The sequence below is a fragment of the Oncorhynchus clarkii genome, chromosome 16 (genome assembly GCF_045791955.1).
Source record: "Oncorhynchus clarkii lewisi isolate Uvic-CL-2024 chromosome 16, UVic_Ocla_1.0, whole genome shotgun sequence".
NCBI classification, from domain to species: domain Eukaryota; kingdom Metazoa; phylum Chordata; class Actinopteri; order Salmoniformes; family Salmonidae; genus Oncorhynchus; species Oncorhynchus clarkii.
In genome coordinates, this window is record NC_092162.1 from 67,319,008 (window position 1) to 67,389,618 (window position 70,611).

Here is a 70,611-nt window from a genome sequence, read left to right on the forward strand (position 1 = left end):
TGTTGGATCAGAGGGTGAGGGCTAGGGCCATTCCCCCCCTGAAATGTCTGGGAACTTGCAGGTGCCTTGGTGGAAGAGTGGGGTAACATCTCACAGCAAGAACTGGCAAATCTGGTGCAGTCCATGAGGAGGAGATGCACTGTAGTACTTAATGCAGCTGGTGGCCACACCATATACTGACTGTTACAGAAGATTTAGCCAATAGTTGTTTAGAGCACACAGCTTCACACTGTTTGAGTGAAACAGAGATGCGTGCTGGCAGCTAAAAAAAAAAAAAAAAAAACATGTCATAAAAAATATGTTTTCAGAAAATTCTCCATATCTGTTGCCTGAGTACTCAGCTCACCCCTATTTCTAAGCAGCTTGACATCCTTTTATTTATTTAGTTATTATTATTATTATTATTTTAAGTAGAACCTTTCATTTAACTAGGCAAGTCAGTTAATTAAGAACAAATTCTTATTAACAATGACTGTCTACCCCTGCCAAACCCAGATGATGCTGGGATAATTGTGCGTCGTCCTATGGGACTCCTAATCACAGCCGGATTTAATGCAGCCTGGATTTTAACCAGGTACTGGTGTGACACTGAGATGCAGTGCATTAGACCTCTGCGCCACTCGGGAGCGCTCAGTGGTACCGTGAACCGGATCTACAGTTGAGCTCGGATCTACAGTTGAGCTCAGCTCAACGCTGGGGTCGCTGTTGAGTATGTTTGAGGGGTGGATGGAGCACATAGGGATGTGTGAAACTCCTTAGCCTGAAGTTTCGTGCTTGCTTCACCTCATTAGCTAGCTTTTGAGGTGGCACGATCGTCTAAGACGCTTGAGGGAAGACAATCGTGTGTGTTTGTGAGGCAGAGCGGCAGGTAGCCTAGTGGTTAGAGCGTTGGGACTAGTAACCACGTGCTTTTGCCTATACGAAGTCGAGCAAAAATAATATGCCTACACATTTTAGGCTGGCATATTTTAGACTGGCGTTATTGCATGCTAATTGTTTCTGATTAGTGATAGATGAGCAAATACATGAACTAGAGCGACTTTAATTTGATTTATTTAACCTTTATTTTAACTAGGCAAGTCAGTTCAGAACAAATCTTATTTGCAATGAAGGCCTACCAGAAGGCAAAAGGCCTCCTGCGGGGACCGGGGCTGGGATATAAAATGATAGGACAAAACACACATCACTAAAGGGAGAGAGACAACAACATAGCATGGTACCAACACATCATGGCAGCAGCACAACATGGTAGCTGTATCAATAAAAACCGTGCTGAAATGTTCTTGACCACACAAGGGAATACCTTTACAACGATTGCTGCCTCAGCATTGCGGCAAAATGTTATGCTAAGCCTTAGGCCAAAGTTTATCGAAATGATTAGTTATGCAGAAATAAAAGTTTTGACATTGATACCGGCAATACCTTTCAGATATAAGGAAGATGCTGGATGTGGTGAAGTTGGTGGGAAAAACGTCCCTGGGTTTATAAGCGGAAATCGACCCTCCGCACAAGGATTCTTTTTGCGGCACAGTCGATAGCGCGCCGGATCTCGGGCTCCAAGGTCGAGGGTTCGAGACCTGCTCCCTGCTGTTTCATTACAGTTTGAAAGGGATAATAGTGTTTGAAAATCACTGTTTTTAAAACGTTTAAACTTTTGATGTTATCAGGTAGAACTATATACTTTTTCTTCTACAAAATGTAGAAATGGACCGTTTTCACAGATGTTGACGCTGGTATTGTGCTGTAGGTAAAGAAGTGGTGGAGTTGCTTCATACAGTAATATTGTTTTTAAAAAGAGCATCTTTGGTTTTAACCCCCAAAACACCTGAGGTAAAATGTTTTTCCTCTCCATTTCCTCCATGTCAGTGTTTCCCAAACTTTTCTCTGTTACTGTACCACCAAGTACATTTTGCTCTGCCCAGAGTACCCTCGAAGTACCCCCTTCATGTGCCTTTTACCAGTTAACATATGGTCTCATGAGTCTTCTCAAGTACCCCCTGTGGATAGGCCAGGTACTTCAAGGGTTCATAGTACTCGTGGTTGGTTAATTCCATGTCACTGTTTTCATTGTATATGTCTCCATCCTCTTCAATAGTTATTTTCCCTCAGGAATGGGGATGGAGGTGTTTGCAACACTGGCGGGTGCAACCATTCAGGGTCAGATTGTGGGGGTGTACCATGCTAAGAGTGCACAAGTCTGCAGCCAGCTGAACTACAGCGAGGCCTCCCTCCGTAACGTCTCCTCACCCCTCACTGATACCCTTCAGAACACGGTTTGGTCCATCATATCCATAACCCCCACCGTCTTTCTCTTCTCGCTCTTACAATAACCACTATCACACTCTTCTGTAACCGAGAAGACAACTTTGCATCACTTCCTCTCTGCAATATGTCAAAAGTGTGAAAGAGAACTTATCAACTAGAATTTGCCTGTACTGTAGAAATTCAGCAATAGCATTGCAGTTATAGGTTCTTCCCTATTTGTGGTCATTACAGGAAGTGTAATCTTGTCTTGTCTGAACTGACAAGTATTTTTTTGACGTTTTCCCCTGAGCTTGTTGTTGTGTGTCTTAGTACAGATACGCTGATTTAATATTAATTTGGTTATTTTTCTGTCTTGGCTTCAGAGGAGAGCTTACGTGCTTGCTGCTTTAGTTTTGGGAGGAATCTATTTCCTGTGTTGTGTTGTGCTCTTCCTGGGTGTGAAGGAGCAGTTGGGTGAGTATGGTTTCTTAGGTGCTTCTGTTGTATGTAGATTTTTTTATTTTTTTTGACTGGGGTACGAGAGACATCAGGCTATTTATTGATGATTTGTTTCACTTTCCACCCCAGCTCCTCTCAGTACCCTGGACCGTATCCGTATGCCCTACCTGGCAGGTATGAAGATGGTGGTGGGACACACCCCTTACGTGAAACTCGTATTCGGGTTTCTCTTTGCCTCGCTTGCCTTCCAGGTGAGGGTCGCCCTAGGGTCTGGACTGTGTGTTTTGTGTGTATGATGATGATGATGATGATGATCATGGAGATGTTAATGACTTTTAAATGATTCTCTTTCTTTCCTGTCACGGCGACATTACCCAGATGGCTCAAGGAAACTTTGCCCTCTTCTGTACCCATGCTGCAGGTCTGGGGGCCTACTTCCAACACCTCGTCCTTATCCTGCTAGTGAGTAAAGTAACCACGTTTGACACTCATTCAGAGCAGGTTCATGCATTGATTTAGGTAACAAGAGTGTCTTTGTTTTTTTTTGTTGGTATGTGTGTGTCCTTGTCTAGACAGCTGCCACATTGTCCATCCCTCTGTGGCAGACATTGCTTTTGAGACTGGGGAAGAAGACGACGCTGTACATAGGACTCTGTGTAAGTTCCCTTGTACAAGAACGTGGTTATGTATATGTTTCACCTGATCCCTTAACATTTTTTAACTTCCTTCATCACTCTGTCTGTTGTTTCTCCTTTTTTTCAGATGTATGCACCAGCCCTTGTGATCATTGCCTCCATACAGAGCAACCTGCCTGTCTTCATCATTATGTCCATCATATCTGGGTCTAGTCTATCGGCACTCTACCTGCTGCCCTGGTGAGAGTTTGTGTTTGTACACATACAATGCATTCTGACAGTATTCAGACCCCTTGACTTTTTTCCACATTTTGTTGCGTTACAGCCTTACTCTAAAATTGATTAAATTGTTTTTTTCTTCTTTCCCTCATCAGTCTACACACAATACACCATAATGACAAAGCAAAAACTGTTTTTTAGAAATGTTTGCAAATTTACGAAAAATGTCAAACTGAAATATCACATTTACATAAGTATTCAGACCCTTTACTCAGTACTTTGTTGAAGCACCTTTGGCAGCAATTTACAGCCTTGAACCTTGTCAAGGGGTCTGAATACTTTCCAGATGCACTGTAGGTCAAAACACAATAAATGTGATGACTAAAATGATAGTATTAACAAGCATTAGAGATACAGTACCATTACATGTTCAATGGCTTAGGGCTCCCGAGTGGTGCAGCGGTCTAAGGCACTACATCTCCGTGCTAGAGGCGTTACTACAGACCCTGGTTAGATTCCAGGCTGTATCACAACCGGCCGTGATTGGGAGTCCCATAGGGTTTGGCCGGGGAAGGCCGTCATTGCAAATAAGAATTTGTTGGTGCCTCCCGAGTGGCGCAGTGGTCTAAGGCACTGCATCGCAGTAGCTAGCTTTGCCACTAGTCCAGTAGCTCTGTAGTAGCCGGCCGCGACCGGGAGACCCATTTGGCCCAGCGTCGCCTGGGTTAGGGGAGGGTTTGACCGGCAGGGATGTCCTTGTCTCATCGCGCCCTAGCGACTCCTGTAGTGGGCCGGGGGCAATGCACGTTGACACGGTCGCCGGGTGCACGGTGTTTCCTCCGACACATTGGTGTAGCTGGCTTCCGGGTTAAAAGGGCATTGTGTCAAGAAGCAGAAGCTTGGTTTGGTCGTGTTTCGGAGGACGCTCTCCCGAGTCCGTACGGGAGTTGCAGCGATGAGTAATAACTAACCACAAAATTGGGGAGAAAAATAAGTACATGTAAAAAATATGTAAATAAAATACTATAAAAAATAATAACTAGTTCTTAACTAACTTGCCTAGTTAAATAAAGGTTAAATAAAACACACTGATATTGTAGCATACTGTAACTAGTCCAGGCCTCCAGCCACACCACACGGTCACACCTGATTACTCATAGCACTAACCCTGGCGCCCCCCCCCCCCCCCATTATGTTGGTGCCAGAAACGAGTAAAACACCCTCCTACTGTTTCACCCATAATAATGTAATGTTATAGGAATATGCACGATACTGTTTTGACTTTCTCTGTCTCATTAAGGAGCCACAACTTGCATTTGTCCTCAGAACTATGTTCTGACCTCTTGATTTCATCACAATGATAGGCAACTTCTAGAGCAGGGTCTCCTAACTCAGTTCCAAGGGGTTCACGTTTTGGTTTTTGACCTGATTTGGCATCACACTTTTACCCTCATCCCTAGGGCCTGATTGGTGTCACACTTTTACCCTCATCCCTAGGGCCTGATTGGTGTCACACTTTTACCCCCATCCCTAGGGCCTGATTGGTGTCACACTTTTACCCCCATCCCTAGGGCCTGATTGGTGTCACACTTTTACCCCCATCCCTAGGGCCTGATTGGTGTCACACTTTTACCCCCATCCCTAGCAAACACAGCTGACGTAAAACTAATTGTATTTTTAACTGAAGATCATAATTAGGTGATTATTGGAGTCAGGTGTGATAGCTTGGGGCTGGGGCAACACTGTGACATTAATCAGGCCCCCGAGGACTGGAGCTGCCCAGGCCTGCCCTAGCACTACACAACTGATTCAAATAATCATTAACCTTTGTTGATTTGAAACAGTGGTGTAGTGCTAGGGCAGAAACTAAAACGTGCACCCCTAGGGGTCCCGAGGACTGAGTTCAGGAAACAGTGCTCTAGAGTATCTTGAAAGCCACTATATAAACAGTTAGGTCAGTATAGCTTATCATAATGGCCCTGTCTCCCTGGTAACTGGACTGGGGCTTCCCTCCCACACACTCTGGACTGGGGCGCCTCCCTCCCACACACTCTGGACTGGGGCGCTTCCCACCCACACACTCTGGACTGGGGCGCTTCCCTCCCACACACTCTGGACTGGGGCGCTTCCCTCCCACACACTCTGGACTGGGGCGCTTCCCTCCCACACACTCTGGACTGGGGAGCTTCCCTCCCACACACTCTGGACTGGGGCGCTTACCTCACACACACTCTGGACTGGGGCGCCTCCCTCCCACACACTCTGGACTCAGGCGCTTCCCTCCCACACACTCTGGACTGGGGCGCTTCCCTCCCACACACTCTGGACTGGGGCGCTTCCCTCCCACACACTCTGGACTGGGGCGCTTCCCTCCCACACACTCTGGACTGGGGCGCTTCCCTCCCACACACTCTGGACTGGGGCGCTTCCCTCCCACACACTCTGGACTGGGGCGCTTCCCTCCCACACACTCTGGACTGGGGCGCTTCCCTCCCACACACTCTGGACTGGGGCGCTTCCCTCCCACACACTCTGAGATTCTTATTTTTCCACAGCTATTGGAGACCACACTTCTAAAGACTTGAAAGTTAAGACTTGAAAGTTAAGAAATGGTCTGCAGTGCTCTCTGAGCTGAGAAACATCTGTGTTTTACTACAACTATTAACTCATCTACTAAAGGAAGGAAGGAAGGAAGGAAGAAGAAGTGGACAGTAATAAATGTGTTATTTATTTAGTGAAATAGTCTACAATGTATTCTCACACAGTACCTTGTCATCCTGTCTGTGTGTAGGTCTATGTTGCCGGATGTAGTTGATGACTTCAAGGTGAAGAATCCCACCAGTACAGACCTAGAGCCCATGTTTTACTCCTGCTATGTTTTCTTCAACAAGTTTGGAGGGGGGATGTCTGTGGGCATCTCCACCCTGGCATTACAGTGAGTTCCACCTGCAGGGATTGGACACTAGAATCTAAGTATTGGTACAAATATAATTTGAATCATGTATGGATTTATTTTACATCAACATTACTCTTCATTTGGGTGCTGTTTAGACCTTTGTCATGTCTCCAAACAGCACCCAATGAAGAGTCATGTTGATGTAAATAAATCCATACATGACTCAATCTATATTTGTACCAATGCTTGGATTCTATCTGTGGTGCGGCGGCACTTTCAGAAGAGTTTCCCCTCTTCTGCAATTGCTTGTCTACCGAGTGTAACCCCCCTCTCCCCACCCTCAGCTTTGCAGGGTATAAGCCTGGGGCCTGCAGGCAGAACCCAGCTGTGATCACAGCGTTGCGGGTCCTGTTCGCCCCTGTGCCCGTCGTCCTCCTCTTCATTGGTCTGGTGCTGTTTTATTTCTACCCCATCAATGAGGAGCGGCGCGGCCAGATCCAACAGGAACTACAGAAAGCAGAGTGAGTTTCCATCCTGTTGATAGTCCCAATACCCTACAGTGGATCTACATTACTTGGATAAATTGGTTGAACTGATTGTATGCTAGACTGACATCTAGTGGTAGATCACTGTAGCTGTCTAGTTTTAGTTTTTCTCGCAAATCAAATAAAAGTTTATTGGACACGTGCACATGGTACAGCGATTTGCTTACTTGCTAATGATCCTCAGCAATGACAAATACAAGAGTACCAAAATAACAAGTAGTAAATAAAAGTAGATAAAAAAAAGTAATACAAATAGTAATATGAAAATAATGTACATAATAGAATCTACATTATTATTTTATAAAAAATATAATTCATTATTATTATTTTACGAAGACATGTTAGCTTTCCTGATAATTCTATGACATTGTTTCACTTACAAAGCCATTTTGTTCTTTACAGGAAAGTGGTTGGAAACCAAGAAATGGAGGCAGTGGGATTGTAGACTCCGCTCAGACACAGCCAGCCTGTCTAGCTGGACACTTCCATCAGTCAGTGTCTTTGTCTGACATGGTGCATGACTGTTCACACCTCATCTGACACCATGCTAGGACACTGCTGCCTATTTCACAGCAGCTCGCATGTGTTTATACCATGGAAGACGATTGTCATGGTCACAGGCCGAAACACAGACACTTGACTCCGCCTATGTATTGTATCTTTGCATGTGTGTGTGTTTTCTTATCCAACCATTGTAATCACTTTTGTGTACAACAGTGGTTCCCAACCTTTCTCTGTTAATGTACCACAAACTGAATTTTTCTCTGCCCAGAGTACCCCCTCATGTGTACCCCCTCATGTGCGTTTTACCAGTAAGCCTATGGTCTCATGGATCTTCTCAAGTGTAGGTAGACCAGGTACCCTCTGTGGATAGGGCAGGTACCACCAGGGGTCTTAGTAGCTCTGGTTGGGAACCACTGGTGTCCAGTACTGTTCACTGGATGCAAGGACCTCGGAGTAATATGTTTTGTAATAAACCACTTATATTCAAACGGATCAAGATCAACATTTTATTTGAAGTATTTTAACCTAGTATACAGTAGGCCTAAATTCTAGTCTGGGATGCTGATGCTTCATTACAGATCAAATATATTAAAATAAATAAATGGGGAAGGTAAATCTAACATCCAACAGAAGAAGAAAAATCACCGCGGGATCGTGTAATGGTGCGTGCATTGTTATTACATTGTTATTACATTGTTATTACATTGTTATTATTTATGAACAGAATAAAATAAAAAAAATCGCGCTCAAAATGTGACGAACACTCCCACTTTTTTTTCCGGTTTAACCGCTACATTCACATCACGTGGTAGACGCCGCTGCACGGAGACAGACGACAACAGCCGCTGAAATAGCAGATTGAAGGAAGATAGTCTCTTGGTAGGGTGGAGGGATATTAACGAAGGAAATGGGAGTAGAAATTGAGACAATAACCCCGGGCGATGGTAAAATATTTTTATGCATATCTTTAGCTCAAGATTTTTGATGGATTTCCGTTAATTCCTTTTAATTTCCACACAACAAAATGCAGCTTCTCTTAGTCTTCTCATGCCCGTTATCCTGTTTTAGCGTCGCGTCGTCTTTTCATGCCAGTTATCCTGTTTTTCTATGGCTTTTTCTCCCACAGGAAGGACCTTCCCTAAAAAAGGACAGACGTGCGTGGTGCATTATGTTGGTGAGTTTGGGAGATTCATTTCCAGTGTCTGTCTGAATGCAAGCACCAATGCAAATTCCCTTAAATCTCAGGCCACAACCTTGGCGATTGAGTGCATTTTTTTTGTTTCAATAGTAATATTTTCATTCAGGGGAATTTCATTTGGATGCAATTGCAAATACATATTTAGCTCTGGCCACCCAACAGTGTGTTGCGTTACGTCTTTCTGTACAAGGGAGGCAGGTGGCTTCTTCGTATTGGAATGCGGTTATTACTACATTGTATAAATTGAGCAACATTGTAACATCGCGTGCGAAGTCAAGACTACTTTGTTACAATGTAGCCACCGGACACTTCGTAGGTGATTACAGTAGGGTAATATAACATGCAGGTAGGTAGGTGTCTGTGTTGAGGGTTCAGACGTCGGCAGCTGCAGGGTTCAATCCGAGGTCGAGACAGCGAGGGATTTAAACCCAGTCTGATACCCTGCCTTTGTTGAAGTTGAGGGGATTGGTGACGTTGGATAAGAACTGAGTATTGCTGTCTGATGTGTTTTTATGGACCCCCCCCCCTCCCCCCTTTCGTTGTAATTGTTTACTGATGAGTTCGTGTGTTATTGTAATAGTTGCAGGGGTTGGTATATTTTATAATTTTCTCCATGTTCTCATACGATTTAGACTATTCAATTGTCAGCTATCTAGCTGTAGGATAGCTGCTATTGTAGTCCTAACAATCTTATTGGATTATCATGTAACTTCCATTATACTCGGGTTCATGCATACACAAAATATTTACATCACTGGCAAGATTCTACATGTTTTACTACGTTTGCTATAGCAACAGTAGTTTTTTTTCTTCCACTTTTTAATTTCCTGCCAGAAAATTATATTTTCCTGTTATTCATGTGTGAACTGTACCCTCATGCAATAGCTGGTGCTTGAGTTATATCACTGGGGAAGCCAAGCCAGTAAAAAAAGCCATATTTACAACCTGTGATAATTGTGTTGTTTGCTCTATAGCCCGTTAGCCCACCACTCTGATATGCAATATGGCCGAGACAACAAAAAAGACAACAGTCACAGTGGCGGAATAAATTAGACTACACATATACTTGTTTCATCACAGTACCAGAAAGCAATACATGTCCGGTGTCCACAAAAACAAATATTGCATGTAACAAATAGTTAAATGACCTACAGCATGGTCCATCAAGTGAATGTTTTCTACAGTTTACTAAACAACTGCTGGGTTTAGATCCACGTAGTTACTGCAAGTCAGCACGAAGACACCGGGAGCAACTGCTGGGTTTAGATCCACGTAGTTACCGCAAGTCAGCACGAAGACACCGGGAGCAACTGCTGGGTTTAGATCCAAGTAGTTACCGCAAGTCAGCACGAAGACACCGGGAGCAACTGCAGGGTTTAGATCCACGTAGTTACCGCAAGTCAGCACGAAGACACCGGGAGCAACTGCTGGGTTTAGATCCACGTAGTTACCGCAAGTCAGCACGAAGACACCGGGAGCAACTGCTGGGTTTAGATCCACGTAGTTACCGCAAGTCAGCACGAAGACACCGGGAGCAACTGCAGGGTTTAGATCCACGTAGTTACCGCAAGTCAGCACGAAGACACCGGGAGCAACTGCAGGGTTTAGATCCACGTAGTTACCGCAAGTCAGCACGAAGACACCGGGAGCAACTGCTGGGTTTAGATCCACGTAGTTACCGCAAGTCAGCACGAAGACACCGGGAGCAACTGCCTCCCTTATTCCTGCACCATTTACACTTCAACATTAAAACGTCGTCAAATCAACTAGGCTATAATACAGTGAAAACAAACGGAAAGATACCAAAGACAATTTAGTCCAATCAATGTTGCTAATTTATCATGCGACTGTCCATGGTACAGCTTTCTCTCTCTCTCGCTCTGTGTGTGTGCATGCAAGTTTAAAAAAAAGTTGACTCGCCATACTTGTAGACTAGTTGAATGACAACGTCATTCTCCTCTCTTTCATGTTGGTAAAACATTATATGGCTCTGTCATACAGTACACTTTTAGTTTTTGTTGTCATAGGCTACCTAGCTAAAATGCTTGCTAGCCTAACTTCCACCTAGCTAAAATGCTTGCTAGCCTAACTTCCACCTAGCTAAAATGCTTGCTAGCCTAACTTCCACCTAGCTAAAATGCTTGCTTGCCTAACTTCCACCTAGCTAAAATGCTTGCTAGCCTAACTTCCTTGCATGGGCAACAATGAACCAGCTAAGTTAACTAGCTGGTTAACGTGAGACTACTAGACTACATATTGCATTTCAATCATCTCAGGCCCTTGGCTCAATATATGAATTTATGGTTAGATCAGAATCACCATCATAATCATGGAGTCCAAATCTCCATCCAGGACTTAGGAAAGGGCTGATTTAGCAAGCTAGCTACTGCAGGACAACGACACAAGCAGACCAGGAACGGACAAGTTTTTCTGACAACGTTTTGCTTTTGATGCGATTTGATTTGGTGTAAAGCCAAATCCAAACTGGCCTCTTTTTTTGGGGGACATTTTGCATGTGCCAGGACAACCGACAGTTGAGCTCAGCTTTTTTTTTTATTAACGGAGGTGAAATGCTTGTTGGCATCAATCAATCAAATGCTGTGGCGGCAACATGTCATACTCTTTTAGTCCAGACAGCATCAGATACATGGGCTACACATACTAAGACAGAGGGGCTCTGTTTCCCTCGCTCTGATGATTTCTCCAGTGAGATTCAGCCATTTGCCAATTTTAAGGGAAAGTATGAAAACACAGAGAGATGAAAGATTAAATTATTTTATACCATTTTTATTTTTTTATTGGTCAAATATGTGGGGGAAGCCTGGCTTCCATTGGCATCAATGATTACACTCCTCCACTGCCCTCATGATAAGTCAGTCTCCTATTTGCATAAATCTGCTCCCTGACGGGATATTTTTGAGACTTTCAACAACGATAACGTTCGACGTCAAAGAAATACAACTGAAAAAGTTTTTTGCATTATAAATTCCATCCCTAATAGATCATTATATTGGCCAACGCAGAGAGAGGGAGAGCGAGAAAAGAAAAAAAAATCTGGCCACCCAACCCCGCCACGTCTGGGATTACTATCTATATCTTGCCCCCCTTGATGTGCCCCACAGCAGTGCACGCCAGAGATTAGCCCCCCCCCCGGCCTGATTGGTGGTGACAACAACAGTACACAATGAACGCCTCCTCGGGATGGATTGCCGAGTGCAGACGCCCAGTTATGGGCATTTTCCTGTCACTTTGCTGCCCACCCCGAGAGACAGCTGCAGGGGCTATTTCTGCTATCGGTGGAATCCCTTCATTTGCATTCAGGGATATAGTTTTACACTAGCTCAGAAGATATATTGTTAATGCTTCGTTAACTGTCGTTTTTGTCCCTTGTTGTGTTGCATAACAGTAGATATGGAAGTAGACCGACAAGAGCCACAGGATGTACGTCTTTCACCTTAAGTGTTTGTCTGCCTGCTGGAACTCAAGTTAGTTTGGGTTTTAGTGCAGGAATTGCACCCCCAGTCCAGTTCTGAAATGATTGCGTTGAAACGTAACAAGACATGCCACCATCTCTGTTACAGATTGTCAAAATAAATCCTCTCTGCCTCTCATTTCCTCCTCCTCAGGCTCTCTGACGGATGGACGCAAGTTTGACTCCTCCCGTGACAGGGACAAGCCCTTCAGGTTTAAAATAGGAAAACAGGAAGTGATCCGTGGCTGGGAAGAGGGAGTCGTGCAGGTAGGTGTACTGTGCAGACATTTCTGGTGTCTGTCTGCCTCTACTTCTAGGAAGTACAGGAGAAGGGTTTTACAATGAAATTACCACGTCCTTGTAACGGAGAGGTTGCCATTTTGCCAAAGCACAGAATGTCCCATCGGTGTATTTCTTTGCTGTGCATGAGCCCTCGGTCAAGATTATCCAGAGCAAAAACATTTCTATTACTCGATGAATTGAACTGTTCCAGGTACCACCGTCTCCATCAGTAGGAACATAATGACCTTCATACATAGTATTTCTCTGAACATATGACATGCTTTGTGTGGGCTATACAAGACGGTTTGAAGTATTCACATAAACCTTCACTGTTACTAGGGCGGTACACACAGTCCGGTCTGCTTGTTGTACAGCTCTGTGATGTGTAGCTGCAGCAGATTGAAAGGGAAATGTGTGCAACAGGAGAGAGAGACTGAGGCATTGTGTTGTACTTCAAAGCAGTTCGCTGGGCTTTTGCCAGGAGGTTGATTACATAATATTCTTATCAAGGGCGACAGATGCGGTGAAGAGACGTGCCCGTATTAGTCTTTGTTGTGTTGGCGAGGCATTCTCCCAGCCAATGGCAGTTCTCCACAAGAGCCCTCGGCGTTTTCATCAGAGGCTCCACACTTACAGCATGACAAACCGCTCCCCCAATTACACAAACACACACTAAGCGTCTGGTCTGGGGTCAATTGCTGCTTTATGTACAACCAAAAAGTGATGCATAAATTAACACAATTTGAACAAAAAAAAGTTGTCAACAGTATCATAAAATAAATGCTTCTTTCTGAAATAAAACATAGAGGTTCCTCTATAGCTTTATCTCAGTGTGGCTGTGCTTGACCTATGTCCCCCTCACTTCCTTGCAGATGAGTGTCGGTCAGAGAGCCAAGCTGACCTGCTCGCCTGACTTTGCCTACGGAGCAAAGGGCCACCCGGGGATCATTCCACCCAACGCCACCCTCATCTTTGATGTTGAGCTACTGAGCCTTGAATGAAGTTTTTTTTTTGTTTTTGTAAGTACTTTTTGAAGATTTTCTAAGTGTTTTTTTGTTGTTGTTATTATCCGTAGTTTAAATAATAGCACAAATGCATCTACAAGTCTATGGATTCAATCTAATCCCTTTCTCCTCTTCCTCCTCTGTCTTTGCAGGCTGCTTTCTACCTAGGAAACATGTAGAAAGGCTAAGAAAGTCTGCACTTGATTCTATAAGAGACCTGAGTCTATAATTCCACCACTTTGGTCATTATTTTATCCATATATACAAAATCTTTGTTATCAATGACTCGGTTATTTTGTTTTTCTTTAAAAACCTATGGGCCATAACCTTAAAACCTTACAAACCTTGATGTTTTTAAATCTTGAATTTTTTAATTGTGCTTTACTTTGTTTTGTGAAATTATTGGTTGTGCATGGTTATATGAGTAATGCAAAATACCAATGAAATATTAGCAGCGACATTCATCTCTTTTCAAGAGAACCTATCAACAACATAGAGGGCTGGTGCTTGACGTGAAGCCTACCCGAGGAACAAAACTAAGAGAATATGAAAAGTACATGTTTGCATACCTCTCTCTCCCAGCTGAAAGTAGAACAAATATGAATAGATTTTTTTTTAGAGTTGTAGGGCTTAGTGTAATGTTGAGAGGCATAAGTGTAGTAAAATATTGAGTCATGGGATGTCTTAATGGTATAAAACAGGAACATTGTTTGATATGTTATTTACCCAGACTAAATAGTGATGTTTCCTTTCATTTTGATTAATTTTATTAGGCGCTAGTGAGCATTCTGCACAGAGAAACCAGTACAGAAGAGAATTGTTGTATCATATTGCGTGTCTCTCATTACGAGACATACGAGCAACCAACTAGCTGGTTCTGCATGTCCTACATAATGATATCCTGATCTATACGTGTCAACGTTTTGCATTTTCATATTTTTTGTTGTTGTTGTTGCTTATGTTTCTTTCCAAGTCAAATCTTTAACCCTGTTGAAAGCCATACATGTGTTATTAACAGTGATGGGAACCATATCGTATACGCACATTAATTGGAGTAGTGATGATTTTGAAAAGGGGGTTGAGGAATCGATTCAATTGTGACCTCCCCCACCTTATTTTGTCTCACAACTTGACATTATATATTTTTCAGATGCCATCTTTCTAAAATATGTGTATGCGACCAATACAATTTGACTTGATAACTAAGAATGACTTCTACTTTTACCTGTAATTGAATGGTAAATATGTTTTTGTCAGCGTCATTAGACTGACACCACACTGCCTAAATAAAAATGCTGTGTTGTGGTAGTCAGGTGACGGAGACATCCATGTTTTGTATCACATTTAAAAGTCTGTTGAAATAGAGTTAAATCTAATGCATATAGAACATGTTCAGATGCTGGCCATCATTGCTCTTGATGTTACAGCTGTCTAGGCGCATGGCACAAATGCAGTCCTATGTACTGTGTATTTGTGTGCTGAGTTACATACGCAGGCACAACCAATAAATGTTTTTGCAGTTGCAATAAAGTGCTCTCTACCTGCTTTGTGGAAAGTCCATTTTTTTCTTCAATTACCGGGATATCTGGCATGAATGAGGTTGGGGTTATTAAATAATGTTTTTTTGTTGAAATGTTGAGTTGTAATTTTAGAACATGTACATATTATATCTGCAGTAATAGTAGAATGATAGGGTTTCGCAGTATTATTTACCCGCCAGTGTTGTGATTGGCTGTGATATTCGCCTGTTGCGTTCACCTCCCGGAGCGGCCGCCGCGGTCGAAGCTGCATTAACTTTGTGCCTGTGTTATCTAGTGGAAATTGCTCTTTTTGTGGTTGCTAAAATAATACACCGTTCGCTCAAAAACAAGCACTGAGTAATCGTGTAGGGGATCCTTGTACCATCTAAATCCCTGTGAAATGTATTTTCAATAGCAAAACATTTTTGTTTTTACAGCTGTTTGAAACCGGTGAACCAAAACCGAAACTAAAAGGCTCACGCCTCGATCACACCGAGTGTTTTGAATGTTGGTACACCAGAAGTACTGTACATTCATTTCAAATGGAACTTATCGAAAGTATGAATCAAACTGTATGTCTATACGGCTTACATAAATGGTAGCAGAAGGAGAATGTTTAACTTTTTGTTGCATACATATCCACATGATACGAGGCGCCAAGCCCGTGTCTCTGCCATGTTGCGGGTGAGGGGGGAGATGTTTTTTTAATAAAGCCTACTTAGTGCTGTTGCAATTCATCTAGCTTCAACATAGGGGAGACATGCTGAGACATTCTAGGTGTAGTGGCACCTTTTAAGTATCAAGGTGTTCAATTAGTGTCTGCTTTGCTATAGAAACCGAAGTGGTATCTCGGGATTGGAATAGGGTTTTATGGATCATCGTTCATATTCATAGAGATTAGAAGATATATGAGCCATCACCCACAGCAAGACTGCCCAAATAGGTCCACAGACGATGCAATCTCAACCACACTGCACACCGCCCTAACCCATCTGGACAAGAGGAATACCTATGTGAGAATGCTTTTCATTGACTACAGCTCGGCATTCAACACCATAGTACCCTCCAAGCTCGTCATCAAGCTCGAGACCCTGGGTCTCGACCCCGCCCTGTGCAACTGGGTACTGGACTTCCTGACGGGCCGCCCCCAGGTGGTGAGGGTAGGCAACAACATCTCCTCCCCGCTGATCCTCAACACTGGGGCCCCACAAGGGTGCGTTCTGAGCCCTCTCCTGTACTCCCTGTTCACCCACGACTGCGTGGCCACGCACGCCTCCAACTCAATCATCAAGTTTGCGGACGACACAACAGTGGTAGGCTTGATTACCAACAACGACAAAACGGCCTACAGGGAGGAGGTGAGGGCCCCCGGAGTGTGGTGTCAGGAAAATAACCTCACACTCAACGTCAACAAAACTAAGGAGATGATTGTGGACTTCAGGAAACAGCAGAGGGAACACCCCCCTATCCACATCGATGGAACAGTAGTGGAGAGGGTAGCAAGTTTTAAGTTCCTCGGCATACACATCACAGACAAACTGAATTGGTCCACTCACACAGACAGCATTGTGAAGAAGGCGCAGCAGTGCCTCTTCAACCTCAGGAGGCTGAAGAAATTCGGCTTGTCACCAAAAGCACTCACAAACTTCTACAGATGCACAATCGAGAGCATCCTGGCGGGCTGTATCACAGCCTGGTACGGCAACTGCTCCGCCCTCAACCGTAAGGCTCTCCAGAGGGTAGTGAGGTCTGCACAACGCATCACCGGGGGCAAACTACCTGCCCTCCAGGACACCTACACCACCCGATGTCACAGGAAGGCCATAAAGATCATCAAGGACATCAACCACCCGAGCCACTGCCTGTTCACCCCGCTATCATCCAGAAGGCGAGGTCAGTACAGGTGCATCAAAGCTGGGACCGAGAGACTGAAAAACAGCTTCTATCTCAAGGCCATCAGACTGTTAAACAGCCACCACTAACATTGAGTGGCTGCTGCCAACACACTGACACTGACTCAACTCCAGCCACTTTAATAATGGGAATTGATGGGAAATGATGTAAATATATCACTAGCCACTTTAAACAATGCTACCTTATATAATGTTACTTACCCTACATTATTCATCTCATATGCATACGTATATACTGTACTCTATATCATCGACTGTATCTTTATGTAATACATGTATCACTAGCCACTTTAACTATGCCACTTTGTTTACATACTCATCTCATATGTATATACTGTACTCGATACCATCTACTGTATCTTGCCTATGCTGCTCTGTACCATCACTCATTCATATATCCTTATGTACATATTCTTTATCCCCTTACACTGTGTACAAGACAGTAGTTTTGGAATTGTTAGTTAGATTACTTGTTGGTTATTACTGCATTGTCGGAACTAGAAGCACAAGCATTTCGCTACACTCGCATTAACATCTGCTAACCATGTGTATGTGACAAATAAAATTAGATTTGATTTGATTTGTAGAAGAGTGGCAAAATTGCTCCACAGTAGTAGTAGTAGCAGCACTATGCCCCATTTTCCACTGACGAACAGTTACTGAACTAACTAAATTCACAGATTGTCTTTAACCACCTCATATCGCACAATTTCAAGTACTTGCGAAAAATCTTGAAATTGAGATATTCCTGACCATAGCTGCATGCATTATGTATGTCTGCATTATGTATGTATGCCCTGAGACGGCAACAGCTGATGGGCGGTCATTGGTTGTGTCACCGCCTCTGATTGACTTGGGTTTTCTAGACCAGGACATTAGCGGTGACTCAGAATATCACTTCTCAACAGCGGTGCTTTCGTCCCAAGTACGAAGCAGAAAAAGGAGTATAGTAACTAAAAGTCAGAGTTTTTTTTCTCCCCCCCCTGAGACATTCACCATCAAACACTTTTAAGGTGAGTTTACATATGTCCAACAACATTTCCCGTTAGCTAGCGTAGCTCTCCCGGTTAGCTAAATACTGTTAGCTTGCTAGCAAATGTATCGAAACAAAGGTGGTGATTGAACGTAAGTGGGTAAAGTTATTCACCAGCGACGTGTTAGCCGAGATTGGAGGAATAAAGAAAACAGTAACATATTGTCTTGATACATTTAGCTAACTAGGTAACCAGTTAACCTAGGTATCTCATCGTTTAGCCACAACTTCTTGTTAGTTAGCTGATGAAAATCTGTAGCTAGTTTAGCTAGCATATATATATATATATATAACTAGCCAAGTTAGCTATAGCGAGATGCACTGTGCCTTCCATGTGGTTGTCTTTTATCATATGGTGTCACAGTGAGGCTATTAGCCTGGCCAGGTAAGTACAGTTAACTGGCTAGCAAACTACATATTCAGCTACATACCTAACTAATGTTTCAACTATATTTGTTTACAAATGTTAATTAAATCTCAATGTTTTTGAAACCTCTGACTCATGACATCATGTGATTTCTTGACTCATGCTACACAAATGTCTGTCACACTAGAGAGATGTGTAAATTACCCCCCCCCCCCCCTGTATGGAACGTTTTAATTGTATTTTTATTGAATATTTAACTAGACATCTAGGTTAATGTTTGGGAGAATCTCAACCTTTCTGATTTAGAAGCGTATAGTGAGTGAGTGACCTAGGTCAATCTAGTCACTGATCAGCTCAGACAGCACTGAAACAGATTAATGAATATGGATGTCAATGCTTTAGTTCAGTGTAGCTTCGTCCTGCGAAATAGCCATTTTAAATTACCATTTTATATCAAATAAAAAATAAGTAACTTTTAATGTTGCAAATGGGTAGCCATCTGTAAAATAAATTAAAAGTCAAAATTGTTACTATAAATGGTCATTTTAAATGGCCTAGTTGAGGGATGAAGCTAACTTCAGTACTGTAGGACTGCACAGAAGAACATTCTGAATGGGGTAGCTAGGCATATATTTTATCACAACTTGGTAAACACTGGTTGAAAACAAAGAGGAAGGTGAGAGGACATAAAACATGTTATTAGTTATAATAGTGGACCTTGTGATCATTGTCATAGTCCCCCCCCCCCCCCCCCCCCTTCTCTGGCCGGTGGTGGTGGTTGGGGTGGGGGGCACATTTCAAGGCACTTCCCATGTTTTCATTTGGTGTTCAGAGACATAATGGAGTGTGTCTCTCTCTCTCTCTCTCTCTGGTCTGTAAATTGGGTGTGTAGTGTACAGTAGTCTTGACTTTAGTAATGTGATTGTTGGGCATGTTTAGCTTGGCTCAGTGATCGTGCTAAATGTTCACATGATGTGTTTAATTTTATCACTTGTTTTTAAAACTTTGTAGTAGTGTCAACCACCTGTTAGTAGGAATGTGTTAGTAGGGTTATGTCTTTTCACAATTGTGTGTTGTCCTTTGTCTTGTATGTTGTTCTTGTAGAGGAACAAGGATTTGGCTATTTTCATGGTGTGTGGTTTGACAGTGCTTCACGTGTAGGAGTGAGTATCATTTGCATCAATGTTGTGGGATAGGGTGTATACACGTGTTTTTTTTGTTCTAAGTTTGCTGTGTGTTGTGTAGTTTTTTTTTCATTTTGTTGTGTGTGTGTGTGTGTGTGTGTGTGTGTGTGTGTGGGGGGGGGGAGAGAACTTGGACATTGACACTGACTGTGGTCGACATGGTAGCAGTGTATCTTTGACTACCTCTAAAGTTCCTGTTTCCTGTTCATGGCTTATCTTGGGATTTATTCACAAAGTGGGATGCCACAGTGTATAATATAAAAAAGGAACAGCATGTGACATGAACATCTCTCTTGTACTTTTCCTTTTCAACACCATTCTCAACAACACACTGGAGACACCAACTTATAAACAAACCGTCATTCACAGTGATTCTGATGTCGTACCGGAAATGCGACCAGACCAGTTCATGTCTTCTCTTCTTCCCGGAATGACCCGTATGGCTCAGGTGACATCTTAACGAATGTACGCATAGGCCTACGGAAACAATTTGATCAGAAGGACACCATAGCCAAAGGCCTGGTCCTTAAAGGCAAGGCTTGTATGTTTGAGTAGTTGAGGATGATGATGATGACGATTAGTCATTCATAAGTGACTGGGCTCTTACTCCTCGGCATGGTAGGTGTCTACTGTAGACTCTGGGACAGTTTCACCTGCCACACCCTATAGTACAGCTGATCTCTATTTACTCTGTACTGGAAGTGTGTACTCTGTCATGTGATGCACTCTTGTCATTCTCTCCCTCTCTCATTCCCCCTCTGTCATTCCCTCCCTCTCTCTCATTCCCTCCCTCCCTCTCTCTCATTCCCTCTCTCTCATTCCCTCTCTCTCATTCCCTCTCTCTCATTCCCTCCCTCTCTCTCATTCCCCCTCTCTCTCATTCTGTCTTTCTCTTTCTATTGGTTGTAAGTGAGCTTTTAGTTTCTTGTTAACTCTGGCTGTAGACCTATCTCTTCCAGGAAAAGGGAAACTGCTCTCTCATCCTGTTTGTCTCTTGCTATTCCATTAGGCCTAGATCCATTAGTCCACCCTCAGTCCTGTGATTATGCTAGTTTTCCATGATAACTTGTGTGTATTTGTTTACCAGCTTTGAGAGAGCGGAGGCTCAGTACCAAAACACAGACCATATCAGCCCCAGTACATACTGTACATTGCCTTCAGAAAGTATTCATACCCAATTACTTATTCCACATTTTGTGTTACAGCCTGAATTCAAAATTGATTAAATATACTTTTCTCTACACACAATACCCCATGATGACAAAGTTAAAACATTTTTGCAAATTTATTGAAAATGAAATGACATAAATATCAAATTTACATAATTATTCACACCCCTGAGTCAATACTTTGTAGAAGCACTTTTGGCAGTGATTAGAGCTGTGAGTCTTTCTGGCTAAGTCTCTTAAGAGCTTTCCACACCTTTGCCCATTTATTCCAAAAATAATTCTTCAAGCTCTGTCAAGTTGGTTGACCATTTTCAGGTCTTGCCGTAGATTTTCAAATCAAAACAGTAAATCGGCCACGCAGGAACATTCACTGTCTTCTTGGTAAACAACTCCGGTGTAGATTTGGCCTTTTGTTTTAGGTTATTGTCCTGCTGAAAGGTGACCTCATCTCCCAGTCTCTGGTGGAAAGTAGACTCAACCAGATTTTCCTATTGAATTCTGCCTGTGCTTAGCTCCATTCTGTTTCTTTTTTATTCTTGAAAAACTCCCCCGTCCTTAACGATGACAAACATACCCATAACATGATGCAGCCACCACTATGCTTGAAAATATGGAGACTGGTACTAAGTAATGTGTATTGGACACTTTGTATTCAGGACAAAAGGTAATTGCTTTGTAACATTTTTTGCAGTATTACTTTAGTGCCTTGTTGTAAACAGGATGCATGTCTTTTAATATTTTTATTATGTACAGGCTTCCTTCTTTTCACTCTGTCAATTACAGTTGAAGTCGGAAGTTTACATACCCTTAGGTTGGAGTCATTAAAACACGTTTTTCAACCACTCCACAAATGTCTTGTTAACAAACTATAGTTTTGGCAAGTCGGTTAGGACTTCTACTTTGTGCATGACACAAGTCATTTTTCCAACAATTGTTTAGACCGATTATTTCACTTATAACTCACTGTATCACAATTCCAGTGGGTCAGAAGTTTACATACACTAAGTTGACTGTGCGTTTAAACAGCTTGGGACGTTCCAGAAAATGATGTCATGGCTTTAGAAGATTCTGATAGGCTAATTGACATAATTTGAGTCAATTGGAGGTGTACTTGTGGATATATTTCAAGGCCTATCTTCAAACTCAGTGCCTCTTTGCTTGACATCATTAGAAAATCAAAAGAAATCAGCCAAGACTCCAGAATTGTTTGTTTTTATAGACCTCCACAAGTCTGGTTCCTCTTTGGAGCAATATCCAAACGCCTGAAGGTACCACGCGCACTATTGTTTGTACAGATGAACAAGTATAAACACCTTGGGACCACACAGCTGTCATACTGCTCAGGAAGGAGACGCGTTCTGTCTCCTAGAGATGAACGTACGTTGGTGCGAAAAGTGCAACTCAATCCCAGAACAACAGCAAAGGACCTTGTAAAGATGCTGGAGGAAACAGGTACAAAAGTATCTATATCCACAGTAAAACGAGTCCTATATCAACAACCTGAAAGGCCGCTCAGCAAGGAAGAAGCCACTGCTCCAAAACCGCCATAAAATAGCCAAACTATTGTTTGCAACTGCACATAGTGACAAAGATCGTACTTTTTGGAGAAATGTCCTCTGGTCTGATGAAACAAAAATAGAACTGTTTGGCCATAATGACCATCGTTATGTTTGGAGGAAAAAGGGGGAGGCTTGCAAGCCGAAGAAGACCATCCCGTGAAGCATGGGTGGCAGCATCATGTTGTGGGGGTGCCTTGCTGCAGGAGGGACTGGTGCACTTCACAAAATAGATGGCATCAGGAGGAAGGAAACTTATGTGGATATATTGAAGCAACATCTCAAGACATCAGTCAGGAAGTTAAAGCTTGGTCGGAAATGGGTTTTTCGAAATGGACAATGACCCCAAGCATACTTACAAAGTTGTGGCAAAATGGCTTAAGAACAACAAAGTCAAGGTATTGGAGTGGCCATCACAAAGCGCTGACCTGAATCCTATAGAACATTTGTGTACAGAACGAGCAAGGATCCTACAAACCTGACATAGTTACACCAGCTCTGTCAGGTGGAATGGGCCAAAATTCACCCAAATTATTGTGGAAAGCTTGTGGAAGGCTACCTGAAAAGTTTGACCCAAGGTAAGCAATTTAAAGGCAATGCTATCAAATACTAATTGAGTGTATGTAAACTTCTGACCCACTGGGAATGTGATGAAAGACATAAAATATTAAATAAATTATTATTCTCTCCTATTATTGAAATTTCACATTCTTAAAATAAAGTGGTTATCCTAACTGACTGAAGATAGGGAATTTTTATTAGGATTTAATGTCAGGAATTGTGAAACTGAGTTTAAACGTATTTGGCTAAGGTGTATGTAAACTTCCGACTTCAACTGTATGTTAGTATTGTCATTTGTGGAGTAACTACAATGTTGATGTTTTTCCTATCTTAGCCATTAAACTCTAACTGTTTTAAAGTCACCATTGGCCTCATGGTGAAATCCCTCACGGTGAAATTTCCTTCCTCTCCGGCAACTGAGTTAAAAAGGATGCCTGTATTTTTGTAGTGACTGAGTGTATTGATAGACCATCCAACGTGTAATGAATAACCTCATGCTCAAAGAGCTATTCATGTCAGCTTTAAAAAAATACCCATCTACCAATAGGTGCCCTTCTTTGGGTGGCATTGGAAAACCTTCCTAGTCTTTCTGGTTGAATCTGTGTTTGAAAACCACTGCTCAGTTGAGGGACCTTACAGATAATCGTATGTGTGGGGTACAGAGGTAAAACACCAATATTGCACACAGTGAGTCCATGCAATGATTTGTTAAGCAATTAAAAAAAAAAAAATTATGCTCGCCATAACAAAGGGGCTGAATACTTATTGACTCAAGACATTTCAAATATAATTGTATTTTTTTTTTTATCTCAAAAAACACAATTCCATTTTGACATTATGGGGTATTGTGGGTAGGCCAGTGACCCCAAAAAATCTTACTTTAACCCATTTTAAATTCAAGCTGTAACATAACAAAATGTGGAAAAAGTCTAGGGGGTGTGAATACTTTCTGAAGGCCTTGTACCAGGTAGAAACCACCACAAGCTTCCTCAATAGGTTTCAGTGTTAATAGATGTAATGTACTTTCTTGTTTTTAGTTGATAGAAACTATTTTATGTTCCTTGACAAAATCTTTATGACGTCAATGTTTTCTTCTTGATAGTAGACTTCCGGAGATCAAAAGCCCAGCTCCTTGAGATATGTTTTGCTGTGTTGCTCGTTCAGTGACTGGGGACAAGGCAGCAGTACAAACGGGCTGCAGGTTGATGCTTACATAACATGTTTTTTTAACTGATGGCGTGCCCTGGGGGATTGCTGTGTGTGAACAATGACACATTCTGCCTGTTGTATGTTTTGACTGTTACAAACGGAAATGCTCAAATCAACCTACATTGTTTTACATGTCGAGGTTCGGTAACCTTGATGTTATGAAAATGCTTTTAGAACATAATACAATTATTTTTTCGAGCACCTAGCTCAGGATAGAAAGATGTGGCCTCGGCGCCTAGCTCAGGATAGAAAGACGTGGCCCCGGCGCCTAGCTCAGGATAGAAAGACGTGGCCTCGGCGCCTAGCTCAGGATAGAAAGACGTGGCCTCGGCGCCTAGCTCAGGATAGAAAGACGTGGCCTCTGCGCCTAGCTCAGGATAGAAAGACGTGGCCTCTGCGCCTAGCTCAGGATAGAAAGACGTGGCCTCGGCGCCTAGCTCAGGATAGAAAGACGTGGCCTCGGCGCCTAGCTCAGGATAGAAAGACGTGGCCTCGGCGCCTAGCTCAGGATAGAAAGACGTGGCCTCGGCGCCTAGCTCAGGATAGAAAGACGTGGCCTCGGCGCCTAGCTCAGGATAGAAAGACGTGGCCTCGGCGCCTAGCTCAGGATAGAAAGACGTTTCCACACTACAGACCCAGCGTTAGTACATACCCGTGTTTGATCTCAGACTGTCTCGCAGCCGGCTGTGACCAGGAGACGCATGAGGCGGCGCAGAATTGGCCCAGCGTCGTCCGGGTTTGGCCGGCCGGGATGTCCTTGTCCCATCGCGCTGTAGCGACTACTTGTGGCAGGCCGGGTGCAGGCACGCTGACTTTGGTCGCCAGCTGTACAGTGTTTCCTCCGACACACTGGTGTGGCTGGCTTCCGGGTTAAGCTAGCAGTGTGTCAAGAAGCAGTGGGGGGGGTGGGGTCGTGTTTCAGAGGACGCATGGCTCTCGACCTTCGCCTCTCCCGAGTCCGTACGGGAATTGCATTGATAGGACAAGACAGTAACTACCAATTGGCTATCACAAAAAAAAGGTGTAAACAAAATATTATAAAATAAACCACTTGCAAACGTTTTTGAGCTCATTCAGCTGTAGGCTACATTAGTGGTTTTTCACATGGACAGGGGCATCATATGAACTGTTACTCAACATTAGCAAGCTAGCTGAATGCATGATGTCCACAATAACAATGCCGGTAGCTAGCATAGAATTACCCTGTATAGTCCAGTCAACCCACTTGCACATGTTTTTGTTCATTCAGCGAGCAAGGTTTAGCTGTGTTAAACATTGCAGTAGTTTTGACATGGGCATTGGCTCGTACTGCGTTAGCATATGTTAGCTAGATAGTTAACAACATCAAGGTTAGTATTCTAACTGCATGGTAATGCCGACAATAAGTCACTTTTGCAGGCAGATCGTGTACACTAGGCATAAAACGTTATCCAATATGGTTTGCAGTGAGGGATTTCAGATGTGCCAAACCTAGGAGAAGCTAGCTAGCTGGGCTAGAAAGAGCTGGCTAGAAAAACAAGTATTCAGTCAATGCTATTTTATTTAACTTGGCAAGTCAGTTAAGAACAAATACTTATTTACAATGACGGCCTACCCCGTACAACGCTGGGACAACTGGGAGTCCCCATAGGGCGGCTGATAATCACGGCCGGTTGTGTTACAGCCTGGAATCGAATCGTGGTCTGTAGTGTCACCTCTTGCACTGAGATGCACTTGGGAGCCTCCTTCTAGATAGCTAGGTGTCTGCTCTGCAAGAGTTCGCTCCAGACATGTAGTGTTGCTAACAGTGTCCACTTTTATTAAATCAATTGCAGCTAGTTGTGAGACTAGATTTTTTTTAACCTTTTATTTAACTAGGCTAGTCAGTTATGAACAAATTCTTATTTACGATGAAGGCCTAGGAATAGTGGGAACAGAACAGCCTTCTTCGGTTACCAAATGATGCTGCCAATGTCGCTAGGCTACCTAGCAAAATATCAATGGTAGCTGAGCTTGCCGTGGTTTCGGACTAGTTGGCTAGCTAGCCCACCTTGCACGGTGTGTGTGTGTGTGTGTGTGTGTGTGTGTGTATTTTTTTTGTCAATTTATCGTTCATACCATGTTACCTGGCTAGTCTCTTAATTAACAGGATAGCCTTCTATAAAGGCACTTATTTTCATAATTTTTGTATTGTCAAAATGTCAAACATTCTCAATGAGGCTACAAACATGCAATCTAATCTGGGCTGTTTGTCAGACGAACCATTCAAGTGATGTCATTGATGACACGTTATCAAGATGGAGGCACGCAGTAGTCAGATGAGGCCATTTTTAAAAAAGGTTTTAACATTAAATGTGAGCTTTCTGCATTTTTAAGGGTAGGAACATTCTTTATCACATTTTTGTTATCAAAACCACCTTAACTTACTACAGTCATTTTCTAGCCTACATTGTTTGTTCTAGAACTCGCCCAGCCTACAGTATGTGGATAAGAAGGGTATCTCTGACTTGTTTGCTTGCTAGTTAGGTCTTTTATAGAGTGTTCTGACCACACCCACTTCTCAGCTTACATCACATCTTTGTTGCCGTTAGCTACCCTTCTCTCTCTTTTCCGTCTCACAATAATGAAAGGATGAGTGATGATGGGAAGGGGTCTGGAAGTGCAGAAATGGATCATGGTGGATTAGTGGTGAAAAACTTAAGCCTCAATTGAAAAACAGGAATCTCATTATGAGCTTTATGGCCTGGGAGTCCCCATGCCATGTGTGTCACTCTTTCAGGGCTGTGTATGGGCACGGGTCTATGGACAGACGGACAGACAGACCGCTCTGTTCTCCAACTCTCTCTCTGTGTGGTCCATAGCCCCCCCTCTCTGATCCTGTCTTCCGACACATTTTTCTCAGCTAGTGATCTGCCATCAAAGATTAGCAGTTTATGGGTGAGATTCTCTCTCATTTTGTATTGTGTTATTTACTCTTCTCATGCCAACATTGACAGTTTCCTTTGTGTTCTTCCCACAGAATGTCGCTGTATCCATCCCTCGAGGATCTTAAGGTGGACAAGGCCATGAAGGTAAGGAAAACCCAGTATCGGACAGAATACTGGACTTTTTTTTAAAAGTAGGCTACTCTGACCTCCTCCCGGGTGGCTAAAACCAATTGAAACATTCAAATGAAAATCGACCGTGTTCTTTGTTAAAAGAGAGGAAGAAAAATACGAAGCTTCAGCCAACTTGTTCTAATGTCCATTATATTTTTTCTAGGCAGCAGGTAGCCTAGCGGTTAAGAGCGTTGGGCCAGAAACCAAAAGCTTGCTGGTTTGAATCCCCGAGCCGACTAGAGTGAAAAATCTGTCTGTGCCCTTAATTAAGCAAGGCTCTTAACCCTAATTGCTCCTGTAAGTTGCTCTGGATAAGACCGTCTGCTGACTAGAATGTAATGTCTAGTGACATTTTATTTTCCAAATGTCAGTGTTCTGGTGTCTGTTACTCTGTCTAGGCAGGTGTTCTAGTGTCTGTTACTCTGTCTAGGCTCCAGGTGTTCTAGTGTCTGTTACTCTGTCTAGGCTGCAGGTGTTCTGGTGTCTGTTACTCTGTCTAGGCTGCAGGTGTTCTGGTGTCTGTTACTCTGTCTAGGCTCCAGGTGTTCTAGTGTCTGTTACTCTGTCTAGGCTGCAGGTGTTCTAGTGTCTGTTACTCTGTCTAGGCTGCAGGTGTTCTAGTGTCTGTTACTCTGTCTAGGCTGCAGGTGTTCTAGTGTCTGTTACTCTGTCTAGGCTGCAGGTGTTCTAGTGTCTGTTACTCTGTCTAGGCTGCAGGTGTTCTGGTGTCTGTTACTCTGTCTAGGCTGCAGGTGTTCTAGTGTCTGTTACTCTGTCTAGGCTGCAGGTGTTCTGGTGTCTGTTACTCTGTCTAGGCTGCAGGTGTTCTAGTGTCTGTTACTGTGTCTAGGCTGCAGGTGTTCTGGTGTCTGTTACTCTGTCTAGGCTGCAGGTGTTCTAGTGTCTGTTACTCTGTCTAGGCTGCAGGTGTTCTGGTGTCTGTTACTCTGTCTAGGCTGCAGGTGTTCTAGTGTCTGTTACTCTGTCTAGGCTGCAGGTGTTCTGGTGTCTGTTACTCTGTCTAGGCTCCAGGTGTTCTGGTGTCTAGGCTGCAGGTGTTCTAGTGTCTGTTACTCTGTCTAGGCTGCAGGTGTTCTGATGTCTGTTACTCTGTCTAGGCTCCAGGTGTTCTGGTGTCTGTTACTCTGTCTAGGCTCCAGGTGTTCTGGTGTCTGTTACTCTGTCTAGGCTCCAGGTGTTCTAGTGTCTGTTACTCTGTCTAGGCTCCAGGTGTTCTAGTGTCTAGGCTGCAGGTGTTCTAGTGTCTGTTACTCTGTCTAGGCTCCAGGTGTTCTAGTGTCTAGGCTGCAGGTGTTCTAGTGTCTGTTACTCTGTCTAGGCTGCAGGTGTTCTAGTGTCTGTTACTCTGTCTAGGCTGCAGGTGTTCTGGTGTCTGTTACTCTGTCTAGGCTGCAGGTGTTCTGGTGTCTGTTACTCTGTCTAGGCTGCAGGTGTTCTAGTGTCTGTTACTCTGTCTAGGCTGCAGGTGTTCTGGTGTCTGTTACTCTGTCTAGGCTGCAGGTGTTCTGGTGTCTGTTACTCTGTCTAGGCTGCAGGTGTTCTGGTGTCTGTTACTCTGTCTAGGCTGCAGGTGTTCTGGTGTCTGTTACTCTGTCTAGGCTGCAGGTGTTCTAGTGTCTGTTACTCTGTCTAGGCTGCAGGTGTTCTAGTGTCTGTTACTCTGTCTAGGCTCCAGGTGTTCTAGTGTCTGTTACTCTGTCTAGGCTCCAGGTCTTCTAGTGTCTAGGCTGCAGGTGTTCTAGTGTCTGTTACTCTCTAGGCTGCAGGTGTTCTGGTGTCTGTTACTCTGTCTAGGCTGCAGGTGTACTGGTGTCTGTTACTCTGTCTAGGCTGCAGGTGTTCTAGTGTCTTGTTACTCTGTCTAGGCTGCAGGTGTTCTAGTGTCTGTTACTCTGTCTAGGCTGCAGGTGTTCTAGTGTCTGTTACTCTGTCTAGGCTGCAGGTGTTCTAGTGTCTGTTACTCTGTCTAGGCTGCAGGTGTTCTATCTAGTGTCTGTTACTCTGTCTAGGCTGCAGGTGTTCTAGTGTCTGTTACTCTGTCTAGGCTGCAGGTGTTCTAGTGTCTGTTACTCTGTCTAGGCTCCAGGTGTTCTAGTGTCTAGGCTGCAGGTGTTCTAGTGTCTGTTACTCTGTCTAGGCTGCAGGTGTTCTAGTGTCTGTTACTCTGTCTAGGCTGCAGGTGTTCTATCTAGTGTCTGTTACTCTGTCTAGGCTGCAGGTGTTCTAGTGTCTGTTACTCTGTCTAGGCTGCAGGTGTTCTAGTGTCTGTTACTCTGTCTAGGCTCCAGGTGTTCTAGTGTCTGTTACTCTGTCTAGGCTCCAGGTGTTCTAGTGCCTAGGCTGCAGGTGTTCTAGTGTCTAGGCTGCAGGTGTTCTAGTGTCTGTTACTCTGTCTAGGCTCCAGGTGTTCTAGTGTCTGTTACTCTGTCTAGGCTGCAGGTGTTCTAGTGTCTAGGCTCCAGGTGTTCTAGTGTCTGTTACTCTCTCTAGGCTCCACGTGTTCTAGTGTCTGTTACCCTGTCTAGGCTGCAGGTCTTCTAGTGTCTAGGCTGCAGGTGTTCTAGTGTCTGTTACTCTCTAGGCTGCAGGTGTTCTAGTGTCTGTTACTCTGTCTAGGCTGCAGGTGTTCTAGTGTCTGTTACTGTCTAGGCTCCAGGTGTTCTAGTGTCTGTTACTCTGTCTAGGCTGCAGGTGTTCTAGTATCTGTTACTCTTTCTAGGCTGCAGGTGTTCTAGTGTCTGTTACTCTGTCTAGGCTGCAGGTGTTCTAGTGTCTGTTACTCTGTCTAGGCTGCAGGTGTTCTAGTGTCTGTTACTGTCTAGGCTGCAGGTGTTCTATCTAGTGTCTGTTACTCTGTCTAGGCTGCAGGTGTTCTAGTGTCTGTTACTCTGTCTAGGCTCCAGGTGTTCTAGTGTCTGTTACTCTCTAGGCTGCAGGTGTTCTAGTGTCTGTTACTCTGTCTAGGCTGCAGGTGTTCTAGTGTCTGTTACTCTGTCTAGGCTCCAGGTGTTCTAGTGTCTGTTACTCTGTCTAGGCTGCAGGTGTTCTAGTGTCCGTTACTCTGTCTAGGCTGCAGGTGTTCTGGTGTCTGTTACTCTGTCTAGGCTCCAGGTGTTCTGGTGTCTGTTACTCTGTCTAGGCTCCAGGTGTTCTGGTGTCTGTTACTCTGTCTAGGCTCCAGGTGTTCTAGTGTCTAGGCTGCAGGTGTTCTAGTGTCTAGGCTGCAGGTGTTCTAGTGTCTGTTACTCTGTCTAGGCTCCAGGTGTTCTAGTGTCTAGGCTGCAGGTGTTCTAGTGTCTGTTACTCTGTCTAGGCTCCAGGTGTTCTAGTGTCTAGGCTGCAGGTGTTCTAGTGTCTGTTACTCTGTCTAGGCTCCAGGTGTTCTAGTGTCTAGGCTGCTGGTGTTCTAGTGTCTGTTACTCTGTCTAGGCTGCAGGTGTTCTAGTGTCTGTTACTCTGTCTAGGCTCCAGGTGTTCTAGTGTCTAGGCTGCTGGTGTTCTAGTGTCTGTTACTCTGTCTAGGCTGCAGGTGTTCTAGTGTCTGTTACTCTGTCTAGGCTGCAGGTGTTCTAGTGTCTGTTACTCTGTCTAGGCTCCAGGTGTTCTAGTGTCTAGGCTGCTGGTGTTCTAGTGTCTGTTACTCTGTCTAGGCTGCAGGTGTTCTAGTGTCTGTTACTGTCTAGGCTCCAGGTGTTCTAGTGTCTAGGCTGCAGGTGTTCTAGTGTCTGTTACTCTGTCTAGGCTCCAGGTGTTCTAGTGTCTAGGCTGCAGGTGTTCTAGTGTCTGTTACTCTGTCTAGGCTGCAGGTGTTCTAGTGTCTGTTACTCTGTCTTGGCTCCAGGTGTTCTAGTGTCTAGGCTTCAGGTGTTTTAGTGTCTGTTACTCTGTCTAGGCTGCAGGTGTTCTAGTGTCTGTTACTCTGTCTAGGCTGCAGGTGTTCTAGTTTCTAGGCTGCAGGTGTTCTAGTGTCTGTTACTCTGTCTAGGCTGCAGGTGTTCTAGTGTCTGTTACTCTGTCTAGGCTGCAGGTGTTCTGGTGTCTGTTACTCTGTCTAGGCTGCAGGTGTTCTGGTGTCTGTTACTCTGTCTAGGCTGCAGGTGTTCTAGTGTCTTGTTACTCTGTCTAGGCTGCAGGTGTTCTGGTGTCTGTTACTCTGTCTAGGCTGCAGGTGTTCTGGTGTCTGTTACTCTGTCTAGGCTGCAGGTGTTCTGGTGTCTGTTACTCTGTCTAGGCTGCAGGTGTTCTGGTGTCTGTTACTCTGTCTAGGCTGCAGGTGTTCTGGTGTCTGTTACACTGTCTAGGCTGCAGGTGTTCTAGTGTCTGTTACTCTGTCTAGGCTGCAGGTGTTCTAGTGTCTGTTACTCTGTCTAGGCTGCAGGTGTTCTATCTAGTGTCTGTTACTCTGTCTAGGCTGCAGGTGTTCTAGTGTCTGTTACTCTGTCTAGGCTCCAGGTGTTCTAGTTTCTAGGCTGCAGGTGTTCTAGTGTCTGTTACTCTGTCTAGGCTGCAGGTGTTCTGGTGTCTGTTACTCTGTCTAGGCTCCAGGTGTTCTAGTGTCTGTTACTCTGTCTAGGCTGCAGGTGTTCTAGTGTCTGTTACTCTGTCTAGGCTGCAGGTGTTCTGGTGTCTGTTACTCTGTCTAGGCTCCAGGTGTTCTAGTGTCTGTTACTCTGTCTAGGCTGCAGGTGTTCTGGTGTCTGTTACTCTGTCTAGGCTGCAGGTGTTCTAGTGTCTGTTACTCTGTCTAGGCTGCAGGTGTTCTGGTGTCTGTTACTCTGTCTAGGCTCCAGGTGTTCTAGTGTCTGTTACTCTGTCTAGGCTGCAGGTGTTCTAGTGTCTGTTACTCTGTCTAGGCTCCAGGTGTTCTAGTGTCTAGGCTGCAGGTGTTATAGTGTCTGTTACTCTGTCTAGGCTCCAGGTGTTCTAGTGTCTGTTACTCTGTCTAGGCTGCAGGTGTTCTAGTGTCTGTTACTCTCTAGGCTGCAGGTGTTCTAGTGTCTGTTACTGTCTAGGCTCCAGGTGTTCTAGTGTCTGTTACTCTGTCTAGGCTGCAGGTGTTCTAGTATCTGTTACTCTTTCTAGGCTGCAGGTGTTCTAGTGTCTGTTACTCTGTCTAGGCTGCAGGTGTTCTAGTGTCTGTTACTGTCTAGGCTGCAGGTGTTCTATCTAGTGTCTGTTACTCTGTCTAGGCTGCAGGTGTTCTAGTGTCTGTTACTCTGTCTAGGCTCCAGGTGTTCTAGTGTCTGTTACTCTGTCTAGGCTGCAGGTGTTCTAGTGTCTGTTACTCTGTCTAGGCTCCAGGTGTTCTAGTGTCTGTTACTCTGTCTAGGCTGCAGGTGTTCTAGTGTCTGTTACTGTCTAGGCTCCAGGTGTTCTAGTGTCTGTTACTCTGTCTAGGCTGCAGGTGTTCTACTGTCTGTTACTGTCTAGGCTGCAGGTGTTCTAGTGTCTGTTACTGTCTAGGCTGCAGGTGTTCTAGTGTCTGTTACTCTGTCTAGGCTGCAGGTGTTCTAGTGTCCGTTACTCTGTCTAGGCTGGGGGGGGGGGGGGGGGGGGTGTACCCTCATACTGTAAGAGTTGTACACACAGTGAGTTAGGACTGTGCACTAATTCCAAAAAGCTCTGGGAGACTGTAAAGTCTATGGAGAAGCATCTTTTTACAGCTGGCCATGCTTTCCACCTGGCTACCACTACCCCAGTCAACAGCTCTGCACCCCCCACAGCAACTTTCCCAAGCCCCCCCCCCCCACTTCTCTTTCACCCAAGTTCTGAAAGAGCTGCAAAATCTGGACCCTACAAATCAGCTGGGCTAGACAATCTGGACCCCCTCTTTCTAAAATGTTCTTCCCAAGTTGTTGCAACCCCCATTACCTATTACTAGCCTGTTCAACCTCTTTCGTACCGTCTGAGATCCCTAAAGATTGGAAAGCTGCCGCGGTTATCCCCCTCTTCAAAGGGGGAGACACTCTAGACCCAAACTGTTACAGACCTATATCTATCCTATCCTGCCTTTCTAAGGTCTTCGAAAGCCAAGTTAACAAACAGATTACCGAACATTTCGAATCCCACTGTACTTTCTCCACAATGCAATCTGGTTTCCGAGCTGGTCATGGGTGCACCTCAGCCATGCTTAAGGTCCTAAACGATATCATAACCGGCATCAATAAAAGACAGTACTGTGCTGCCGTCTTCATCGACCTGGCCCAGGCTTTCGACTCTGTCAATCACAGCATTCTTATCGGCAGACTCAAAAGCCTTGGCTTCTCAAATGACTGCCTTGCCTGGTTCACCAACTACTTCTCAGAGTTCAGTGTGTCAAATCGGACGGCCTGTTGTCCGGACCTCTAGCAGTCTCTATGGGGTGTGCCACAGGGTTCAGTTCTCAGGCCGACTCCTTTCTCTGTATATATCAATGATATCGCTCTTCCTGCTGGTGAGTCTCTGATTCACCTCTACGCAGACGACACCATTCTGTAAACATCTGGCCCTTCTTTAGACACTGTGTTAACAAACCTCCAAACGAGCTTCAATGCCGTACAACTCTCCTTCCGTGGCCTCCAACTGCTCTTAAATGCTAGTAAAACCAAATGCATGCTCTTCAACTGATTGCTGCCCGCACCCGCCCGCCCAGCTAGCATCACTACTCTGGACGGTTCTGATTTAGAATACGTGGACAACTACAAATACCTAGGTGTCTGGTTAGACTCTTAACTCTCCTTTCAGACTCATATTAAGCATCTCCAATCCAAAATTAAATCTTGAATCGACTTCCTATTTTGCAACAAAGCCTCCTTCACTCATGCTGCCTAACATACCCTTGTAAAACTGACTGTCCTTACCGATCCTTGACTTCGGCGATGTCATTTACAAAATAGCTTCCAACACTCTACTCAGCATATTGGATGCAGTCTATCACAGTGCCATCCGTTTTGTCACCAAAGCCCCATACTACCCACCACTGCGACCTGTATTATCGTTGGATGGCCCTCGCTACATATTCGTCGCCAAACCCACTGGCTCCAGGTCATCTATAAGTCTTTGCTAGGTAAAGCCCCGCCTTATCTCAGCTCACTGGTCACCATAGCAACACCCACCCGTAGCATGCTACCCAGCAGGTATATTTCACTGGGCATCCTCAAAGCCAACTCCTCCTTTGGCCACCTTTACTTCCAGTTCTCTGCCAATGACTGGAACGAATTGTAAAAATCACTGAAGCTGGAGACTTATCTCCCCCCACTAACTATAAGCATCAGCTGTCAGAGCAGCTTACAGATCACTGCACCTGTACACAGCCCATCTGTAAATAGCCCACCCAACTACCTCATCCCCATGTTATTTTTTGTTGTTGTTGCTCTTTTTGCTCCCAGTATCTCTACTTGCACATTCATCATCTGCACATCTATCACTCCAGTGTTAATGCTAAATTGTAATTATTTCACCACTATGGCCTATTTATTGCCTTCCCCATCTAACCTTACAATACCCTGTACATTTTTTTATTTAACCTTTATTTAACCAGGAAGGGCTCATTGAGATTAAAATCTCTTTTTCAAGAGCGCCCTGGCCAAGATGGGCAGCACCAAATCATTACAAAAAAATTACAGACAGACAACATGAAAAACTACAAGTAATCTAGTAAAAACCATTGAATTCACAAGGGTATAAAACAGCAAATTAAAAACATTGACAGGTCAGGGAATCGGCCTCAAAATCCTTCATCGGTGATTTAAAAACACCAATCGGGACAAGTTCTTCCAGTTTAAAAGTATTTTGTAAGGTGTTCCAAGACGATGGTGCAGAGTACATAAAAGCCCTTTTATCAAATTCAGTTCGGACATTTGGAACAGTTAGCAGGATAAAGTCCAGCGAACGAAGAGACGACCCACCACATTTCTGAACAATACAAATTAAAAATGCACAAATAAAAAGTTAGTAAACCCAAAATGGCTTTGTAAATAAAAGTATCCCAGTGACTGAGCCTACGAGTGGCTAGAGAAGACCAGCCAACCCTGGTATACAAAGTGCAGTGGTGCATAGTGTTTTGCAGTTTAAAATAAATCTCAAAGTGCCATGGTAAAGAGTGTCAATTGATCTCAAACACTGAGCAGAAGAATTCATATATAAAATATCCCCATAGTCTAGTAAAGGCATAAATGTAGCTGACACTAGCCTCGTTCTGGCTTCAAAAGAAAAACAGGCCTAAAAGAAAAAAAAAAAAATCCCAATTTCAGCTTCAATTTCAATGTAAGTTGTTGAATATGCAATTTAAAAGAGAGGCCGTCATCAATTAAAATTCCAAGATATTTATATGAGGTTACAACCTCAATCTCCATGCCCTGACAGGTAGTCATAGGTGAAAGGCTCAGAGGTCTATTTCTTGCATTAGAAAACACCATTAGTTTATTTTTATCAGTATTGAGGATAAGCTTCAATTGACACAAGGTATGTTGAACAGTATAAAAAGCAGTTTGCAAGCTCTGGAAAGCTTTTGTAAGAGATGAGGCACAACAGTAAATAACAGTAAGATCAGCATAAAAATGAAGTTGTGTATTTTGGACATTTTTGTCTAAATCATTTATATAAATAGTGAATAAGAGAGGACCAAGTGCAGAGCCTTGGGGCACACCATTCAAGACCATTCAATTTAACAGACATAAGCCCATCAAATTGACATAGATTTTTCAATTGTGTTATCGTCTGCACGTTTGTTTATCCCATGTGTAACTCTGTTGTTTGTGTCGCACTGCTTTGCTTCATCTTGGCCAGGTCACAGTTGTAAATGAGAACTTGTTCTCAACTTGGCCTACCTGGTTGAATAAAGGTGAAAATGAAAAAAAAAAAAAAATATATATTTAGTTTCAGTGTGGTGACTTAATAAACATCTTTACTGTCTTTCTCCTAGGCTCAGACCCAATTGGCCCATACCACTGCTACCCCAGCCATCGCTGAGGGGACCTACCAGCCGCAGGCTGCTGTGCTGGGGATGCCGTCATCAGGGGAGTCCACCGGCTTCTGTGAGGCCTATACCATGTTAAAGGGACACCTCTGGACTTCCACAGTGTCATATGAACACGTGGATACCATTTTTGTTATGTCTTCCAGTCATTGCACTTAAGTTACTGTGCAACTTCCTTCAAACTGCACGCAGAGAAACGTTGAGTATCACAGACCATGTTCTGTAGTTTCCCTGTTGGTTTGCCCTCCTCCAGACCAGGGTGTTCCTATTTACAAAACTTCTCAGAGTAGGATTGCTGCTCTTTGGATCAGGTCCTTCCGTGTCCATGTAATCTTATTCATTATGATCTGAAAGGAAACACTGATCCTAGAGCAGCACTTATACTCTGAGACACTTTATGAATACAGTCCCCTGGTCTCTCACTTTCTTTCTACTCTCCCTTTCGTCTCTTGGTTTCCCTTTCCATCTTTGTGTCTGTTTTGGGGCTCTTCTCTGAATCAGGCTGTTGTTCGTGGTGAAAGGCCTTTTGGCTCTGTAGTGTGGTGTTGAGAGGAGATAAAGACAGGCTGAGGATTAGAGGCAGTTGGGAGTATGGGGTCTTATTGAATGTTCTTTAGCTCAGCTCCTACTCTGTGGATCGGTCTCCGCTCAGTCTGTGTCTTTCATTGAGTGAGGGTGAAATGGGCAGGGAGACCACAGTGAGCAGGGATTCCAATAGAGGGAGGGAGGCAGGACTACCATATAAAAGGGAGGTGGACAGGGCCCACACAGGGAGGGGAAAAAAAGGTGGTTTTCTGCTCTTTTTCACTTGTTCCCCCTCTTCCACTCTCTCATTCTCTCTTTCTCAGTATGGGATGTGCTCTGGGCTTTGGTTTTCTCCCAGTGGAGCTAGCTAATGGTTGACATGGAGACGGCTGGCCTGGTAGCAGCGCTGGGAGGGGAGTTTTCTTCCTCAGGCCTGAAGGGGACAGACAGGAAAGGTGGTGAAGGAAATGGCCCTGCATGACATCACCACTGGACCTCATCCCAACCACAGCTCTCTCACTGCCGCCCGCTTCCTCATTTCCTCCAATCATGTCTTATCTCTGCATCCCCTCTCATTGCTCTCCCTTCATTCCCTCACACATCACCACCTCTGTTCTCTTATTACACACCTCTGTTCTGTCATTACACATCACCTCCTCCTCTGTTCTGTCATTACACATCACCTCCTCCTCCGTTCTGTCATTACACATCACCTCCTCCTCCGTTCTGTCATTACACATCACCTCCTCCTCCGTTCTGTCATTACACATCACCTCCTCCTCCTCTTCTGTCATTACACATCATCACCTCCTCTTCTGTCATTACACACCTCTGTTCTGTTATTATACACCTCCTCCTCCTCTGTTCTGTTATTACACACCTCTGTTCTGTTATTACACACCTCCTCCTCTGTTCGGTTATTACACACCTCTGTTCTGTTATTACACACCTCTGTTCTGTTATTACACACCTCCTCCTCTGTTCGGTTATTACACACCTCTGTTCTGTTATTACACACCTCTGTTCTGTTATTCATCTTTCATATATTTTCATTTTCTCCTTAAAAAAAAATCCTTCTCTCTTACATTTTCTTAATTCTTCCTCTCGGCAAATGTCCCCATGCTGTGATCTGTAGAGGCCAGGTGTGAGGTCAGGCTCAGCCCCGGTGATCCGTAAGGGCCAGTGTTGTCGTCAGGCTCAGCCCCGGTGATCCGTAGGGGCCAGGGGTGAGGTTAGATGAAAGAGTAAAACTAACACTGAGACATCATTTAATCCCTGGGGTTTACATACCACTGCAACTCTGAGAGGAAATGGTATTGCAGATTACACCAGGCCAAGGTCAGTTCATATCCTGTATTAGTTGAGTGGTAGTTGTGTGTGTGTGTGTGTGTGTGTGAGAAGAGAGGCCAATAGTTAAATTATTAAATGAGTATGTGTGTTAACCAAACCAATGCGTAGACTGAGCAGTGCTTGGTCTTTATATATTTTTTTCCTGTCCAATAGGAAGAGATCCTCTAATGATGCGTGTAGGCGGTGGTTAGTTTAATCACTGACAGCAAATTCGTCTCCCATACAGCATCTGTGGACCGTGTGGGTGGATGTTCTGTGTCAATCATTTGTATTCCTTAGTTTGAACCAAAAATAGTGTCCTATAGCCTATGCCTTTTAATGTTTATTGTGGGGGTGCTGTGTGACTGTCTGGCTTATCGTGTCAATCTCCCACATGCCTTGGTATACACGTGTCCTTTAACTTTCCACCCAAACTTTATTCCTAAAAACATATTTATTGTTTTTCACATTTTACGATCATAAATAGTTCACATGAATACAATTCAACAGTCACATCAATAGTTTTGAGTTCATAATTACATAATTTACAGATGTAATAGTCGGTCTTATTTCTTTTTTTTTTTTTATATTCTGTTTTGATTTGTAAAAAAAAAAAACAATGTTCATAATGCACCTTGTCTTACAGATGTTACTGTCGACCGTAAACCTTTAGTAATGTCGACCGTAAACATTTAGTAATGTCGACCGTAAACCTTTAGTAATGTCGACCGTAAACATTTAATGTCGTCCAAGTCGACTGTTAACCTTTAGTAATGTCGACTGTTAACCTTTAGTAATGTTGACTGTTAACCTTTAGTAATGTAGTCCACGTCGACTGTTAACCTTTAGTAATGTCGTCCACGTCGACTGTTAACCTTTAGTAAAGTCGTCCATGTGAAATATCAAAGACACAGTAAAAGACAGACTTGGGATTTGGAAAGTATTCAGACCAATTCCCTTTTTCCACAAAAACAATTTCTTCAATCTATAATGACAAAGCAAAAACATTTTTATTAAAAATAAAAAACATAAATATTTTATTTACGTAAGTATTCAGACCCTTTGCTATGAGACTCGAAATTGAGCTCAGGTGCATCCTGTTTCCATTGATCATTCTAGATCCCTGTTCACCCATGACTGCATGGCCAAGCACGACTCCAACACCATCATTAAGGGGCTGTAGTGGAGCAGGTTGAGAGCTTCAAGTTCCTTGGTGTCCAACAAACTTTCATGGTCCAAACACACCATGACAATTGTGAAGAGGGCACAACAAAGCCTATTCTCCTTCAGGAGAAGATTTGTCATGGGTCCTCAGATCCTCAAAAAGTTATACTGCTGCACCATCGAGAGCATCCTGACTGGTTTCATCACCGCCTAGTTTGGCAACTGCTCAGCCTCCGACAGCAAGGCACTACAGAGGGTAGTTCGTACGGCCCAGTACATCTCTGGGGCAAGCTTCCCGCCGTCCAGCACCTCTATACCAGGCGGTGTCAGAGGACCCTAGTCCCAGCCACCCTAGTCATAGACTGTTCTCTCTGCTACCACACGGCAAGCGGTACTAGTCCAAAAAGCTTCTAAACAGCTTCTATCCCCAAACCATAAGACTCCTGAACAGCTAATCAAATGGCCACCTGGACTATTTGCATTGCCCCCACCCCCATTTTTACACTGTTGCTACTCTGTTTGTTACCCATGCATAGTCACTTTACCTCTACCTACATGTACATATTACCTGGACTAACCGGTGCCCCTGCACGTTGACTCTGTACCGGTACCCCCTGTATGAAGCCTCGTTACTGTTATTGCTCTTTTAATTATGATTTTTTTTTTTAAACTTCAGTTTATTTTAGTAAATACTTTCTTAACACTTTTCTTCTTCTTGAAACTGCATTGTTGGTTAAGGGCTTGGAAGTAAGCATTTCACTGCAAGGTCAACACCTGCTTTGTACTAGGTGCGTGTGACAAATAACATGTGATTTATTTTTTATTTTTATATTAACTGTGTGTTGTTATCTCCTAGCCCTGTACCCTAACCTGGAGGAGCTGGGAGAGTACATGGGCCTGAGCCTCGACAGTGATGAGGTGCAGAGGAACATGGCCTCGGTGCCCATGGCAGACAATGTAAGTTGTGCGTGTGGAGGATTTAGGCCTACTTCTTGTTGCTGATGTATGTCAGATGGTGTCCCTATGTGTCTGTAATGAAGGATGTCAGTTGTGACCTCATTTCAGCGGTACTTCCTCCTCATTGGCTGAGTGAGGGATAAGATGCCTGAATGTCATATTATGTAAGGTTTATTTTTACTGGGTGATATTTCCTCTGTGTGATGCTCAGACGTCAGCAGAGCAGACCCCAGTGCCATCAGGCCAGCTAACACCAGTACACAACACATCTTGTAGGTCTCTGGAGAAGACCGCACGGCCCTGGATGAAGTTCCCTCTGCTTCACAAAAACATGCTGAAGTGTATACACGGCGACTCAGACTGTAGTTAGTAAATATACATTCAAACGAGAGAGATTACATTCAAACCACAGGGTTCAACGAGAGAGATTACATTCAAACCACAGGGTTCAACGAGAGAGATTACATTCAAACCACAGGGTTCAACGAGAGATACTTGAGCTTGATTTGGTTCGTCAGAGTTGTACATGAATGAGACATGTAGCCTAGGTTTTAGGGTGAGGCAGGAGGGACAGTGGTTTTGGATGAGCTCTCAGTAGTGGACTCATAGTGTCGGGACGATACCAGTATCTGTATTGCAAAAATGAAAACACAAAGCTAACCGAACTCTTTGGTCCTTTTTAAAAACCTGCTGTATGTCAAATATTGTGTTCTATAACCTGGAAAATAAATACATGTGACTCTGGATGACAACATGTTTGTTTCCAACATTAGGGTTGTGTTCTTAAAGAAGTTAAATCCGCTTTGTGTTTTGTTTCCTTGCCACGATACTAACTCGTGTTGCGATACTGGTGTCGTCCCGGTCCTACGGACTCCTAGCAGGCTCTTTAGAAATCGGAATACAGGCCTCAAGAGTGGTGCCGTGGTCTAAGGCACTGCGTCACAGTGCTAGCTGTGCCACTAGAGATCCTGGGTCCCAAGTCCAGGCTCTGTCGCAACCAGCCGCGACCGGGAGACCCATGGGGCAGAGCACAATTGGCCCAGCGTCGTCCGGGTTAGGGGAGGGTTTGGCTGGCAGGGATGTTCTTATCCCATCCGGCACTAGCGACTCCTGTGGCGGGCATGGCGCAGTGCACATTGACACAGTCGCCAGGTGTACGGTGTTTCCTCCGACACATTGGTGCGGCTTGCTTCCGGGTTAATCGGGCATTGTCTCAAGAAGCAGTGCGGCTTGGTTGTGTTGTGTTTCGGAGGACGCATGGCTCTCGACCTTCGCCTCTCCCGAGGCCGTACGGGAGTTGCAGCAATGAGACAAGACTGTAACTACCAATTTGGATACCATGGAAAAAGAAAGAAAAAAAGAAACCAGAGTACAGTGTAGCATAGCACTGTGTTCCCAGAGCAGCACTGACGGACTCCTCAACAGCCTGGAGTGTCTGGGAGGCCTCTGCTCCTCTTTAGTGAGTAGGCTAGTGGGCGTGTCTGGGAGGCCTCTGCTCCTCTTTAGTGTGTAGGCTAGTGGGAGTGTCTGGGAGGCCTCTGCTCCTCTTTAGTGAGTAGGCTAGTGGGAGTGTCTGGGAGGCCTCTGCTCCTCTTTAGTGAGTAGGCTAGTGGGAGTGTCTGGGAGGCCTCTGCTCCTCTTTAGTGAGTAGGCTAGTGGGAGTGTCTGGGAGGCCTCTGCTCCTCTTTAGTGAGTAGGCTAGTGGGAGTGTCTGGGAGGCCTCTGATCCTCTTTAGTGAGTAGGCTAGTGGGCGTGTCTGGGAGGCCTCTGCTCCTCTTTAGTGAGTAGGCTAGTGGGCGTGTCTGGGAGGCCTCTGCTCCTCTTTAGTGAGTAGGCTAGTGGGCGTGTCTGGGAGGCCTCTGCTCCTCTTTAGTGTGTAGGCTAGTGGGAGTGTCTGGGAGGCCTCTGCTCCTCTTTAGTGAGTAGGCTAGTGGGAGTGTCTGGGAGGCCTCTGCTCCTCTTTAGTGAGTAGGCTAGTGGGAGTGTCTGGGAGGTCTCTGCTCCTCTTTAGTGAGTAGGCTAGTGGAAGTGTCTGGGAGGCCTCTGCTCCTCTTTAGTGTGTAGGCTAGTGGGAGTGTGTGGGTGATCTCTCATACTGCCTTGTATCATGTCCACTGACATTTACTTCTCTCACTCACTTTAGAACACAAAAAATAACAATTCTAGAAAATAATAATTCTAGAATCTGGCAAATGTACAGTCCGAGTCCATTTTATAACATAGGAGTGAGAACTAAAAGCAAGTCTATTTTCTATAAGATCTTTGGGGGGATGTTTAGCAAGTGAAAATTCTACTGGTTAACCTGGAAATGGTACAGTCAATCTCCCACATATTGATGGTAAAGTTCCATCTCCAACTGCTTATTGATGGGAAACGTTCCATCTCCAACTGCTTATTGATGGGAAACGTTCCATCTCCAACTGCTTATTGATGGTAACGTTCCATCTCCAACTGCTTATTGATGGGAAACGTTCCATCTCCAACTGCTTATTGATGGGAAACGTTCCATCTCCAACTGCTTATTGATGGGAAACGTTCCATCTCCAACTGCTTATTGATGGGAAACGTTCCATCTCCAACTGCTTATTGATGGAAACTTTCCATCTCCAACTGCTTATTGATGGAAACTTTCCATCTCCAACTGCTTATTGATGGGAAACATTCCATCTCCAACTGCTTATTGATGGGAAACATTCCATCTCCAACTGCTTATTGATGGAAACTTTCCATCTCCAACTGCTTATTGATGGAAACTTTCCATCTCCAACTGCTTATTGATGGGAAACATTCCATCTCCAACTGCTTATTGATGGGAAACATTCCATCTCCAACTGCTTATTGATGGTAAAGTTCCATCTCCAACTGCTTATTGATGGAAACGTTCCATCTCCAACTGCTTATTGATGGTAAAGTTCCATCTCCAACTGCTTATTGATGGGAAACATTCCATCTCCAACTGCTTATTGATGGTAAAGTTCCATCTCCAACTGCTTATTGATGGTAAAGTTCCATCTCCAACTGCTTATTGATGGGAAACGTTCCATCTCCAACTGCTTATTGATGGTAAAGTTCCATCTCCAACTGCTTATTGATGGAAACTTTCCACTACCATCTATTTTCCAATCTCCGCCCTCTTATCTTAATGTCACCTCCATCTCTCCACAGCAGGTGGCGGTGTCCTCTGGCATGGGAATCAGTGGCATGGTGTGTCCCGTGACGGGGTCAGACGTGGGCATCAAGAGGGCAGAGATCCGTCCCGGCCTGCGTGAGATCATCCTCTGTAAGGACCAGGATAGGAAGGTCGGCCTGAGGCTAAGAGCCATCGACAATGTGAGTCATTATCATATCCCTAATCCGTAGTCTGGTCGTAAATTAGGCTATCTGTCCTCAAACCAGACTACAGATTACGGTTATCCATCTGTCCTCAAACCAGACTACAGATTACGGTTATCCATCTGTCCTCAAACCAGACTACAGATTACGGTTATCCATCTGTCCTCAAACCAGACTACAGATTACGGTTATCCATCTGTCCTCAAACCAGACTACAGATTACAGTTATCCATCCGTCTCCTCAGGGCGTGTTTATCCAGCTGGTTCAGGCCAACTCCCCGGCCGCCCTGGGGGGCCTGCGCTTCGGGGACCAGGTCCTCCAGATCAACGGGCAGAACTGTGCTGGCTGGAGCCTGGACAAGGCCCACAAAGCCCTGAAGGTTGCTGCGGAGACCCGCATCGAGCTCATTGTCCGGGACAGGTAAGGAGGTGACGACCACCGTTATTTCATGCAGATACTATTTTATTTATTTAACCTTTTTTAATGAGGCAAGTCAGTTTAAGAACAAATTCTTATTTTACAATGACATCCCTACCCCAGACAAATCCTCCCCTACCCCGGACAAATCCTCCCCTACCCCGGACAAACCCTCCCCTACCCCGGCCAAACCCTCCCCTACCCCGGCCAAACCCTCCACTACCCCGGCCAAACCCTTCCCTACCCCGGCCAAACCCTCCCCTACCCCGGCCAAACCCTCCCTTACCCCGGGCGACGCAGGGCCGCAGTGTAGTCCGGTCTGATCAGTTTGTTGTAGTTCCTTGGATTATGTCATGAGGTGTTGATGTTCATCAATATGTCTGGCCATTAAGAGGGAATGTTTGAGTAAGTGGAGTGTAAAAATGTTCTTAGTTGCTCTGTGAACCTGACAAACACTACAGCTCTGGCTCCTCCTGCTGGTCATATCACAACACTACATGTTGTGGTGTTTTACTATTAGAGGTTGTTTGTTTGGTCAGTATGATATTTTGAGAAAAGGCAAAGGACACGATGAAAAACAATGGAGGATTTGGACTGTACTACTACTAAGTGGTCGTCTTGAGTATTAACTACCTCATGAGTCTTTTGTGTTTGTGTTCTGACCTCAGGCCGTTCCAGCGTACTGTCACCATGCACAAAGACAGCTCAGGCCACGTTGGGTTCATCTTCAAGTCGGGCAACATCACCTCGCTGGTCAAGGATGGTTCGGCCGCTCGCAACGGCCTGCTGACGTCCCACTACATCTGTGAGATCAACGGACAGAATGTTATCGGCCTCAAGGTGAGCTTTGACTTCAAGTGTTAATGGTGACTTCTCCCTGACGATGAATCGGTGTCCCAAAGTTGAATGTACACTCAGTGGCCAGTTTATTAAGTCTATTACCGGGTCTGACCCCCCCGCTTTGACTCCAGAACAGCCTGAATTCTTCAGGGCATGGATTCTTCAAGGTGTCTTGAACGTTCCACAGGGATCTTGCTCCATGCTGACGCAATGGCATCATGCAGTTGCTGTAGATTGGACGGTGGCACATTCATGCTGCCAACAGCCCATTCCATCTCATCCCAAAGACTCTCTTATTGGGTTTGGTCAGCAACAACGTTCAGATTCACTGTGGCGTTCAATCGACGTGTGACAGGAAAACATTCCCCACACCAGTACACCACCAGCCTGTACCGTTGACCCCAGGCAGGATGGGGCCATGGACTCACGCTGCTTACACCAAATCCTGACTCAGCATGACGCAACAGGAACTGTGATTCGTTGGACCAGGCAGTGTTTTTCCACTCCTCAATTGTCCAGTGTTGGTGAACGCATTCTCACTGGAGCCGCTTCTTGTTTTTAGCTGATAGGAGTGGAACCCGGTGTGGATATATGCTGCAATAGCCAATCCGTGACGAGGATCGACGAGGTGTGTGTGTGTGTGTGTTCCGGGATTTGTGGGCCGCCTGTTAGCTTGCACATTTCTTGCCATTTTCTGTCGACCTCTCTCATTATCGATCTGTTTCCGCCCACAGGACTGCCGCTGACTGTTTTGTTTTGTCGCACCATGCTCTGTAAATCCTCGACCCCGCAAAACCTCGAAGCCAGTTCCACTGTATATTCATTGTTCCCTTCCCTAAACAGGGACTGATTTTAGACCTGGGACACCAGGTGTGTGCAATGAATTATCAGAAAACCAGCAGGCTCCGGACCTTGTAAGGTCAGAGTTGAATTCCCATGCCCTAGACACTGTCGTACGCGAAAAGCCCAGGAGGCCGGCCGTTTCTGAGATACTGTATCCGGCGAGCCTGGCACCGACGATCATGTCACTAGTTTTGTCCATTCTAACGTTCAATCTAACACTAACTGGATGCCTTGTCTGCCTGCTTTTTATAGCAAGCCACAGCCACGTGACTCACTGTCTGTAGAAGTGATCCAGTTTCGTGAACAGAGTGGCGTACCTAATAAACTGGCCACACAGTATATGTTAATACTGTTTGTTGATGTGCAGGATGCTCAGATCAAGGACATCCTGACCACCTCTCCTACAGCCATGACCATCACCATCATGCCCAAGTTCATCTACGAACACATGGTCAAGAGGTAAGCAGTTAGGAGTTTTAAGGAATCGCGTTATAAGGTCTCAGGTTGGTACAGTTGGTAGAACACTTATGATCATTTGGATTAATAGAACGTGTTTGTCTTTTTAGAATGTCCAGTGGTCTGCTGCGGTCAGCCATGGACCACTCTGTGCCAGAGGTGTGAAGGCCGGAACGTGACCACGTCTCCTACAGGATGCCTACAATCTCCAGAGTTCCCATTGGGCCCCCCAAAACAGCCAATAGGGTCAACTCGCTCTCTGTACTGAAAAACTTATTATCACAGTCACCGCCTTCGTCTTTCATCGTAGCATAATCTAAATATACCTTTTTTTTCCCTCCGATGGCTCAAATATTGTTATTCGATGTAGTTCCTTTTCTACTTCTATCCCTTTTGTCTGTTTTTACATAACTCTTGTAGTCCAGTATTGTTTTCTTATAATTATGTTTGTGGCATTGCATTGAGTACACCTTTTTGTTTTAAAGCCATGCGCACTATCATGAGTCCAGAGCGTCCTCATAAAGAGCAAGGAAATGGTTCATTGGCTCGTGACCTTTCACCTTTTGTGTCAAAATGCTGTAAAAGCCAATGATCTCCATGGTCGTTGATCATAAGCCTGTTCCCCTATGCAGCTGGGACATTACGCTGGGCGGACCCACTAAGTGCACTTTCCTGTAACCATTAAAATGTTTTTTTTTTTTTTATTGATCCAAGTCGAGTCAAAATTAACTGGGAATGGATTTGTTTGCACAAAGTAATCAAGAAACTGAAGTTATTAATATGTACGTTATCTAGGGGTTCAATCAATCATTCCCTCTACTTGTTGATTGATGTGCACGGCAAGACGGAAAACGTGACCTGGGCTCAGAATCACAAAACATTTCTCACGCAAAAACTTAAGAAACAAAAGCATTAACATTTCCAGTAACCTTTTTGAGGAATAGCAACTTTGCTTAACTCTCTTCATAAGTCTATAGTTTAAGGGAAGAAAAAAATGTCAGTTAAGAAGAAGAAATTGTTCTTAATGTTTTGTGAATCTGGGCCCTGATCGGTGAGTTTCTTTTTAATATTACAATGTTGTTCTTGTTTGGAAGCGTGTTTTGTATTGCATTTTTATATCATCTTTAATAAACAACACACAGCCATCGTTCTGTAAATGCTAGAATCTAAATGTTTCTATACGAAGGGGAAGGGGGACACCTAGTCAGTTGTACAACTGAATGCATTTAACACAACCCCTTCGTAATTAATGTAAAAACAAATAAATAATAATTTTGTTCATATTTTACATTCTGCTATATCAGTGTCCCCTCCCCTTTGTTCACAGAAGATATATCCTTCGACATGTCAACTAAATGTGTACCCTAGTTTAGAACACCCATTTCCTGCCTGGAGGAGGAAGTAGCTAGACACTTTGGCTTCTATTATTGTTCTTCTCAATTGGTAGTTATCGTCTTGTCCCATCGCCGCAACTCCCAGACGGGACGGGGGTCGAGAGCCATGCGTCCTCTGAAACACAATCCCGCCAAGCCGCACTGCTTCTTGACCCACTGCTAGTTTAACCCGGAAGCCAGCGTGCACCAATGTGTCTGAGGAAACACCGTACAGCTGGTCGACAGAAGCCAGCTGCACCAATGTGTCTCAGGAAACACCGTACAGCTGGTCGACAGAAGCCAGCTGCACCAATGTGTCTCAGGAAACACCGTACAGCTGGTCGACAGAAGCCAGCTGCACCAATGTGTCTGAGGAAACACCGTACAGCTGATCGACAGAAGCCAGCTGCACCAATGTGTCTGAGGAAACACCGTACAGCTGGTCGACAGAAGCCAGCTGCACCAATGTGTCTGAGGAAACACCGTACAGCTGGTCGACAGAAGCCAGCGTGCACCTGCCCACCACAAGGAGTTGCTAGAGCGCGATGGACGACAAGGACATCCTAGCCGGCCAAACCCTCCCCTAACCTGGACGACAAGGACTTCCCAGCCGGCCAAACCCTCCCCTAACCTGGACGACAAGGACATCCCAGCCGGCCAAACCTCCCCTAACCTGGACGACAAGGACATCCCAGCCAGACAAACTCTCCTCTAACCTGGACGACAAGGACATCCCAGCCAGACAAACCCTCCCCTAACCTGGACGACAAGGACATCCCAGCCGGCCAAACCCTCCCCTAACCTGGACGACAAGGACATCCCAGCCGGCCAAACCTCCCCTAACCTGGACGACAAGGACATCCCAGCCGGCCAAACCTCCCCTAACCTGGACGACAAGGACATCCCAGCCGGCCAAACCTCCCCTAACCTGGACGACAAGGACATCCCAGCCGGCCAAACCCTCCCCTAACCTGGACGACAAGGACATCCCAGCCGGCCAAACCCTCCCCTAACCTGGACGACAAGGACATCCCAGCCGGCCAAACCCTCCTCTAACCTGGACGACAAGGACATCCCAGCCGGCCAAACCCTCCCCTAACCTGGACGACAAGGACATCCCAGCCGGCCAAACCCTCCCCTAACCTGGACGACAAGGACATCCCAGCCGGCCAAACCCTCCCCTAACCTGGACGACAAGGACATCCCAGCCGGCCAAACCCTCCCCTAACCTGGACGACAAGGACATCCCAGCCGGACAAACCCTCCTCTAACCTGGACGACAAGGACATCCCAGCCGGCCAAACCCTCCCCTAACCTGGACGACAAGGACATCCCAGCCGGCCAAACCCTCCCCTAACCTGGACGACGCTGGGCATCCCAGCCGGCCAAACCCTCCCCTAACCTGGACGACGCTGGGCATCCCAGCCGGCCAAACCCTCCCCTAACCTGGACGACAAGGACATCCCAGCCGGCCAAACCCTCCCCTAACCTGGACGACAAGGACATCCCAGCCGGCCAAACCCTCCCCTAACCTGGACGACGCTGGGCATCCCAGCCGGCCAAACCCTCCCCTAACCTGGACGACGCTGGGCATCCCAGCCGGCCAAACCCTCCCCTAACCTGGACGACGCTGGGCATCCCAGCCGGCCAAACCCTCCCCTAACCTGGACGACAAGGACATCCCAGCCAGACAAACCCTCCTCTAACCTGGACGACAAGGACATCCCAGCCGGCCAAACCCTCCCCTAACCTGGACGACAAGGACATCCCAGCCGGCCAAACCCTCCCCTAACCTGGACGACGCTGGGCATCCCAGCCGGCCAAACCCTCCCCTAACCTGGACGACAAGGACATCCCAGCCGGCCAAACCCTCCCCTAACCTGGACGACAAGGACATCCCAGCCGGCCAAACCCTCCCCTAACCTGGACGACAAGGACATCCCAGCCGGCCAAACCCTCCCCTAACCTGGACGACGCTGGGCATCCCAGCCGGCCAAACCCTCCCCTAACCTGGACGACAAGGACATCCCAGCCGGCCAAACCCTCCCCTAACCTGGACGACGCTGGGCATCCCAGCCGGCCAAACCCTCCCCTAACCTGGACGACGCTGGACATCCCAGCCGGCCAAACCCTCCCCTAACCTGGACGACAAGGACATCCCAGCCGGCCAAACCCTCCCCTAACCTGGACGACGCTGGGCATCCCAGCCGGCCAAACCCTCCCCTAACCTGGACGACGCTGGACATCCCAGCCGGCCAAACCCTCCCCTAACCTGGACGACGCTGGGCATCCCAGCCGGCCAAACCCTCCCCTAACCTGGACGACGCTGGGCATCCCAGCCGGCCAAACCCTCCCCTAACCTGGACGACGCTGGACATCCCAGCCGGCCAAACCCTCCCCTAACCTGGACGACGCTGGGCATCCCAGCCGGCCAAACCCTCCCCTAACCTGGACGACGCTGGGCCATTTCATGGGTCTCCCAACTGGAGGGATTAATTAAATCAAAAAATGATTCAATAAACTGTATAAAGACCGTCTTGATCAGCTAAGCGCTATGGCTGGTATTGCTCTAAAGCAGGGCTGGACTCAGAGGCCACATTTCGGCACATCCAATTTCATACTTTATCAAACAGGTGACGTTATCATTTAATAGACTTCCTCCACAGAACACAGGATGGGAGGAAGCCCAACAAAAACCTAAAACTTGAAATTCCACAACAAAACTTGATTACATTCCCTCTCCACAGCTATTTTAAATGACCTCCATTTAGGTGGAAACTGGGTGTGTAACTGAACAGAGAAAGGGGATGAAAAAGAGACGACTGTCAGTTGTTCTCCATGCTGTTTTAATATAGAGTCATTTGGTTTTTATTCAGTATGGTGGGAGTGAAAATGGATCTGTACTGAAGAACAGTGATGTCGCTACTATTGCCATTAAAATATGTCATTTTTCCATTAAAGATAATTGATCTAACTAGCTACAGCTCTTAATATTGATTGCTGTTTTATCCCCATACAAGGCATTTAAGAGGGAAAATACCATTTCAGGTACAGATATTATAGAACTCAACCATCTTGGGTATAGATCCCATTACACAAATAATTGGACAATTAAAGGAAAAACCAAAAAAATAAAGAGTACACATTCAATACAATAGCTCATAAGGAGAACTTCAAATGATTTCCCCCAAAGATTGTACTGTATATCTCAGAGAAACAACACAATCTCAGATGTGACTATAGCCTCACTCTTCCAATGCTAATGAGCCAGCCAGTCTCAGACTTAACACTAAAGTGCACCAGGTCTACTTGGAGTGAACGTATGAAACACAGACAATTTCTGAGGTAATATATCTTTCAATCCTATTGTGAAATAAGATGAGTGAAATGGATGTAGGATACAGTAACATAGTAGGAAAACCTGTTAAAAAATACAATTTTCTTTAGTTTCGAAAGCAAAAGACTAGTCTACCCCTTTAGCAATGTCACAACAATTAAAAAAAAAAATAATCCTAAAACATTTTGACAGTGTTTAGTGCTATATATATAGCGATGACACTACATGAACTATGTACTAATGCAAGCTCCGATGACTCCAAATGTGATTTGGGTAGTTATTTTTGAGCCACCAATAAAAGCCTGATCGTCTATGTTGATGCTAAAAGCTTTTCACACAAAAACAGGTACACTGGAGACTGGGAATTATTCCCAAATAAAAAAAAAAAAGTCACAGGACAGATAACACTTAACATCATAGACTGTGCATTACCAAATGAAATGATGCTTCAGAGCAGCAGGTGGAACAGTGTACATGGAAAGAACTGGGCTCGTTAAAGTGCTATGCTGGCAACGCCAGAACATCAGAAATCACACGATGCTTCAAAACCCAGAAAAAATACAAAGCTGTTGGGTAATAACAAGCAATTAGCAGACGGTGATTCTAACATCAGCATTACCTATAAAAGCCTTTTAGTTAACGGAACACCCCACACATAAACAATACAGTTCATTAAGATTATTTTGTGCAGGGCTGGTGTTTCACTGTTAAAAGGGAGAGAAAAAAAATCCCCTCGTGTGTGTGTGTGTGTGTGTGTGTGTGTGTGTATATATATATATATATATATATATTATTAGTCCACTGTTGATACGGTCCCAACATATTTTTACATGTCAGCAGTCAAGTTTACAAGATATTGGACTTTCAAGAAGCAATGTGTCACATGCCACATTACTGAGAGACATTACTGTGACGCATTGCTTCTTGAAAGTCCAATATCTTGTAAACTTGACTGCTGACATGTAAAACATGTTGGGTCCGTATCAACAGTGGACTAATGAAAACAAATAACAAAATATACATTTATGAGGGGATTTTTTCCCTTTAAAACACCAGTGAATTGCTCAAGAAATGTAGAAAATAATCGCGTTCCCGCCTGACTACATTGCAGATGTATGCCAGATCTTACAATGTCTGGATAGGTCTATAACATAATATCAGCTAACCACATCATATGATGTAGCAATCTGATAGGTCTATAACATAATATCAGCTAACCACATCATATGATGTAGCAATCTGATAGGTCTATAGGTCTATAACATAATATCAGCTAACCACATCATATGATGTAGCAATCTGATAGGTCTATAGGTCTATAACATAATATCAGCTAACCACGTCATATGATGTAGCAATCTGATAGGTCTATACGTCTATAACATAATATCAGCTAACCACGTCATATGATGTAGCAATCTGATAGGTCTATAGGTCTATAACATAATATCAGCTAACCACATCAAATGATGTAGCAATCTGATAGGTCTATACGTCTATAACATAATATCAGCTAACCACGTCATATGATGTAGCAATCTGATGCCAAGACTGCACAGTGTGATGACGTGGCACACAACGCCTGCGCATCTAGTCGGGCAGGAACTCGCGATCGATCAATAACTCCCAGCCTGAGTGAGGTTGGCCCTGCACGTCACGTTCTGTCGGGGAGACCGAGTCAGTCTATAAAACGCATATCGATATGATTATCACTCACACTATACTTTCATGATTGGGATTCTGCTAGAGATATTCTCAAACACTTATGGCTTTTAATGAAACATTTAGAGGCCTTACCAAGCAGGCCTCACAAATGACGGGCGGGGGGGGGGGGCATTCATAGGTAATGATGATACATGAAGGGGGAGAAATTATAGCAGCACAGAATATCGAGTCATATTCCAAATCCCAACAGGGCTGTGGAAGTTGTTCATACCTGCTGTGAAAGCACACGACGACAGTGGAACGTGTGTAAAGAGGCCTTCAAGCAGTTCATCCATTCATCAGCCAATCTATTTTGTCATTGCTGCTTGTGATTTTACTACTCATAAGTGCCGGAAGTCATAGCGAAGAGGTTAAATAAGCAAAACCACGCAGAGGAGGGATTGTCAAGCAGAAGAAAATGAACAGGAATTACAGAGCAACAACATAAACGCACATCCAGCACACCTTACAGAAAGCAGTAAAACACTATTGTGTACAAGAAAGAAAGTCATGGAAGGCAAATGTTTTTCAGCATTCAGAGGTAAATGGCCTGTAATGGTCAGGATCTTCAGCTATGCTACAATCTAATTTCAAATTCACTTTCTTGGTTACAGTTGATTATTTCACTTTAGCTTTGGAAACGTATCCCATAATACAGGTATTGAATAGTTATGGAATATCAAAATGATATTGCACACAACAACAACAAAAAACTCTGACGAAAAACTGCAGACATAAGGTGTGGCGCAGTGGTCTAAGGCTAGAGATTCTGGGTTCGCGACCCGGGAGACCCACGGGGCGGCTTACAATTGGTCTGGGTTTAGGTGAGGGTTTGGCCGGCAGGGATGTCCTTGTCCCATCGCGCACTAGCGACTCCTGTGGTGGGTCGGGTGCAGCGCACGCTGACACGTTGGGTTAAGTCCGGGTTAAGTGGGCATTGTGTCAAGAAGCAGTGCGGCTCGGCTGGGTTGTGTTTCCGAGGACACACGGCTCTCAACCTTCGCCTCTTCTGAGTCGGTACGGGAGTTGCAGCGATGAGACAAGACTGTAACTACCAATTTGGATACCATGGAAACCGTAGACGTATTAGACTTTGGAAACACAAACTTGACTTCAAGCAAAATGGGGAAAAGGGAATTGCTTAACTTCATAAAGTGAATAATAGTGCAGAACAAAATGGATGACTAAAGAAACGACCAGATCTGTTTCCTGTTTCCTGTTTCCTCTCTGAACTACTCAATATACTTCACAAGATCTGTTTCCTGTTTCCTCTCTGAACTACTCAATATACTTCACAAGATCTGTTTCCTGTTTCCTCTCTGAACTACTCAATATACTTCACAATATCTGTTTCCTGTTTCCTCTCTGAACTACTCAATATACTTCACAAGATCTGTTTCCTGTTTCCTCTCTGAACTACTCAATATACTTCACAAGATCTGTTTCCTGTTTCCTCTCTGAACTACTCAATATACTTCACAAGATCTGTTCCTGTTTCCTCTCTGAACTACTCAATATACTTCACAAGATCTGTTTCCTGTTTCCTCTCTGAACTACTCAATATACTTCACAAGATCTGTTCCTGTTTCCTCTCTGAACTACTCAATATACTTCACAAGATCTGTTCCTGTTTCCTCTCTGAACTACTCAATATACTTCACAAGATCTGTTCCTGTTTCCTCTCTGAACTACTCAATATACTTCACAAGATCTGTTCCTGTTTCTTCTCTGAACTACTCAATATACTTCACAAGATCTGTTCCTGTTTCCTCTCTGAACTACTCAATATACTTCACAAGATCTGTTCCTGTTTCTTCTCTGAACTACTCAATATACTTCACAAGATCTGTTCCTGTTTCCTCTCTGAACTACTCAATATACTTCACAAGATCTGTTTCCTGTTTCCTCTCTGAACTACTCAATATACTTCACAAGATCTGTTCCTGTTTCCTCTCTGAACTACTCAATATACTTCACAAGATCTGTTCCTGATTCTTCTCTGAACTACTCAATATACTTCACAAGATCTGTTTCCTGTTTCCTCTCTGAACTACTCAATATACTTCACAAGATCTGTTTCCTGTTTCCTCTCTGAACTACTCAATATACTTCACAAGATCTGTTTCCTGTTTCCTCTCTGAACTACTCAATATACTTCACAAGATCTGTTTCCTGTTTCCTCTCTGAACTACTCAATATACTTCACAAGATCTGTTTCCTGTTTCCTCTCTGAACTACTCAATATACTTCAACTCAAAGGACTGTTCTTGCTGGTTGCATCACAATCTTATAGGACATCAGTTAGCTCATTAGTCCCTAACAAAGACTAATACTAAAACATTACAGTATAGCGTCTGCTTGCTCAGCCTTTCAATTATTTGACATCTCAACGACTTTACATTCATTACAGCCCAAAATAACAAGACACTAAAATCCTGCCAACTCAATCATAATTTGATTTCAATGCAAACATTCAAATAACAACAGATTACCGTGACAATCCTCACACCAAGTCCATAATACTTCCCCCCCCCCTATTTTTAACAGAACGATAAACTTTGTTTGAATTCTTTTATCTCTATAAATGATTCCTTGTTGAGATGTTTCCGGTTCATGGGTCTGGAATGACTAACTCTTGGACCGTGGACATGGACTGAATGCTACAAGAGTGATTGTTAATCTAGGACAGGAAGCAGAAATGTACAGCAGCAGCTTGCCTGGTACCTTTAGGGGGGAAAGGCCATATGTCCCATCATTCACTCCAAAATGAGCAGACCAACTACTGCACAGCTATGGCTGTGATTGCCTTCAGACATCCAGGTGCTTTGGCTACACATCGACACAACAGAGAAGAACACACACACGCAACACACTCACACACACCTTGTGTGCACATATACTTACACACCACAAGTAAAAATTGAACTGGACCAAATGAAGTGACTCACAGAGACTGACAGACCATTCAGTCTCCCTGCACACTAGAGAGAGAAGTTACAATCAGCATCAATCACACCCTCAGGTCATTCAGTGTCCATTCAATCGTTCAGTTCTACCATTCAGTGTCACTTCAACACATCCCGGTGTCTCTTCTCAGTCCAGCAGAGGAGGTGGAAGAAGTCACCAGGAGCAAGGCTCAAAGGAGAGAGTTATATGGTTTGCTAGGAGGCTGTCCTGTCTTCAGAATCATTCCTCCACTCATTCCTTTACCCAGTACATCAGGTGGAGGACGACCCAGGACCAGAGAGGGCAGGGTTATGTGTGTGCAGCTCCCAGGGTGTCATGGGGCCTGTCTCAGATCTCTGTGCCTCCCATGGCTCCCCCACCTGTGCCTGCGGGGTAGTGCCTAACGCCCCCGGCCCTGCGCAGGGAGCTGAGGGCCACGGTGCAGCAGCCACGTAGCAGGGAGCCGAAGTGGTAAATGGGCAGGGCATCGCCCCGCGGCCCCCGGCACAGCCATGCCACCGTGGGCACCACGGGTACTGCCACCGCCAGCAGGTCAACCAGGAAGTGGCGGCTCCAGTAGCTCTTCACTGCTGGTCCAGACCCAGACGAGGTAGACTCCTCTTCTCCCCCTACTGCTCCCTGAGCCTGATCTTCATCATCATCAACCTCTACCACCGTCACCCCAGCGATCTCCTCCTGCTGTAACAAACTTCTCCTGGGCTGGGAGGTGTGGGGCCGTTCCTCCACTGATCTCACCTCCTCCACCTCTACTGAGCTCACCTCCTCCCCCTCCACTGACCTCACCTCCTCCACTGACCTCACCTCCTCCACTGACCTCACCTCCTCCACCTCTACTGACCTCACCTCCTCCCCCTCCACTGACCTCACCTCCTCCACTGACCTCACCTCCTCCACCTCTACTGACCTCACCTCCTCCACCTCCTCCACCTCTACTGACCTCACCTCCTCCACCTCTACTGACCTCACCTCCTCCACCTCTACTGACCTCACCTCCTCCACCTCTACTGACCTCACCTCCACCTCCACCTCCTCCACCGACCACACCTCCACTTCCTCCCTCTGACTATCTACATCTAACTCCTTTACCTCCTCCTGCTTTCCTTCCCCCAGCAACCCCAGGCCCTTTACCTCCTCCTGCTTTCCTTCCCCTAGCAACCCTAGGCCCTTTACCTCCTCATGCTCACATAATTGTACCAATCGCCCATCCTCCTCCTGCTTGCCTGCCTCTACCACCACCCCGGCACTCTCCCCCACTACCGTTGTCTGCCTCTCCAACTCCCCCACCGCCTCCCCATCCTCCTCCACTGAGAGGGAGGGCATATCAACTGAGAGGCAGGAAGAGCTGGGTAACGGAGGGCCAGGACCGGGCTCTGTTGTAGCTGTGAGGGTTGTTGGGGTAACCGAGTCCAGGTCGTCTCCCTCGTCTGAGACCCAGGTGGAGGTGGGGCTGCAGGCCTGAGAGCGGAATGTGCGCTCTGCAATGGTGTCCAGGTCAGAGGCGTAGCCCACCCCACCGGGGACGGGACAGCTCTCTGTCTGGACAGCCTGCTCCCTGGGGTGGTGCAGGTAAAGGTGGTGGGACAGACAGGGGTGGCTGGCGCTGCCCGCCCCACCCATGGCACAGCGAAGGGGCGCCACCCTATCCTTCCCGGGGCACAGCTTGTCGTAGTTAGAGAAGTGTGGCAGGAGGGAGTAGGTGCTGAGCAGAGAGGCTGTCTCCTCAGACAGGAAGGCTGCCTCCAGAAGCAGATCTGCCCTGTGACTGCTGGCTGCACTGCGACTGTGACTATGACTGCTGGCTGCACTGCGACTCTCCCCACAGCACACAAAGCCACTGTCATGGTTCTCCTCCCCTAAAACGCTGTTCCCGTTCTTATCCGCCAGCGCATGGTCGCTCAGCTTGGTGTAGGTGAAGCTACGGGGCAGAGAGCGGGCGGGGGAGCCGTCACAAGATCCACACAGACTCTTGGAACCACCCCATCCAGTCCCTGATGCAGCGGGACTACTTCCAGGCCATGACCCCGCAGTCCCAGGCCTCCCAGCCCACCCTGCCGCTCCTCGTGCTGCAGCAGCAGCCTCCTGCTCCTTGGCCACCCCGTTCTGAGCCAGCTCCATGCTGAGCAGCAGGGTCTCCAGCTTGTGGTTCTGGACGTTGATGTCCTGGAAGTATTTCTGGACGCCGGTGTCGGTGGAGTCGCTGGAGCTGAGGTTGGTGCGCACCACGTCCACCACTTCCTTGAGCTGCTGGATCTCCCTGCGTGCCTCCTTCAGAGCCAGCTGGGCCTCCACGCGGTGACACTCCTCTTCAACCCAGTCCTCCTGCATACGAGACAACTGGGTCCTCAACTCATCGATCTCAGAGTCCCTGAGACAGACATGCAGAGAGTAAACAAGGATGGTTGTGTGTGAGAGAGAGAGAGAGAGAGAGAGAGAGAGAGAGACACAGATAGAGAGAGAGAGAGACACAGAGAGAGAGAGAGAGACACAGAGAGAGAGAGAGATACAGAGAGAGAGAGAGAGAGTTAGAGAGAGACACACAGAGAGAGAGAGAGAGAGACACAGAGAGAGAGAGAGACACAGAGAGAGAGAGAGACACAGAGAGAGAGAGAGAGTTAGAGAGAGACACAGAGATATTTAGTAATGAATTATGGTGGGCAATTGTCAAATTAATGTATTTGGCAAAAATGTTGAAACATTTATATATCAACATAATTACAAAATTAAAGAATTATTATGGTAATTTGATGGAAATGGGGTTGACATTCAAATATATATAAACAAATGCTTACTGATTCCAACTTCAAAGACCATAACATTTCCAAAACATAAAATGCTGAAATCTAAATGTAATTTACATAATGTGCGTTCAGAAAGAGAACCAGTTTAATGAGCCCATGGTTACTCTGGGAAAATGTCTATTTGTCTTGAGATGTATTATCAGTGTGTGTCGCTGCGTCTCACCTGTCCTGCAGCCTGTCGACGGTTTCCTTGAGGCGGGCCCGCAGGTGTCTGATACACACCTCTTTCTGCTGCAGGGGTGTGAGGTACTGCTCTGGGGGAGGGGGGCGGATGCCATGGTTATCTTTACACGAGGTGTATGCCTTCATATGACGCCTTGGAGAGAGAGAGAGAGGAAACAGAGGACAGGTATAGAACCCATTACCTCCTGTAAGCCTCCTGTAAGCCTCCTGTAAGCCTCCTGTAAGCCTGCGGGCAGCGGTGGGTAAATACATGATAAAGTGCAGTACACATTCTGCTGTTCTATGACGCCTGTGATGATGATGTCAGCGGGGAGAGTAGTAACGTCTTTGTTGTTGTAATATCCCAAAACGGACGTGGCCGTTTCACCAAGGATTAGAGCTTTTAAAAGGTCAATACATTCTTATAACAAGTTATAAGGCCTTAGAATAACATGTCCTCATCGTTCAAAATACAACATGATCATAGGCTACTTTTCACTAGGCACTCATTCTCCCATGTAGAAGCACGATACCAACATGAGGCATAACCTTGGCTTAGGGCTCCATTCAATATGTATCACTGAAGATTCGCTGTACAGCACGTTTTTCATTTTTTTATTTAACTAGGCAAGTCAGTTAAGAACAAATTCTTATTTTCAATGACAGTCTAGGAACAGTGGGTTAACTGCCTGTTCAGGGGCAGAACGACAGATTTTTACCTTGTCAGCTCAGGGATTCGATCAAGTTACAGGTCTGTGAGAGCCAGAAATCTTGCTTGTTTGTAGGTGACCAAATACTTATTTTCCACCATAATTTGCAAATAAATTCATAAAAAAATCATACAATGTGATTTTCTGGATTTTTTTTTCTAAATGTGTCTGTCATAGTTGAAGTGTACCTATGATGAAAATTACAGGCCTCTCTCATCTTTTTAAGTGGGAGAACTTGCACAATTGGTGGCTGACTAAATACTTTTTTGCCCCACTGTATGTCGTTATAACGCTGACCTATCACGGGCATCGAGCCCTGTCTTAAAGATTGATGCGGAGGCCATTTTGAATCTTACCCCTTGGTGGGGCTGCAGTCACTGCCCTTGCAGGAGCCAGAGTTAGTGCTGCTGCTGCTGAGAGAGGTATTGCCATGGGGATCTCTGTTGCTGACTGGGGCAGCTGTCCGTCTGTTCCAGAATGAGAGGGACATAGTTACTACATCATACAACACAGATACCAATGATCCGCTTAAACCAACAGTAATCACGGCCAAAACGTAATCATGCCCACAAAAAAAACACGAGACAGAACTTGCCAAGACATAAAAGGCATTCATGGAGGAAGACATACAGTTGAAGTCAGAAGTTTACATACACCTTAGCCAAATACATTTAAACTCAAGTTTGTCACAATTCCTGACATTTAATCCTAATAAAAAATCCCTGTCTTAGGTCATTTAGGATCACCAATTTATTTTAAGAACGTGAAATGTCAGAATAATAGTAGAGAGAATGATTTATTTCAGCTTTTATTTCTTTCATCACATTCCCAGTGGGAAGTTTACATACACTCAATTAGTATTTGGTAGCATTGCCTTTAAATTGTTTAACTTGGGTCAACCGTTTCTGGTAGCCTTCCACAAGCTTCCAATAATAATAAGTTGGGTGAATTTTGGCCCATTCCTCCTGACAGAGCTGGTGTAACTGAGTCAGGTTTGTAGGATCCTTGCTCGCACACACTTTTTCAGTTCTGCCCACAAATTTTCTATAAGATTGAGGTTGGGGCTTTGTGATTGCCAATCCAGTACATTGGCTTAATTGTCCTTAAAACATTTTGCCACAACTTTGGAAGTATGCTTGGGGTCATTGTCCATATGGAAGACCCATTTGCGACCAAGCTTTCACTTCCTGACTGATGTCTTGAGATGTTGCTTCAATATATCCACATAATTTTCCTCCTTCATGATGCCATTCATTTTGTGAAGTGCATCAGTCCCTCCTGCAGCAAAGCACCCCAACAACATGATGCTGCCACCCCCGTGCTTCACGGTTGGGATGGTGTTCTTCAGCTTGCAAGCTTCACCCAGTTCTATTTGTGTTTCATCAGACCAGAGGACATTTCTCCAAAAAGTACAATCTTTGTCCCCATGTGCAGTTGCAAACCGTAGTCTGGCTTTTTTATGGGGTTTTGGAGAAGGGGCTTCTTCCTTGCTGAGCGGCCTTTCAGGTTATGTCGATATAGGACGCGTTTCCTTCCTGAGCAGTATGACGGCTGTGTGGTCCCATGGTGTTTATACTTGCGTACTATTGTTTGTACAGATGAACCTGGTACCTTCAGGCGTTTGGAAATTGCTCCCAAGGATGAACCAGACTTGTGGAGGTCTACAATGTTTTTTTCTGAGGTCTTGGCTGATTTCTTTTGATTTTCCCATGATGTCAAGCAAAGAGGCACTGAGTTTGATGGTAGGCCTTGAAATACATCCACAGGTACACCTCCAATTGACTCAAATGATGTCAATTAGCCTATCAGAAGCTTCAACATAATTTTCTGGAATTTTCCAAGCTGTTTAAAAGGCACAGTCAACTTTGTGTATGTAAACTTCTGACCCACTGGAATTGTGATACAGTGAATTATAAGTGAAATAATCTGCCTGTAAACAATTGTTGGAAAAACTACTTTGTGCCATGCACAAAGTAGAAGTCCCAACCGACTTGTCAAAACTATAGTTTGTTAACAAGAAATTTGTGCAGTGGTTGAAAAACTAGTTTTAATGACTCCAACATCAGTGTATGATAACCTCGGACTTCAACTGTTAATGATGTTGTGCAACACAGACCATTAAATTTGACTTTCTGAATGGATGAAAGCAAAAACAAAGCAGGACGTCGTCATCGATAATAAATGAGAAAGGTGAAAGGTTGTAATCCAGCCAACAACAGATCAGCTTGCGTGTGATGGTTTTAGAAAATACCTGGATTCAACCTACATGCCATGGACTTCGTAGCATAATGTTCCGTTGTTCTAACATACTAACATGTCTAGTGATATTCAATTATATATTTTTTTTTAAAGTAAATCAGAAGATCCAATTAATATTCAAAAAATGTATATTCAACGACAAAGCATCTTGGCATTAAGACCAAATCCACGCCTAGGGAACAGAGAGCGATAACAAAGAGACAATGAGAGAGGAGGGATAGAGGGAGTGATAGAGAGAAAGGCATATAGAGAGAGGGCTAGAGAGAGAGGGCTAGAGAGAGAGGGCTAGAGAGAGAGGGATAGAGAGAGAGGGATAGAGAGAGAGGGCTAGAGAGAGAGGGAGAGAGAAAGAGGGAGAGAGAGAGAAGGATAGAGAGAGAAGGATAGAGAGAGAGGGCTAGAGAGAGAGGGCTAGAGAGAGAGGGAGAGAGAGGGATAGAGAGAGAGGGATATAGAGAGAGGGCTAGAGAGAGAGGGCTAGAGAGAGGGAGAGAAAGGCATATGGAGAGAGGGATAGAGAGAGAGAGCGAGAGGGAGGGAGAGAAAGAAAGAGAGAGGTGTATGTATATACAGTGCCTTGCGAAAGTATTCGGCCCCCTTGAACTTTGCAACCTTTTGCCACATTTCAGGCTTCAAACATAAAGATATAAAACTGTATTTTTTTTGTGAAGAATCAACAACAAGTGGGACACAATCATGAAGTGGAACGACATTTATTGGATATTTCAAACTTTTTTAACAAATCAAAAACTGAAAAATTGGGCGTGCAAAATTATTCAGCCCCCTTAAGTTAATACTTTGTAGCGCCACCTTTTGCTGCGATTACAGCTGTAAGTTGCTTGGGGTATGTCTCTATCAGTTTTGCACATCGAGAGACTGACATTATTTCCCATTCCTCCTTGCAAAACAGCTCGAGCTCAGTGAGGTTGGATGGAGAGCATTTGTGAACAGCAGTTTTCAGTTCTTTCCACAGATTCTCGATTGGATTCAGGTCTGGACTTTGACTTGGCCATTCTAACACCTGGATATGTTTATTTTTGAACCATTCCATTGTAGATTTTGCTTTATGTTTTGGATCATTGTCTTGTTGGAAGACAAATCTCCGTCCCAGTCTCAGGTCTTTTGCAGACTCCATCAGGTTTTCTTCCAGAATGGTCCTGTATTTGGCTCCATCCATCTTCCCATCAATTTTAACCATCTTCCCTGTCCCTGCTGAAGAAAAGCAGGCCCAAACCATGATGCTGCCACCACCATGTTTGACAGTGGGGATGGTGTGTTCAGGGTGATGAGCTGTGTTGCTTTTACGCCAAACATAACGTTTTGCATTGTTGCCAAAAAGTTCAATTTTGGTTTCATCTGACCAGAGCACCTTCTTCCACATGTTTGGTGTGTCTCCCACGTGGCTTGTGGCAAACTCTAAACGACACTTTTTATGGATATCTTTAAGAAATGGCTTTCTTCTTGCCACTCTTCCATAAAGGCCAGATTTGTGCAATATACGACTGATTGTTGTCCTATGGACAGAGTCTCCCACCTCAGCTGTAGATCTCTGCAGTTCATCCAGAGTGATCATGGGCCTCTTGGCTGCATCTCTGATCAGTCTTCTCCTTGTATGAGCTGAAAGTTTAGAGGGACAGCCAGGTCTTGGTAGATTTGCAGTGGTCTGATACTCCTTCCATTTCAATATTATCGCTTGCACAGTGCTCCTTGGGATGTTTAAAGCTTGGGAAATCTTTTTGTATCCAAATCCGGCTTTAAACTTCTTCACAACAGTATCTCGGACCTGCCTGGTGTGTTCCTTGTTCTTCATGATGCTCTCTGCGCTTTTAACGGACCTCTGAGACTATCACAGTGCAGGTGCATTTATACGGAGACTTGATTACACACAGGTGGATTGTATTTATCATCATTAGTCATTTAGGTCAACATTGGATCATTCAGAGATCCTCACTGAACTTCTGGAGAGAGTTTGCTGCACTGAAAGTAAAGGGGCTGAATAATTTTGCACGCCCAATTTTTAAGTTTTTGATATGTTAAAAAAGTTTGAAATATCCAATAAATGTCGTTCCACTTCATGATTGTGTCCCACTTGTTGTTGATTCTTCACAAAAAAAATACAGTTTTATATCTTTATGTTTGAAGCCTGAAATGTGGCAAAAGGTTGCAAAGTTCAAGGGGGCCGAATACTTTCGCAAGGCACTGTATAGAGAGAGGGATAGAGAAAGAGAGAGAGAGAGAGAGAGAGAGAGAGAGAGAGAGAGAGAGAGAGAGAGAGAGAGAGAGAGAGAGAGAGAGAGAGAGAGAGAGAGAGAGAGAGAGAGAGAGAGAGAGAGAGAGAGAGAGAGAGAGAGAGAGAGGGGTGTATATATAGAGAGAGAGAGGGATAGAGAAAGAGAGAGAGGTATATATATATATAGAGAGAGAGAGAGGTGTATATATAGAGAGAGAGAGGAAGAGTTGTGCTGACGGACAGTGCCGCTCCGGAGACTTGGCAGTGAGATATCCTCGATCCGTTGGGCGCATTGAAACCATAAAGCCTGTCTCCATTGAAATGTAGTCTAGCTCTATAAACCTGCAGTAGTCAAACCTGACCAAAGACAACAGGCTGATACGGTGAGGTGGTGTTGATAGTGGCGTCTGTGAGACTGAGATGCAGGCTAGAACCAAGTGACCAACATCAATAGTACTTAGGACTTATACCCTGTGTTGGCCAAACACGTCGACCATGGTCTTCATGGGATAAGTAAAGGGAACACCCCTAGTCTGATAGGGAGAATCTTTAAAGTCATTAAAGACTGTGGCCTGGGTTGTTCAGAGCAGAAGCATTGGTTAATAGTGGATTCAAGTATTACCGCTCCTTTAAAACTGGCTCATTATAATGTATTCTTTAGGCCTGGGAGATACCTTCACACTGGTTAAGTGTACATACATCAGCTTTGTTATTTTATGAGAAAGATCGAAGGCAGAGAAACAACTACTAACGATGAACTTGCCCAGTCGAGGTCTGCTATAGGCTAACAGGGCATCTGAAGAGGACTTCACCTCACCATTATTCTCCTTAACGAAGACATGATTAAACCATGATTAAGACATGCTGACATGGCGAACATATGTCTGGTCCACTTCTCACTCTGTTCCTACCTGTCAGCACGAAAGGTGAGCCTTTTATTTCTGCAGTTGCATCAGAGCTGAAAATATCCCTAGGCTGCATTATTCTCATCCCAAAGTCACACCAAAAATATGCTTGTAATATCTGGGTAAATTCTTACCTCACATAACCCGTAAGAAAAAAAACACACACAGCAAAAACAACTAACTAAAAAGTCATCAGAATTAAAAAGAAAAAAAGAAATAAAATCTCCCCAAAACATTTGAAGTATTAACTTCTGTTGAAATTATATTCATGTACAGGTAACTGCCAAAATAAAGGAAACCCCAACATAGTGTCTTAATGGGGTCGTTGGGTCACCACCAGCCAGAACAGCTTCAATACACCTCGGCATAGATTCTACAAGTGTCTGGAACTCTATTGGAGAGATGAGACACCATTTCTTCCAGGAGAAATTCCCATCATTTGATGTTTTGTTGATGGTGGAGGAAAACACTGTCTCGGTCGCCGTTCCAGAATCTTCCAGAAGTGTTCAATTGGGTTGAGATCTGGTGAATGAGACGGCCACGGCATAGGGTTTACATCGTTTTCATCAAACCATTCAGTGACCACTCGTGCCCTGTGGATGGGGGCATTGCCAAAATAATGGCCTGCCCAGCATTTGTAAGCATGATGAGATGCTTATGGCTTTATTAACCTGCTTGGAAGCACCTGCTTTAAATATACTTTGTTTCCCTCATTTACTCAAGTGTTTCCTTTATTTTGGCAGTTACATGTCGTTTTCCATGCTATTAGTGAGGGGAAGGGGCACTGTGATGGTCAACTCCTGTACCGTATTCATCTGTTACTGTTGACCAATTGGTCGATTTACTAATGACAGCCAATTAAACAAAGCAATCAAAGGCTGTCTGTTATCTAGGAGGACAGGGGTTTTGCCCAATCACTGGCTTCCAGACTGGGTGGGAGGAGATAAGCAAAACAGATATGACAGATATAGCAGCATGGGGATTGTAGGAAGGGTCAGGATAGGGTATGACAGGTTATGACGAAGGCCAACAGCATACAAACAGAAAACACGGTCAAGCTGAGGAGAGCAGTGGAAGCAAGCCTGGAAAGAAAGGTAGAACATGTCAAATATATAGACAAAATAAGGGGTTTGGCACAACTGGAGTCCACCATTACATGTCCAGCTATGTTTATAGCATTTTGTGACATCTGCTGATATGAAAATGGCTTTAGAAATACATTTGATTGATTACATCTCTTCTCCTTTGAGATGGACCCTGGTTGGTAAGTGGTGTGAGGAAGGCTGGTGTTATTATGTGTAGGAAGGCTGGGTGCTATAAGAGAAGGCTGGTGTTATTATGTGTAGGAAGGCTTGGTGGTATAAGAGAAGGCTGGGTGGTATAAGAGAAGGCTGGGTGGTATAAGAGAAGGCTGGGTGCTATAAGAGAAGGCTGGGCGGTATAAGAGAAGGCTGGGTGGTATAAGAGAAGGCTGGGTGGTATAAGAGAAGGCTGGATGGTATAAGAGAAGGCTGGATGGTATAAGAGAAGGCTGGGTGGTATAAGAGAAGGCTGGGTGGTATAAGAGAAGGCTGGGTGGTATAAGAGAAGGCCGGGTGGTATAAGAGAAGGCCGGGTGGTATAAGAGAAGGCCGGGTGGTATAAGAGAAGGCTGGTGTTATTATGTGTAGGAAGGCTTGGTGGTATAAGAGAAGGCTGGGTGGTATAAGAGAAGGCTGGGTGGTATAAGAGAAGGCTGGGTGCTATAAGAGAAGGCTGGGCGGTATAAGAGAAGGCTGGGTGGTATAAGAGAAGGCTGGGTGGTATAAGAGAAGGCTGGATGGTATAAGAGAAGGCTGGATGGTATAAGAGAAGGCTGGGTGGTATAAGAGAAGGCTGGGTGGTATGAGAGAAGGCCGGGTGGTATAAGAGAAGGCCGGGTGGTATAAGAGAAGGCCGGGTGGTATAAGAGAAGGCTGGGTGGTATAAGAGAAGGCTGGGTGGTATAAGAGAAGGCCGGGTGGTATAAGAGAAGGCCGGGTGGTATAAGAGAAGGCTGGATGGTATAAGAGAAGGCTGGTGTTATTATGTGTAGGAAGGCTGGGTGCTATAAGAGAAGGCTGGGTGCTATAAGAGAAGGCCGGGTGGTATAAGAGAAGGCTGGATGGTATAAGAGAAGGCTGGTGTTATTATGTGTAGGAAGGCTGGGTGCTATAAGAGAAGGCTGGGTGCTATAAGAGAAGGCTGGGTGGTATAAGAGAAGGCTGGGTGGTATTATGTGTAATAAGGCTGGGTTCTATAAGGGAAGGCTGGGTGGTATTATGTGTAGGAAGGCTGGGTGGTATAAGAGAAGGCTGGGTGGTATAAGAGAAGGCTGGGTGGTATAAGAGAAGGCTGGGTGGTATAAGAGAAGGCTGGTGTTATTATGTGTAGGAAGGCTGGGTTCTATAAGGGAAGGCTGGGTGGTATTATGTGTAGGAAGGCTGGGTGGTATAAGAGAAGGCTGGGTGGTATAAGAGAAGGCCGGGTGGTATAAGAGAAGGCCGGGTGGTATAAGAGAAGGCTGGGTGGTATAAGAGAAGGCCGGGTGGTATAAGAGAAGGCTGGGTGGTATAAGAGAAGGCCGGGTGGTATAAGAGAAGGCCGGGTGGTATAAGAGAAGGCCGGGTGGTATAAGAGAAGGCTGGGTGGTATAAGAGAAGGCTGGGTGGTATAAGAGAAGGCCGGGTGGTATAAGAGAAGGCCGGGTGGTATAAGAGAAGGCTGGATGGTATAAGAGAAGGCTGGTGTTATTATGTGTAGGAAGGCTGGGTGCTATAAGAGAAGGCTGGGTGCTATAAGAGAAGGCTGGGTGGTATAAGAGAAGGCTGGGTGGTATTATGTGTAATAAGGCTGGGTTCTATAAGGGAAGGCTGGGTGGTATTATGTGTAGGAAGGCTGGGTGGTATAAGAGAAGGCTGGGTGGTATAAGAGAAGGCTGGGTGGTATAAGAGAAGGCTGGGTGGTATAAGAGAAGGCTGGTGTTATTATGTGTAGGAAGGCTGGGTTCTATAAGGGAAGGCTGGGTGGTATTATGTGTAGGAAGGCTGGGTGGTATAAGAGAAGGCTGGGTGGTATAAGAGAAGGCCGGGTGGTATAAGAGAAGGCCGGGTGGTATAAGAGAAGGCCGGGTGGTATAAGAGAAGGCCGGGTGGTATAAGAGAAGGCCGGGTGGTATAAGAGAAGTCTGGGTGGTATAAGAGAAGGCTGTGTGGTATAAGAGAAGGCTGGGTGGTATAAGACACGGCCATGGTGCTATAAGAGAAGGCCGTGGAGGTACAAGTGAAGGCCGGGTGGTATAAGAGAAGGCCGGGTGGTATAAGAGAAGGCCGGGTGGTATAAGAGAAGGCCGGGTGGTATAAGAGAAGGCCGGGTGGTATAAGAGAAGGCCGTGTGGTATAAGAGAAGGCCGGGTGGTATAAGAGAAGGCCGTGTGCTATAAGAGAAGGCTGGGTGGTATAAGACAAGGCTGTGTGCGGAATACTCCTATACAGAATGGTTGCAAGAAGTGAGACGAGAATGTGGACAGAGACAATGCTCTTATAACTAACATACAGTAACTAACTGTGGTCCTGTTTGAAGTTGGTTTGAGATTGTCCAGCACTGTCACTTTAACCACAGCTGTACAGTACATTTACTGTTGTCAATCACCTCATCAAGCTATTGGCTATAATATTGGCAATGTCAGTGTACCACCCAATCTGTTTGGTGCATCTGAGGGTTTATCAGTGAATATCAGAGATCAATTGATCTCTGTCTGTCTGTCCAGCTATGACTACAGCACATCTCCTCCTCTCCATGTACAGCACATTCTAGTGGTTCTGCAGCTACAGCTACAGAGCATGCTCTCTGGGACAGTAAACCAGAATTGTGTCTCACGCAGGGCGCGTCGGTAGGGGTACGGGTACGGGCGAGGAGGACGACGACAGCATTTGCTGCAAGCGGCGTTTGGGCTGCAGAGGATTCAGAGGGTTGAATCTGGGAAGAGAGACGAGAGACAGATTTCATGCTACCGCTGCTCTGTAGCTAGGACATTGCACATTAGTTATTCATTTAGGTGAAAGATCAATGTAAAGACATGGAGTGCAAGGTGACAGTACAGTAACACTTATGTTGAATAAATGAACTACTGACCAGATATTCACTCCATTTATAGAAACTCTACACACCACCACATTCACTTTAGCTAACAAAACAATTACATGGTCCAATCACTGTCAGATAAAAAGAGAGAAAAGCAAATCTCTCAAGTGCTGACACAATCATGACTGCAGAGGGAGGGAGGGACCGAGAGAGAGAGAGACACAGAGAGAGACACAGAGAGAGAGACAGAGAGAGAGAGAGAAACAGAGAGAAATGAGAGAGGGAGAGAGACAGAGAGGAACAGAGACGGAGAGACAGAGAGAGAGAGACAGAGAGAGAGAGAGAGAGAGAGACAGTGAGACAGTGAGAGAGAGAGATAGTGAGAAAAAGAGAGAGAGCGAGAGAGAGGGAGGGAACGGAAGAGAGAGAGAGAGCGAGAGAGAGGGAGGGAACGGAAGAGAGAGAGAGAGAGAGAGAGAGAGAGAGAGAGAGAGAGAGAGAGAGAGAGAAGCATTGGCAGCTGATGGGACAGAAGCAAACGCTGAGCCTCAGCTCTCTCAGGAGATTTTGAGCCCCTGTACTGTAGCAGTATAGACAAACACATGTTCACACTAGAGGTCGACCGATTAATCGGAATGGCCGATTAATTAGGGCCGATTTCAAGTTTACATAACAATCGGAAATCTGTATTTTTGGGCGCCGATTTTCGATTATTATTATACATTTTTTTTAATACCTTTTATTTAACTAGGCAAGTCAGTTAAGAACACATTCTTATTTTCAATGACTGTCTAGGAACTGTGGGTTAACTGCCTTGTTCAGGGGCAGAACGACAGATTTTCACCTTGTCAGCTCAGGGGTTCCAGTCCTGCAACCGAATGTAGTAGATGCCAAGGTAAATTGCTAGCTAGCATTAAACGTATCTTATAACTACTGATCCAGTTTAGCAGGCAATATTAACCAGGTGAAATTGTGTCACTTCTATTGCGTTCATTGCACACAGAGTCAGGGTATATGCAACAGTTTGGGCCGCCTGGCTCATTGCGAACTAATTTGCCAGAATTTTACGTAATTATGACATAACATTGAAGGTTGTGCAATGTAACAACAATATTTAGACTTAGGGATGCCACCCGTTAGATAAAATACGGAACGGTTCAGTATTTCACTGAATTAATACAAGTTTTGTTTTCGAAATGATAGTTTCCGGATTCGACCATATTAATGACCAAAGGCTCGTATTTCTGTGTGTTATTATGTTATAATTAAGTCTGATTTCATAGAGCAGTCTGACTGAGCAGCAGCAGGCCCGTAATCATTCATTCAAACAGCACTTTCGTGCGTTTTGCCAGCAGCTCTTCGCAAGCACAGCTCTGTTTATGACTTCAAGCCTAACAGCCTAATGGCTGGTGTAACCAATGTGAAATGGCTAGCTAGTTAGCTGGGTGTGCGCTAATACTGTATCAAACATCACTCGCTTTTAGATTTGGAGTAGTTATTCCCCTTGCTCTGCAAGGGCCGCGGCTTTTGTGGAGCGATGGGTAACGCTGCTTCGAGTGTGGCTGTTGTCGATGTGTTCCTGGTTCGAGCCCAGGTAGCGGCGAGGAGGGGGACGGAAGCTATACTGTTACACTGGCAAAACTAAAGTGCCTATAAGAACATCCAATAGTCAAAGGTATATGAAATACAAATGGTATAGAGAGAAATAGTCCTATAAATACTATATTAACTACAACCTAAAACCTCTTACCTTGGAATATTGAAGTCTCATGTTAAAAGGAACCACCAACTTTCATATGTTCTCCTGTTCTGAGCAAGGAACTGAAACGTTAGCTTTTTTACATGGCACATATTAATTTATTCTCCAACACTTTGTTTTTACATTATTTAAACCAAATTGAACATGTTTCATTATTTATTTGAGGCTAAATTGATGTTATTGATGTTATTGATGTTTTATATTAAGTTAAAATAAGCGTTAATTCAGTATTGTTGTAATTGTCATTATTACAAAAAAAAATACAAAAAAATTTGGCCGATTAATCGGTATCGGCTTTTTTGGTCCTCCAATAATCGATATCGGCGTTGGAAAATCATAGTCGGTCGACCTCTAGTTCACACACAACATGTACTATTCAAGGAGACTCCCCATCATTAGAAATGGTCCCTGGGTGG

The 70,611-nt window shown here is 44.9% G+C and overlaps 4 protein-coding genes across 6 annotated transcripts in view; 3 read left to right on the plus strand and 1 right to left on the minus strand.

Annotated features, from left to right (window-relative positions):
* Positions 1-7,994, plus strand: part of LOC139368959 (sodium-dependent lysophosphatidylcholine symporter 1-like) — a 15,363-nt gene extending 7,369 nt beyond the window's left edge. Inside the window, exons 6-14 of the mRNA XM_071108490.1 lie at positions 2,110-2,273; positions 2,628-2,718; positions 2,833-2,954; positions 3,082-3,165; positions 3,276-3,359; positions 3,466-3,578; positions 6,349-6,492; positions 6,798-6,974; positions 7,401-7,994. Coding sequence (XP_070964591.1) covers positions 2,110-2,273; positions 2,628-2,718; positions 2,833-2,954; positions 3,082-3,165; positions 3,276-3,359; positions 3,466-3,578; positions 6,349-6,492; positions 6,798-6,974; positions 7,401-7,443 — 1,022 coding nt within the window. The 3' untranslated portion in view covers positions 7,444-7,994. The remainder of the gene's footprint in view (positions 1-2,109; positions 2,274-2,627; positions 2,719-2,832; positions 2,955-3,081; positions 3,166-3,275; positions 3,360-3,465; positions 3,579-6,348; positions 6,493-6,797; positions 6,975-7,400) is intronic.
* A 288-nt stretch (positions 7,995-8,282) lies between these two features.
* On the plus strand, positions 8,283-15,003 carry LOC139368960 (FKBP prolyl isomerase 1Ab). Of its 2 annotated transcripts, none has more exons than XM_071108491.1 (5): positions 8,283-8,446; positions 8,629-8,676; positions 12,327-12,439; positions 13,327-13,473; positions 13,611-15,003. In XM_071108491.1, exons 1-4 carry the CDS (start codon positions 8,410-8,412, stop codon positions 13,453-13,455), a joined length of 327 nt encoding a protein of 108 aa, XP_070964592.1. In that variant the 5' UTR covers positions 8,283-8,409; the 3' UTR covers positions 13,456-13,473; positions 13,611-15,003. The 2 variants fall into 2 exon arrangements, with proteins under 2 accessions (XP_070964592.1, XP_070964593.1); XM_071108492.1 differs by having other exon boundaries at positions 8,298-8,446; positions 13,327-13,467.
* Positions 15,004-17,710: 2,707 nt separating this feature from the next.
* On the plus strand, positions 17,711-47,188 carry LOC139368962 (syntenin-1-like). 2 transcript variants are annotated; one of them, XM_071108493.1, is made up of 9 exons: positions 17,711-17,904; positions 26,969-27,020; positions 35,971-36,082; positions 39,899-39,999; positions 43,166-43,330; positions 43,579-43,754; positions 44,420-44,591; positions 45,802-45,893; positions 46,001-47,188. In XM_071108493.1, exons 2-9 carry the CDS (start codon positions 26,970-26,972, stop codon positions 46,053-46,055), a joined length of 924 nt encoding a protein of 307 aa, XP_070964594.1. In that variant the 5' UTR covers positions 17,711-17,904; position 26,969; the 3' UTR covers positions 46,056-47,188. The 2 variants fall into 2 exon arrangements, with proteins under 2 accessions (XP_070964594.1, XP_070964595.1); XM_071108494.1 differs by having other exon boundaries at positions 17,743-17,904; positions 43,169-43,330.
* Positions 47,189-55,243: 8,055 nt separating this feature from the next.
* On the minus strand, positions 55,244-60,029 carry LOC139367756 (syntaphilin-like). The gene is made up of 4 exons (XM_071106078.1): positions 59,298-60,029; positions 58,233-58,385; positions 56,316-57,636; positions 55,244-56,033 (listed from the first exon to the last, which is right to left on the minus strand). Exons 1-4 carry the CDS (start codon positions 59,567-59,569, stop codon positions 55,599-55,601), a joined length of 2,181 nt encoding a protein of 726 aa, XP_070962179.1. The 5' UTR covers positions 59,570-60,029; the 3' UTR covers positions 55,244-55,598.
* Between the last annotated feature and the right edge of the window lie 10,582 nt (positions 60,030-70,611).

Coding starts and splice junctions, on each gene's coding strand:
- LOC139368960 (XM_071108491.1), top strand. CDS start 8,410: ATGGGAGTAGAAATTGAGACAATAACCCCGGGCGATG. Junction 8,447..8,628: donor GACAATAACCCCGGGCGATG/GTAAAATATTTT, acceptor TTTCTCCCACAG/GAAGGACCTTCCCTAAAAAA. Junction 12,440..13,326: donor GGGAAGAGGGAGTCGTGCAG/GTAGGTGTACTG, acceptor ACTTCCTTGCAG/ATGAGTGTCGGTCAGAGAGC.
- LOC139367756 (XM_071106078.1), bottom strand. CDS start 59,569: ATGTCTTCCTCCATGAATGCCTTTTATGTCTTGGCAAGTTCTGTCTCG. Junction 58,386..59,297: donor GACTGCAGCCCCACCAAGGG/GTAAGATTCAAA, acceptor TCTCTCTCCAAG/GCGTCATATGAAGGCATACA. Junction 57,637..58,232: donor GTCGACAGGCTGCAGGACAG/GTGAGACGCAGC, acceptor TGTCTGTCTCAG/GGACTCTGAGATCGATGAGT.
- LOC139368962 (XM_071108493.1), top strand. CDS start 26,970: ATGTCGCTGTATCCATCCCTCGAGGATCTTAAGGTGGACAAGGCCATG. Junction 27,021..35,970: donor AGGTGGACAAGGCCATGAAG/GTAAGGAAAACC, acceptor TCTTTCTCCTAG/GCTCAGACCCAATTGGCCCA. Junction 40,000..43,165: donor CGGTGCCCATGGCAGACAAT/GTAAGTTGTGCG, acceptor ATCTCTCCACAG/CAGGTGGCGGTGTCCTCTGG.